Source organism: Amblyomma mixtum, chromosome 5 (assembly GCF_055824585.1).
Source record: "Amblyomma mixtum isolate Tamu chromosome 5, ASM5582458v1, whole genome shotgun sequence".
NCBI lineage: Eukaryota > Metazoa > Arthropoda > Arachnida > Ixodida > Ixodidae > Amblyomma > Amblyomma mixtum.
The window spans coordinates 86261251-86318762 of record NC_143016.1 but is presented as its reverse complement, the minus strand read 5'-3'; the positions used below and the strand labels follow the sequence as shown (position 1 = coordinate 86318762).

Below are 57512 nucleotides of genomic sequence, written 5' to 3'. Positions count from 1 at the left end.
TTTTTTTTAATAAAAGCAGGAATAATGACAAAACAGACTGAGCCTTATTGTGGCAAGGGAAAATTAGGACACCCCCTTTTTTAGCACCTAGATTGGGTGCCCTACAATTTCAATTTCTGTGAACAAAGTTTCCATTCTCACTTGGCATTAAAAATGAATATGTACATTTGGCTTTTATTGTGGCAGCATGCCTACGATATAGGGTTGCAACAACTTGTGCTTCACTATGATAACTGTCATAATATAAATAGTACACAGAAGGCTAGCTAGAGTGCCCAAAAATAAAAAGAAACCAAACATGCTGAAAAAATTTAGATTGTTTTTCAGCAGCAAATTGGTAGTTCACAGATACTCCTAAGAAAATGAGAACTTACAGTCCATGAATTGAGAGAAGGCATGCGTACGAATAGATTTAAATCACTGTGCACTGACTGAGTATGGACAATTATAATTTCAGAGGGTGTTCAGACCGTTGGACACCCCTACACCTATTTTAACTATTGGGCAGAGATACTTTGCTTTAAAAATGTGAAATTTTGCTTTTTTGTTATTGAGAAGGCTGTAAAAGCAACAGCCTGTGCCATGTACTAACCTGCATTCACTGAATTTGCAAGGTAATCATATTACTCCGCACTGGCCTGTACAGCATAGTTTTGGCGAGATTTAAAGGGACGTACCGCAGTATCTAACACCAATTACATCTGCTAGAGCTTTACAGGTGCACATGACATCACCTCATGAACCATATTAACACCTGCTACATCAAAAAGCACCTAAACTGTGCATGCATTTCTGGCAATGAAGACTGCATGTTTTACCATTAGGTGGACAAGCTTTATTGTAGTGAAATTAAATACATTTTCAGAGCATAACATTGCACCTGTACCCAATATACCATTTCAGAGTATTTTAATTACTTACCTCCGAGAGGAAATCATGTTTTTAATCTGCTAAATGGTAAAGTTTTTTGCTGCTTATGAAAAGGATGCAGTGGTCAACACTGCACTAATAGACACAAAATGATGTTTTGTTGGCAGCCAGGTGATGCCACTAAGACATTGCAAACAAACTGAGTAGATACAATGCATGCACACAAAAAAATGACATGAATGAATACCATTGTTTGTGATTTTTTTTTTGTATAGTTTTTGCCCTGTGATCTTTCATGAAAGAGCTAGCAAAGCTAAAAGTGAGCTCGAGCTTAACCTTTGTAATAATTTAAAATGGGCTAATATCTAGTATCGAATCATCATCTCAGAATAAAGCACTGTAAACTTTCCTGCCGTGAGAATTTAAATCAACTCTGAAGCCTCTTCAACTAGAGCAGAGAGATGGCTGTCTTGGCCCCAGTTCACTCCGGATGACAGTATTAGCTGCAGCAGGACATTATTCAGAACTTTCAGCCTATTCTGCTCCACTTCCAGCTTTGCCTTCCTGAAAAATATAAAAAGAAATAAAAATTAATTGTAAATGTGAGGCTAAGACACTTTCCTAGATAATTTCAGCTAAACAAACAATACTACGCTTTTTCATATCCTGAATTTATAATAAAGGAATAAGTTCCTCACAAATTCAGCCTCTAGCACAGTTGAGTTCACTGAACTAATCTTTAGTAAAGACAAATCTTCGCAAACATTTCAAGTGAAGTTTAAAACTTTCCAACTGTTATTTTTTTCTTTTTTAACTATGTTGACTGCACCTTTCTTGAACTTTTATCTAGAAATGCATGCGACACTTTAAGAGACTTGCACAAATCTTTAAAAAAAAATGCTTGTAAGTGACAAGTTAGTAGCCTTTTTGCAGAGGTGACCTGCTGAATGCCTAACAGTTTTGACCCTATAAACCTCACTGACTGCATCAGCATACGTGGCAGAGTACATTCCGGTATCAAGCACAAACGAACAAGAGTTGACCTCAGATGTTTCACAAATGGCTGCGGTTTGATGCATGCTACATGGCAGGGTTGCTTCTGAGATATAAATAGCATCGCACGCACCCTGTTGGTGTGGCCTCAAGGACATCGCAGTAAAGTACTGAGCACAGAGCAACATGCAGTCATGAGTTTTAAAAGTGAACACAGAGAGCCGTAAGTCTAGTGCTTTGCTTATATGTCCATATGGAACAAAAGAAAGCTACGAATTGTTGTGGCAGCATAGTAATGGTGACTTATAGGCTTTAAAGGGACACTGAGGAGAAATTGAAGTTGGCTTGCATCGACAGAATACCAGCTCCTGATTACAAAAACGCCACTCATACCGACAACAACGCTCTTGTAACGTAGAAAAGAGCAAGAACCAAAATACAGGTATCGCCGCCACAGGCCAAACTCGCAAGTACAAGCGTGATGACGTCATAGGACAAAACAATGGTTCTAGCAACGCTAGGACCCGTGAAGTCACGAATCACTGAGGCACAGCCAATGCATGCGCAAATCTTCTTGACGTCGCCAGATGGCGCCACGTGCCCGGCAGCTACGCACGCGCCTGCAGCATCGGGACGAATTAGCGCCCTTTCATCGGCGGTAGGCGGGCTCCCGGTATTCCGCTAACGGTAGCAAGGTACACGGTATGCTAAAGGTGTCTATTTGCGAGAACTTCGTTGACGACTTCGACAACGGGATCCATCGTAGCGCTGGCAAAACGCCGGTGCAAACGAAAGCGAAGCGACTGTAGCGACGGCCGCAATAGCCGATATATGCCTCCAACGTGCGGCCGGCGGTAGCTTTCTTTTCGGCTGCTGCTAGGCCGCTCTGCTGGCCGCCAGAAATCATGGAGTCTGCGTTACGTCATGTACACGTCATGTTTCACGTCACTTAGTCCTGTGTCGTCATAAGAAAATCCCAAGTTTGAATCAGGGCGGCGCGAAAAACTTTTTCAACTTCGAATCCAAATTTCTTAGAAATAAGTGCATCTTTCGCTGCCGGCCAAGTGGCAACAAAGCAATTAAATGCCGAACTATCTGATTTTACTACAAAAAAAATATTGATAGTGCTCTCCTCACTGTCCCTTTAATGGACAGCTTAGTGTTCATGCTAAGAAATATTAAAGAGAGATTAAAAACAACTCCACTGAATCATTGTTCTCTGTAAAATTTGGTTATCTGGCTCCTCCGGGGTTATGTCAACATTTGTCCAGCAGCAAAAGATGCATTTATGGCTGAGAAAACTGAATGAAAAAATTTTCCCATCAATCGATTCAAACTTGTGACGTCTACAACGAGAAGAACTGGTTGCCACCGTTCCGAAGTGAATGGAGGTGTAGTACAGTCTCTGGGACTGTTCACGTCCCTGATTCAGAATCAATGCATGCAGCTTGCTTACCAAATGGAAAACGTTCATTAGAATGCTGTTGTGTGTCGACAGAGGCCATGTTCAATTTGTCCTCAGTGACCCTTTGATAATGACTTCAGCAAATATAGCGGATTAAACTGTGAACATGGTTTTGCACTGTTCCTCAAGTGTGCCACACTATATTAATGTGTGGCCAATTGGTGAATATCTACACTTTATACAAAAATATGATTCATGTAAGTTGTTCATTACAGTAGAATGTTAAAATACAAAGCACTGAGTTCTGTTCATAAGTGGTGATGTCAGCATTTGACTCTGGCCCGATAGTACAGCAGCCAGAGTCAAGTGACATTTGAAATGAAAAAAACGGACATTTCTGAAGAAAAAAGCAAATACCAAATACCAAAAATGGCCGTCTGCACTATGGTTGCAAACAATATGAAGCAGAAGTCATTAGGCTATAACGAGACTTGCGGCAATTAGAAAAAGTTGCTTCTGTCTGAAGTGAAGCTATTTCATAACTTTCATAACCATAGCAACAGATTACTGTATACCAACACACTGACACATATTAGCCATCGTTAATTACACACAGTGACTGTTCTGACCAAACACTACGAATAATCTAAAGAAACCTAACTAAATTGCTTGCCCTGATAAAAAAAAAAAAAACACAAACCTTTATCATCAAAATTTTGAGTTATTTTCTTCAGGGAATAACAGCTTAGAGGGGATAATTCTTTGCTAAAAACAACATTCACGCTAAAATGATTTTTCTGTTTAATGGATAAATTTTAGGCTGCAGTACTATCTAATTACATAGCCCCAACTTACTCCTCTGGTGACAGCTTGCTTTCCTGATCCAGGCTCCCTTCCAAAGGAATCTTTTTTGCCATGAGACCTGTAAAATTTTTTAAGAGCATTTCATCTTTTTCGTTTTTGGATACCCAACACTCTATTGGCATATTAAAGCTAAGAGTAATCAGAGAAATCAGTTTTGCAATATCCATTTAACCTTCTCAAAACATTTAATATAAGCTTACATTAGCAAATTTTCAAATACCAGTGCACAGTACAGAGCATACATAAATGGAAGTTTATGATGTACTATCAGCATAAAATTAAATGCAACCATGACAGTTCAGGTGGCTCAGTGGTTATGGTCCTCGGCTGCTGATCCGAAAGACGCGGGTTCGATACCGGCCGAGGCGGTTGAATTTCTTTGGAGGAGAAATTCTAGAGGCCCATGTACTGTGCGATGTCAGTGCACGTTAAAGAACACCAGGTGGTCGAAATTTCCGGAGCCCTCCACTACGGTGTCTCTCATAGCCTCAGTCGCTTTGGGACGTTAAACCCCATAAAACCAAACCAAAACCAGTTCAGATTTGAACAGCAAAGTGAAAAGGAATCGGGTAAAGAGACTGAATACTAGAGCTAATGATGTTCACTTTTTCACTGTGATGACATGAAGAATTATGCATAGAAGTGTTAATGAACCTTGCTTCTTGACTCTGCAGCTGCTTATATTTCAGTGCGAAAGCACTGCATCATGAGGTCTAACCGGCTCACTGAGTTTGTGTCAAGCTTGACCTTGAAGGTGACCTTGGCAAAACCTAGCATAGCAACAGCCCATGCAGAAATAAAATATTGCCACGACTAGGTGAGCTTCACCGGCCATAACACGAGGGCACTATGCTATCGCCGCAGCCGATCATGCCTAGTGTTAAACCGCAACACACTTTCAAGCTGTGCATTGCACATCGTCATCTTCATCAGCTTCCATCTGTGGCACGAACAGATCAGATCAGCTTAACCCGAGTCTAATATCGTCGAAAAGATGTGCTGACAATCCAGAAAAGGAAAACCATAAGCCAACCAGGCTAAACATATGTTTTTGCATGTTTATTCAGTTCAGCTATGTTAAAACCTTACCACTTTTGTCTGTTTCTGTGTTTCAGTTGTCTTATTCTAACCTTACTGATTCTTACAGTATGTACATGCTGATGTATAGCCGCAAGTGGGTAAAAATCTGATGGGGGTGATGAGATTAGGATATCTGTTTGAATAGGGTGGATGTGTCTTGTGCAGGATAAGGATAACTGGAGATTATTAGGACGGATATTTGCTCTGCAGTGGACATAATCTGGCTTCTGTGTTTCAGTTGCCTCAATCTTACTTTATTGATGCTTACAGTGCATGCTGATGTATAAAGTCGCAAGTGTTACTTTATTGACGCTTACAGTATATGCTGATGTATAAAGTTGCAAGTGGGTAAAAATCTGATGGGGTGATGAAATTAGGATATTTGTTTGAATAGGGTGGATATGTCTTGTGCAGGATAAGGATAATTGGAGATTATTGGGAAGGATCTTTGTTGCACAGTGGACATAATCTAGCTGCTGCTGATGACGACAGCACACTGAACAGGATGAACACAGTAAAAGTGACAGTGGAGTCCTCGTGAACCAGTCACTTGTATGAATATTTAACATAAACTCTTCAGCGCTTTAGCATACACCCATTATGTACCTTAGCTGGAAATAAGCCAATGTTTTAGCTGGTCAATCAAGTGTGCTTTAAATGAGCATTGCGTAAACTGCAGCATTTGTGGCTGAAATTGTCTCTTCCATACATGGTCCAGCAGAACAAAATGGCTTATGCCATTTATGCCACTCGAGAACAACTCACATTATCAGAAGAAAACTTACGGCCGTAAGTGTTTTTCAATCTCCATATGGTCTCATTGGCCTCTTCGAGCTTCTGAAATATCGATGTAAGCAAAAAACTGTGACCAGATTCCCAAGTTATAGCCTCGTTTTCAAATTGCAAGCATTGCCTTTGTCAAAATTCAAGAGATCGAGGGCTCTTGTACCATCAGTGGAAGTCCAAACTTTTTTAGAAGCACAGATATGAGTTTCTCCAACCTCCAAGAGATTTGGAATGCTGGTGACGCATAACGACCAATGCAGCATGGCCCACGAGCAAACCACTTGGGTTCCATACTTATGACAATGGCTGTACCGATCCGTCCATGAGTATTAGTCATCTTAATAAGAGATCAAAGCATGCACTGGGACGGCTACAAAAAGAAGGAAGATGACGACACAAGCGCTTTTCACAGCTAAATTATTTTATTGAAAAACAAGCACTTTTAAACCATGTCAAGAAAAAACCAACACAGAACAAAACAAGAACTGCAAGAAAAAATGATAAATATAAAGATCTGATCGGGCTGAAAACCAGAAACAAAAATGAACAAAAGCTACAGATGTGAAGTGGCAAGGTAGTCAAGTTCTTTGTTATATAAATTAATCAAAGGCTCATTGACACAACAAGTTAGTTGAGAAAGGCCCCTGTGTCGTCGTTTACCTTCTTTATGTGGTCATCCTAGTTTGCGCTTCCCTTCTTAAGCTGAATAATCTACAAATCGCCAAAGTCACCATCTTGCATGAGTATTAGCACTAACAGATATTGTTATCAAGCATTAAGACAAGAAAGTGCAATATTGCTACACTGCACATCAGACATGAATGCATAGGCGTACAAAGTTCGGGCCAAGTTAGCCACAAAGAAAAGTATTTGCACATGTGTACAGATTCTACACGGCAAGTAAAAATAAACCAATCTCGTTAACAAAAACAAAGTACATGTATTGCAGGGGGCTATGAACAATTAAAGCATGCCTGCATAGCTTCGTTTAATTAAAACAAGGTATCGACGACATCTGTGCAGTTGAAGCATGCAACTAATCCTTGCTGTTCACTTTCCAGCAGTTCGCTATGCCCTGCAGCTCCTGCAGCGCTTGCGAGAGGCAGTCTAGCTTAGCTAATTCTTATGAACATTCCTTTTTGATAGTAAGTTACAGTTTAACAACAGGCTATGATTTTTAAAAGATGCAGCCTTGGTTTTTGTACATACCTCCTGCTTCATCATGATCTCGCTGCACATCCGACTGTTCTCAGCACAAAGGGCCTTTAACTCCCTGAAGGAAATTGCAGAATACATGCAAGATAAAGTGTCCATAGGGACATTTGAGCATGCTTAAACACAAGGAAGAAAATTTAGATAAAAAATGACCATTCTGAAATGAAATTAAATATAACTCACCTGTCCTCCGATAACAACAGTCTGTTGTGTTCATCGGCCAGCTGCAAACTGAAGGGCAAAGAAAGACTGAAGCAAACTTTTGATTACGTTTCTCTTCACAGTACTGGCAAACTTTGACAGAGAAGATGTTCAAGTCAAAAGAAAAAAAAAGAAAAAAAAAGGGGGCAAAGATTATGAAAGGTAGCTTTGACCAGTGGCTCCTTGCTTCTACATAGGCAGATTTGGATAGGAGTACGTACTCGCGCGAAAGACGAGACGAAAACAAGGAAACACAAACAACATGTACAAAGCGCTTTGTACATGTCGTCTGTGTTTCCTTGTTTGAGTCCAGTCTTTCGCGCAAGTACGTACCCCTTTCAAGCTATGAACCAACTCGCCCAGATTAGAGTTTTAATTGAGATTTGGATAGCCTACTTACGCCTGCAGCATACGTGCTTCTCCCACGGAATCATCGACAGTGGCAGCGTACTCCTTGAGCGAGACATCTTGGCTAGTGAATGAAATGCAAAAAACATATTGATCTCAAATTGTAAAAAGCAGTGCTAGCCAGCACACTTTCGAACAACGAAAAATACATGTATGCTCTACTCGCCTTTCAAGTAACTCTGAAGCGCATTTTCTCGCTGAAAAGCAAGAATGAAAACAGCAGTTTTACGCACAGTCCACAATGCAATATCTACTCAAGAGTGAGCTTTTAGACAAGTCGTCAAAAGAGTTCCAGACACACTAAGCATAACTCAAGAGATACATGTTCTTAATAAGATAATAACGAAACGCATCCTGGTACACTGGACGCAAGAAGATGTGCAGAACACTCACCAGAGGAGAGTAGATGCTCTAACAAACTGAGCCCCAACCACAAATGCCTTCTTAACTAGCCTCCCTTCGGATCTCTGCTCTGCTCTTCCCATCTTGACGTCCTCTTTAAGGAGAAGTACACGTGCCCCTACTCCACCATGCAATTACCCTCTCCCTCAGAATTTAATGAGATTGGAGGAGGTGTCCATTACCCAGGCCGGAAGGCGGCCCCTACCCAGTCGGTGATGTGCTGATGGGCCTCAAGAAGAAAGAGGCCCTAAATGCACATGTCCTAAACGTACCACACCCGCCGCTGATGTGGATGCTCACCACCTACTGTGGACGTGTCTCGGAACAAGGGCTTCAAGAACAAGGCGACTATGGGAAGCTGGTCTAATGGCTATTAGGGAGGAAGACTTCACCCTGTTGCTGATGGCCAATACTAAGAGCAGGAGCTTGCTCACGTTTCTGGATGAATGAATGAACTTTTATCAAGGCAGAGGAAGGTCTGTGGCCATGGTTGGGGGATGGGGAAGAAGAGGATCCATTATATGAAGTAATAGTTCAGTTCATAGCCATAAGCCTACAAGTCGGAAAGAGAGTAACAAGTGGGGTGAGAAGCCCCGCCCCACACTGCTCATATAAGGCCACTACCATAGGCAGCAAGGTCCTCGTTTGTGCTGAGGACGCCGAAAGAAAACAGTTGGCTCAAGTCCTTGGCGTATATGGGTGTGGCATGTTTGGTTGCCAAGGCATCCCTACCTCGATCAAAGAAGGAACAGTTTCATATTAGATGAAATAGATGTGGTCTTTTTCAGGACGTTTCAGCCATCTGCGCTGCATGCGGATCGGCAACGACGTTCGTGGGCGATTGGGCGCGATCTATTTGTGTGAAGATAGCGTCCACGACCCTCTATAGTAGACTGACTGTTCGATCTTATGCCATATATGGCAAGTCCTCGAAATAAAAAAAAAATGCAAAATGCCAAGTCAGGCTCTACAAGCGCGACTGGTAGGCTCCTGAATTGGGACCATTTTGACTTGCCCTCTTCGTAGAAGTTTTGCCTAGCTTCTAGCACTTCTAGTTTTTCCCTCATGGATCAAAATGCAAACAGCCGATTACACTCTTGTTCAGTAGCAGCTTGCATGCAGATAAACGCAGTGCGGTCGATCCGATAGTATAAAATAAAAAGGTCGTGCTTGCCTTCACGATCTGTCTCGAGGTGCAACACTGCCGATTCCAGCGTTCTTACGTAGTTGTCAATAGCCAAAAGGGCCGCGTCAGTGTCATCTTCGCGCGATGAACCGGGCTTGAGTGACCTGAACGAGGACCTGCCGGCGCAGTGTTGTTAAAAGAAAATGCATGGCAGTAAGAAGCAAGGTAACATACGTGCTCATGACTCTCAGCGTAGGCTGCCGGCGGTAGGACGAAAAATAAGCGGCTCAAATAGGAACAGCACAAGAGTAAACACTTCCACTTTTACAGCCCAGCAACAGGAGTGTTTCAAACTTTCGCAGACTAGCACTGGAACGCTGGGACATCCAGCTAGAGCGATAGAAAGAGCTACTAAAAAGAAGTTTCGGTTTCTTTTTTTTGTTGTTACTGTAAATTCAAAATTGGACATTTTAATTATATTTATTTTGTGTTAGACGAGGAGCAAGAAGTGTTTAACTAATTTTAGATCTGAGAAATTGCCTTATATTCACTGTTTCCTCTAAGACATCTGCAATGTGCTTTGGGTACCGAATGAATTTATTTAGAACTGATAACGTCGGTTAAAGGATCGTCGAAGAAGAAAGTGAAGTTTCTTGCCTTTTCCTCAATGCGCTTCAGGGTGGTTTGTCGCTAGTCGTCGCTAGCAGGCTGCTTAATTCTGGGCTGGACTTTTCAGGCCAAGCCATAGAGTAAGCTTCAGGCGCTTCAAACTTCCACCGATATCCGGAGTTCCAGTAGGTCTTTACTTCGTCGGTGAGCATGGCGCCGAAAGCTCGGTTTCAAGACGGTGAGATGAATTATTTTTATGATTTATCGCTGTGTTTCCTTGTGAATCGGCTTCGGTCTGGTCAGATAATTAGAAGCTATCGTGGTTATTTGAGGATGACTTTGGGTGTCAAATAATGCGTCCCTGATGTGGCGGCGGAAGCTGCAAGCGGTCCAGTGCGGCAGCGTTTTCACAGACGCTAGCAGTTTCTGCTGCATACTTCATGCGTCCGGGGCGTCCCATTCCCTCCAAAAGCCATATTCAGCATGATTTCGTCCTTGGAATTCTCAACTGAGTTTAATAATTGGTCTGTTGGTTCTGCAGGTGAAAAAGTTCTGTGTTTTCACGGGCCTCTGCTCTACGAAGCCAAGGTAAACAGTTTTGACATCTGACGCGTTGCGTTCGACCTGCGTATTTGTGTGCGGTGGTCATGTCTGTTCGCTTACCTGTTGTTCCAGTGCATCAAGGCCCAGGTCAAAGACAAGCAAACCAAATACTTTATACATTACAGTGGATGGAATAAGAAGTAAGGAATCTTCTCGAAACTCCTTGGCGTCTGCGCGACTCCATTTTAATGCGTGGAACGGCAGGTTGCGTTCTCGTCGGTATTAATCCTTTTTCTTTTTTTTTTGGTTCCCGGTGCAGTTGGGACGAGTGGGTTCCCGAGAGCAGGGTACTTAAGTTCAACGATGTTAACCTCCAAAAGCAAAAGGAGCTTGAAAAAGCGCATCTGTGAGTTTTTTCTTTGTTTTGTTTTGTGTGTCTGTGTGGGAATATATAGTGCTGTGTGTGCATCTTGTTTTGTGGAGCTTCGGCTTCCTTCCAATTGCATCACACCAGAAATGCCAAGAAAAGAAGGGAAGCACTGAGAAAAAAAAAAATAATCGCTAGGAAGCTCGGAAAGTAGAGGGCAAGAAACGCGGGCGTCTCTGACGAACGCTGTGCGTGTGTTGCGCGGAAAGCTGCTCACGCGCGCACCTGTACCATTTACCGTAATTTCCGGTACACAGTCCTTGCACTATGCATGTTTGAATGTTAAAATTTTACACTGTACGGACTATCTACAAGTTTACACTATACAGCGCATTAGTTTTCTAAGTTACTTATTGTAACATCCCTTGTCTTTTACAGTTACCGCTAATACAGCGTTATTTATTGACCATAAACAACCAATGGCAAGAATCGTAAACACAGCGGAAGTATATGACCTGTTTGCATTGTGTTTACGATTCTTGCCATTGTGGAGTTGCTGACTTCCAGATTACGTTATTCAACAAGAGGACGCAAAATTATGGAATTATGGCCAGAGGCATCACCTCGCTGACAAAAATTAAATCCCGCGATGCATGGTAGTAGAAGGAAACCAGAGGTCTATAAACGATGAGCAAAACATCCCGCATGTCAAGTAAATATATAAGGCACTTCACTTGAACTGATTCCATGTGTGGTTACTGTTACTAGCAGTGATCTCCATTTGAACAATATCTCACGTCTTCTGTCTTCTCCCTACGAGCCATATTAAAAATAGTGTTTGCTTGATCGTCGCTGCTTGGCTTTGGAAGTCATGCATGCAACCTTGCTGGTATCACTAACAGCCAACGCAGTGTGCTGCTGTTCGTTACAACGTGTATGTAGGAAAGTTATGAGGTCAGTGCTATGGATGACTGCTCTTGAAAAAAAAAAAAATCAGTGAAGAACATATATAGAAATGACCGACCTTTTTTTTCTCCACATAGTTTGGATAATGCTGAGTATGACAGATCTGAGACTTCTGGTGTTTTGTAGCACTACAAAAAAGAAGACTTACACCTGCCAAATAAGACAAAGAGAAACATTGACATTTTGGCGCCCTTACTTGGTCCTTGCTGACTATTTACTGTGTACGAACAGTGTAATAAAAAAATTATTTTTCAGTGAGAATTGAGCCCTGCCGACTACACATCAGGTGCAAGCTCTAATCTGGAAATCATGTACTTGCTTTTGCTTGCTAGTGGAGCTTTTGTGATATGCACCTGTTGCTGCACGCCCTTTGAGATTGTTGTGTTCATGTTGTCCAGTGCCCTGAGTAGTCATCTGTTGCATTGTAGGGATTTGAGGGTCTAGAAATGAAGCACATAATGTGAAGCTTACTGGTTTTGTGTTAAACAAGCTCAAAAAACACTGCTCAAAGACTAAACCGTTCAGAAACAACGTGGCTGCACGCATCAAAAAGCTAGATGAGCAGTGGTTGTGAAGTGCGCTTTTAGCGGGGAAATGGTGGCGAACTGAGGTGAATGGTAGAGCTGCTTTTGTGATCGAGCTTCAAACTGCTTGATGTAGATCTAGTAAAACCACCTCATCGGTCTTTCTGTTAGTGATGGTGCTGGTGTAGAAAGGGCCACAGACATACAGGCGCTATCATTATTTTGTTGAGACTGTGGTGGCGGCCTGCTAAGCAGAACCTAGTTGAGCTGAACGTAACCTGGGGCTGGACAAACTGCATGCCAAACTGCATGCCGCACCATCGCCCTATCCTGGCCTCATCCACCGGCTCATGGGTTTCAGTAGTGGTACTGTTAGGAGCACAGATTGTTTATACCATGCGAGCTTTTTAACAAAAACTGCATTGTACCACCACGTCATGGCTCCGCCTGGTATCAAGACAGTTAAAGGGGAATTCGTTTTCATCAGCATGTATGCCAGTTCCCTATTTCCGATTCACTGTGCTCCTGCAATGTCAAAATTGCAAAAACTTGGTGTTGCAGCGCAGTCTAATCGAAGCTCACATGGTATATGCCACTCTTGCTTCCGACAGTACATGCCATTGTGCTGTTGCTTTCTAGATAACCAAATTGCTCATTTACAACATGCTTGCCCCTTCATGCTGTTATGTTTTCCAATAGAGGACATTAGAATGCTTTAATCCTTAGATGGCAGCTGTTTGGCCATAGCATCGGCCAAAATCTACCAACTGCTTGAAGGGGCACTTTGCTATGTTCACATTCATTTTTTTTTTCCCCAGTCACGCTTTGTGGCAAGTCGTCAAAGGTGTTCAACACTGCAGCTTAATGACGACAGTGGCTGATGCAAACTTTCAAATTCAAAGCTTCAAATTTTGTTCTTGCGTGGGTACGTCCAATGCAGCAGCTTGCCAACATGGATTGTGATTGTGTAAAGTGCACGTACACGAAACATGCCTGTACAGTAGTTGTGGGAGCTCGTTGAGGGCTGGGTTGGCGCTAGTTTTTTTTTTTGCCATTGCTTGTATATTAATCTCAACTGAGTTGTGCAGCAAAATGTTCCTGCACTTGTGAAACATATTGTTAGGCTAGCAATACTTTGATTTGAGCTAGTTGGTTGTAGCTTGACATGTTTACGCAAAAAGCGTACTGGCGCTAAAAAATGAAGACAACACACAAGACGCGTGTGTTGTTGTGTGTGTTGTCTCCGTTTTTTTTAGCGCCAGTACGCTTTTTGCGTAAACATGTCATGTTAGGCTAGGCTTGTGACTGCCTGACCGGTAGGCAAATCTGTCAGGTGTTGTAGTTTTTGCAGGCTTCTGCTGCAGTTTGAGTTTCACAGGGGGTGAGAGCTGGCGTTGGAAATGAAGTGCCGTCGGTCTAGACTCCCGGTAACCTCGGAAATTGGTTCCAGGCATTTCTCGCATGACCAGCCAGCTGAGCTTCAATGCACTGTTCTCATTCAGCTGCACTGTTCTTTGTGGATTGTTTTGTGGCCTGCTTTTTGGATGCGCTCTCACCCTCGGTGCCTGTGTGTGTGTGTTTTTGTTTCTCGGGTGGTTCAGGTCTTCAGCCTCTCAAACGCAGTCTGCTTTGTAAGTACTGCCCTCCTCCCCATCACTCTATGTCGTGCCTGCATGCCCGCTTCATGTTGCATTAGTTCACTGCTGGGGCGCCATTGCTAGTTTTGGGTTCTTCCTACTGCACCATTACAGTAAGCACTTGTAACAATAGCTTTAACAAGAACTGAGGGAGGGGTGTAGCCACCTGGCACTGCTTTTGCATTACTATTACTGCTTGTTGCATTGCTGCCATCACTGCTTGTTGCTTGGTACACTTCTAAATTTTGAAAGGGCTCTCAACCCCTCTCCTCGGCTTGTTGCCAACCTGCGTAGCTCTGATTGCATTGGGATGGTGGCTCAGTGGCTAGGGCGCTCGGCTATACTGAACTGGAGGAACCAAGTTGATCCCGACTGTGGTGTTCTTATTTCGAAAGAGGTAAAATGCAAAAGAGCCCCTGTAGTATTCGACGTCGATGCGCTTTAAAGATCCCCAGGCGGTCGAAATTAATCTAGAGCCCTCCACTACTGCGTCTCTCAAGTCCATGTGTCGCTTTGGGGCGTTCAACTCCCGAGTTTTTAATTTTTGTTTCTTTTTGTTAATGAAAAAAAAAGCTTCGTCAATGACTGGTTTCCCTAATGAAAAAAAAATGCTGCATAGTAAAATATACTGAAGGTTGTGCCATTGAGCTAGTTTGTATGCAGTGCATAGGAAAATGGGTAGTGCAACAAGAATGTGACAAGAAGGGCACATACGCAGTGCTCTCTTTGTGCTGGAGGCTTGTCCGATCCTTATTGCACCTTTTATTTTAGTGACATACGAGTGGCTGAATGTCAGTGGCATCGCTTTTGCCACGTGCACTGCTTGCACTGGTCTTGCAATCAACTTGCTTGATTTTTGCTGCTCTCGACTGACCTTCATGCATTTATGCCATTTTCTTGTTGGCACTTCTGGAGACGCTACTGCTACGTAGCTCATAGGATACATGGAGCTTGCATTGGTGTCTTACTGGCAGGCAGTCAGATCGAATAAAATGTGCATTTTTTCTTTTTTCTCATTGCTTCCCATCATTGGGGGAAGTTCAGTGGCTGGCACATGCCTCTGCTCGCACGGCTGGTTAAATCCATGCTTTTAAAACGCCTTAAAATCTCATTAAAAATTGCCATTAGTTTTTTTGCCTAGTTCATGGAGCAATGTGTGCAAGGTACTTGCACTTTCCCTGGAAGTATCTGTACCTGCCTTCCCCAAAAAAGAAATGCCAAGTCTGGCAGCTCGAACAACTATTGGAAAACGTAGTATCTTTATAATCACAGCTGCGGTTAATCGGGGTCATTTTCCCATTGTCATTTGGCAGGGTTGTTTTGTGGCTGGTGTTCTTGTTTCCTTATGTCGTTCCATTTTTTAACTCTTGAGCTGTGTGTACTGCAGGCTGGGTGGCTGCTTTGCCTTTACTCTTCCCCTTCAGCCTGCCTCACTTTCATATTTAAGTACGCAATCTACTGAAGCCTGTCTAGCAGTCCAGTGGCAGATAAGGCTTCCTCTTTCTGTTGATAAAGATAATAGTATTGACTGATGCTCAGCTGTGAGAGCCATGGAAGCTAATACCAGCATGAAAAGCAGCAAACTTATAGCTTTTTTTTTTTTTAAAAGCGACCCACGGTTTAGTCCGAAGCTGTGTGTAAAAGAGCTGGCAGATGTAACTTACCCTAGTGGGTTCCCATTATCAATTTACTATGAAAGCTGTTGCTTGGACTCTCAGCTCACTAGCTAGAGCATTTCCTGATGTACCAGTGTTGCTACATTGCAGCCGGTAAACTTTTACTTTATGAAGACTGACACGCAAAATCAGTGTCTACTTTCGTAATGTAATCTGTGGGGGCCATTAGCAATGCCACACAGGTTGTGCTTGCCACAGAAGTGGGTCACTGTGGCTGGGCGTATATGCACCAGCAGCTGTGTCCTGATTTTTGGCATGCTGTGTAATCTGTATGCTGAAATTGGCCAGAAGTAGTCTCCTGAGTAATATGGCTTGTCTGTTCTGTTTAGTGGTACTTTTCTGATCAGAAGTAAATGGGCCATGAGTTTGTGATCTGATTTATTAATTGTCCGGGATATTGGAAATCTGGGTGCGTACTGCCTTGGTACACAAATGGGCATGTAAATGCTTTGATGATATATTCCACACCGTCTTGTGTCATTGCACTTTGGTGTAAGAACCATGTTCCATTTACTTTTGACCCCACTTTTTCGTAGCTAAAATTCACATTGCTCTACTATTGTTTTTGTTTTCTCTTTTTTTTTGTATGTGAAATTTTGTAAATCAAATACGCAAAAGTTTTGTCTTTTCATAGTGATGTTTTTAATATTATATCGGTAGCCAGTCATATTATATCGGTAGCCAGTATATCGGTAGACAGATAGGCCTATCGGCCTTATATTCTATTAAAGTGCCTGATTAGTGTGTGAGCACCTTGTTATACACGGTCAAAAAGCAGCAGGAAATTCGTGGGCACTGAATTGGTGTGCTGGTACTTTCAGGAAAGGAAAAAAGAACAGAACCACTAAGCCAAAGAAAGAGGCAGACAAAGAGCGTTCATCAACTCCATCCCAAGAAAAGCCCCAGAAACAAAAAGGTGTGTGTGCATGTGTGCATATGCGTGCTTTTATTTTAAATTTGGTCATTTTTTGTTTTTGTATCACTTGTTGTTCTGCCTTCAGTGACGGGAATGGGCCTTTGGTGAGGACTGATGTAATGAGTATTTGCCGGCCTACATCATGGATTTTGTATTTTGGTTAAGGATTGCAAAAAGCTGAACACTGTGTGTGGTAGTAGACTGCAAGATTAACCAGTGCAGACAATGAATCTCATATGTTATCTAGGCATTATACATTTGTTCCACTAGTGCAGAAAGTAAATATACCCTTTAAGGATTGCGTGAACTTAACACAGCGTAAATTAAGAGAAAAATGGCAGTCATCTTGGAATAATGAGGTAAATAACAAACTACGCTTAGTAAAGCCAATTTTAGGTGAGTGGAAGTCCTGCACCCACCAGGAACGTTTTAAAGAAGTGGTTGTCTGTCGTCTTCGTATAGGGCACACGCACCTCACACATAATTTCTTACTAACAAAACAAAACAAACCTGTTTGCAAAGAATGTGGAGATGAATTAACGATTAATCACATCTTATTCTTTTGTGTGAAACTTGAAAAACTAAGAAGAAAGTATTTCATTCAATTTTATAATGAACATATTCCATTTCATCCAACACTGCTTTTAGGGGATAATGCAATCGTTGACATGTCTTGCGTTTTTAGCTTTTTAAGAGAAGCAGGATTTCTTGAGAATCTCTAAATTCTGACCAGCGCTTTGCTCATATTCTGGTTGACCTCAGCCGCTTTCTCATGCTTGAGAAGAAGGCTGAGCTCTTTATTTAAGTAGTTGGGTGCCTCGACATCCTTGCGCAGCCAAGGATATCTGCTGAGGTTACCCAACCCTCTTTTAAGCTTTTATTAGTAAACGTCTTAGGTCCTCTACACCACCGATGATTTCTCGCATCTCTATACAAATCAGTGCAGGAATTTTTTCATACATACCTTGTGCTTGGCGCATGATGTCCTTAGTCGCCTATGTGCCATAAAACACAACACACAACAACAAGCAGAAATTTACACAACATGAGATTCTACCTGGATACCAGTGTTTTAAAGTTCACGTTCAAAAACTGCTTGTTCATTGGTGTTTTTTCACATTGCCAGGCATGCTGTAGTTGTTGAGAAACAAAAAATTTAGCTAAATAATATACAAATGCAGCAACTGTATATGATTCAGTACAGTGCAACTGGTTGTACTAACAGCATCAAATGAAATGTGGCGCAAGACAACACAAATGTTAGCAGCTGGAGAGGAAATATTGACTGGACCGGGTCCATTCACACTTCAATGTAGCGATCACCATGCCATCAAAGAGAAACTCAAGAATACACTAGTATTCTGTCTTTCTCTGCTCAGATCTTCTCCTTTAGCTGTTCCTAATCCACTTGTCTTTTTTGCGTTTTATCTGACGCTGACAGTACATCTAAAGGCTATTAGTTCACTGGTATTGCTTTCACATTCCTCTTCTAGTTCACACTTTTGTTATTTGTAGTTTACTGAATACAAACGTGAAATAGTTGTTGCTCAGTATTCAGTACCGTGCTACAGTTAACGCTGCTAGTTTGATGCGAGTTTCCTATTTCAGACTAGGCCCTTGAGCACATTTTTGCATGCAGACAGCACCTGTGCTGTCAAGTTCTCTCTGTGCACGCGCTTGCTTTCACTGGCATTGTCAGAGGAATCAAACCAGTCAGATACATACTGATCAGTGAGCTCTTTTTTTGTTTTGTTCTTGGCCATTTGTATGTTTTGCACTTGCAGTTGTTGAGTGATTGAAACAATGTGCAGCGTGAAGCCTTGAATAGACTTTGACCAAGTGCGGAGGCCAGTTAGCACCAGCTCTTCTGTTTCTTTGAAGCCACTCAGTGCTTAGGGCGGTCGGCTAGTGAGCCAGTTGGTGTGCCTGTGTGCTATGCAGTGTCGACACACGTTAAAAGACGTTGGGCGATCTAGATTAACGTGAAGCCCTCCACTACTGTGTCCCTCATAGCTCACTTGTCACTCTACCATTCACAGATTCATTGTTGTTATCCACCATTGTTCTCGTAGCATGTTGCAGTGAAATATCTCTGCATTGCAATTATTGTGAAGCGTTATTAACGAATATTGTCATATTGTCTGTGCAACTGCAGGCAGTGGAGCTGGATCTGCAGCTGCCTCCCAACAGCCATCGACTAGTCAGGCCACGGAATCAGGTGGAGAAAGTCATCGCAAAAAACGAAGCCGTCTAGATCCTCATGTTGAGTCGGTGGGTTTGTTTGAGTTGCTCGTTTCTAGGACTTAGGTTTGCGCAGGAGACATGTTGATATCAAATGGAGATCAGGCATAGCGCTGCAAGTTCTGACTGTTGCAGCGCTGTTCTCACTAAATCTCGATGCCAAAGTTGTTCTTGGTTATTCTCAAAAGGCTGTCTTTTTCTTTTTTTTTAAAGGAGGAGGCATTTCTGTCTCGTGTCGAGATCAAAGTGCGAATACCAGACGAGCTCAAGCCTTGGCTCGTTGATGACTGGGACCTAATAACGCGACAGAAAAAGGTAGGCTTGGCCCTCTCACTGTGCTGTTTGAAAAACTAGTCTTTCTACAAAAGTCATTGTTTCTGATAACTACCTGATGCATCTTAAAAAGGTCTTTGTTTTCAGCATAGTTCTATGTTTGACTTTAAAACATGAGCGCAGTTTCTTGTTGATGTGGTCTGCTAGAGCTGGGCATCAGCTTTGTGCACGTACCATATTTACTCGCATAATGATCGCCCAGGTGGTCGAAATTTCCGGAGCCCTCCACTACGGCGTCTCTCATAGCCTTAGTCGCTTTGGGACGTTAAACCCCATAAACCAACCAACCAACCATCTTTTTTTTTTTTTTAAATTGACGCATATTTCAGGGTGCAATCTTTACGCGGGGTAAATTTTTTACGAAAAATTTTTGAGCACCGAAAACGCAAACAAGTTGCAGGCAGACAACCCTTGTCATACGGGCGTGCTACCCGCGGTTACGCCGCTAAACGCAGTTATCGCAAACCGAGCTCGGCGGCCTCGGCTTACGTCGTTAACCTAGAAGGTAGAGTGCGAAAAGCGCACGAGCTGGCCGGCTTCAAGAACATACTTTCTTCGCACTAAATCATGTTCCAAGAGCAACGCTTTAAAATAGACGATGTGTAGAGTGCCGTCCGACGGCGCTTTTATGCAGCCTTCGATCTCGTCCGACAGCACAGCAACAGCATACAGCAGCAACGTCCCGCGGCGCTCAAGCTACTCATTTTACCTTCGTTACGCCGAAAAATGTCCGGTCCCTGCCGCATCATTGACATACTTAGGCGACGTGTTCGCAACGCTCTGAGCACTGGATTCCGTGCGCTTACCGCAATGATGCCGACCGCGAGCGTGGCGGACAACAGTCGTCGCTAGGCCTAACTTGTTTCGTATCGAAGCCACAGTGGACAGTGCTTTTGAATTGACCAACGTCATAATAAATGTTCTACTTATGGCGCTGCTTTACTGACAACCTAATTGGTTCATATTAAAGAAATATATATGATCGATTTCAGCAACGTCTTAGCAGCGGAGCTGGCGTGCAAGCAGATCGGGTCAGTCGTGCTGCAACGCGGCTGCGAACGTAAAACTAGCTTGTATAGCCGTTACTACTCCTGCCAGAAACTCGGTACAGGCCAGCGATCCTCAAGGAGGATTCATTTTTGACATTCCCGTATCCCAGGGCTTATTATTTACGAGAACAAAAGTTTAGCCGGATCACCGCGTCACTTCGTTCGTTGCACCGCAACCCAGAACGGTGGCGAGCCTTGCGACAGCGCCGAACCGTGATTCGAGATAACCGCAGTTATGTTTTGTATCCGCGATTAAGCATTACAGCATTTAGACTGTATGTGTGACTGCAGGTCAACCAACAGGTGGCTGCCACTGTAATGCTGAGAGAGCAAGATGGTCATCTGCACGTGCCATCTGTCAGACAGATGACGAGTACGATCATCGTCGGCTAGACTCGACATCATCGAAAAATTGCAGCGGCAAGTTCGGGGTGCGATCATTATGCGGGGAATAAAAAAAATTGAATTTTGCCAACAAAATTTGGGGGTGCGATCATTACGTGAGTGCGATCATTATGCGAGTAAATACGGTATGTGTGATGTTAAGCATTGTCTGAGGCCACTATGTCTGAGTTGACTACAAAATACAGCAAGCTGGGACTAGTGTTTTCTCAGAGCTGCGGCGAAATACGTAAGCAGCCACGTGCTCTGCAATTGCAGTGTGCCTTAAAAGGCTTCAGGCGGTCTAAATTAATTCTGATCCCTCCACTATGGTATTTTTCATAGCCCATGTGCAGCTTCGGTACATCAAACCCCACATACTATACAATACTAATCCGGGTACTGGTCACCTTAACCATGCTGTTACCCACCTTTCTAGAATTACAACATGAAAAGAACAGTGTAATATTCCAGACCTTTGTCATTACCGCAGTATAGAATGATGATTCTTGTGGATTAGAAGGTAGAGGTGATTTACTTAGATGCTGCAACTTTGCATTGTATTGAATGGGGATGGGTTGGTGTGTTTGTGTGGATGATATATGGGCCTTCATTTTTTAGAAAACTCTCTTGGAAAGTCATTCTTTATATTTTAGGAGGTGAAATAGACAAACCCTGATCAAAGTGTCTTGTGTGCAGCTTGTTCAGCTTCCTTGCAATGTCACTGTGGACCACATCTTGGCTGATTATGTGAAGCAGAAGACTTCAGTGAAAGGCATTTCACCAAACAAGTGAGCAGTGCATTGTAACTTGCTTAGAGCTATGCGCACAAAGCACAGCTGATGGCAAAGGAGCAGCTGTAAATGTTTCATGTTACGTTTTTGCACAGGGAGAGTGCTGTGAATGAAGTGGCCAATGGGCTCAAGGAATACTTCAATGTGATGCTGGGAAGCCAACTGCTGTACAAATTTGAACGGCCACAGTATGCTGATGTAAGTCTCTTAGCCAGAGTCTGGTATTCATTTGGGAATGATAGTACAATCATGCCTTGTTGATATGATTCTCAAGAAAAAGTGTCCATAAAAAAGTGAGTAGTCGACAGTAACAAATTGCGAACAAAAACAAAAAAAAAAAACTTGTAAGTAACACTTGAAGATTAACTCTTTCGTTACCCCTGGAAAAGGACCATTTTTTATGTCCCAGACAAAAAATTTTTTTAGAAAAAGTGTGATAGATAAAAGTATATAAAATGCATAACAATGATTGAGATAGAATGTGCTTTATAATGAAATTTATTTGAGCACATGTTCTGCTTGAAATGCTGTGAAAAAAATCAGTAAACACAACAAAAATAAAAAAAACAAAATTTTTGTGTTTATATGACAATAACTTTCAAAACACTTGTACTAAAAAAATTCTAGAAATTACAAAACAATTCAAATCCTTTCTAAAACATGGCATTAAAGTTTTAAAATTATAACTTGAATAGTTTTCGAGCTAGAATTTTTTTTCTTTATGCCTCTTGAAAAGGCTCATTTGAGAGTGCCCTTGATATGAGTTTTACAGTCCAACAAAAAAAAAAATTGGAAGTGTAATGTTATGTGCCAAACAAAAGCTTGGTAAGCGTGGTTTAAAAAATACAGATCGAAACTTATTTAATTTACGAAAAAAATATAAAAAAAATATAAAACAACAAAGTATAGGTGCGATATAGCGATATATAGTATGCGATAAGTATAGCTGCGATGTAGCTGCAGAATCGAAATCCGACGTTACAAAAACTTCGTCTGAGTCACTGCTGCTTGGAACATCTTGAAAATCAGCTGCAGAGGCTGAAGAATCACGTGCAGCGGGACTCTTCCGAGCGCGCGAAGCGCCAGACCTCGACGCGACGCCATCCTCACTGCGTGTTATGTCGCAATAAGCCTATGCTCCAAGGGCACTTCAAAAATGCACGACTGGCCGGGAAATAACAAAGAGTTTTCTGGCGGGCAAGTTAGTACTTTTCGTTCATGATTAAACTGCGCAAAGAAAACACGGACAGAGACAGATGCGCTCAGTGTGTGTACGTGTTTTCTGTCTCTGTCCGTGTTTTCTTCGCGCAGTTTAATCATGAACGAAATAACGAACTAGGCCGAAGATGGAACTAACCGTCTGAACAACAAACCAGATGCGCCCGCACAAGCGGACGGGAAAAAGAAAGCGAAACTATCAGGCCAATGTTCCGGGATCGGTTTGCGCAGTTACAGCATCTGAACCAAAATCCGACAATGCAACATCGTCACCAGGCACTCTGCTACTCTTAGCATAGATAATAATTGCAGTCGACGCAGTAGAATTGCGCGCAGCAAGGTTTTTCTGAGCGCGCGCCGTCCGCGTGCCCAACGCCATGCACGGAGCGTCCTCGCTGTACCCTCCGCTTCAAGGGCATTTAAAAGATTCGCGCGTCATAGGAAAATAGCAATCTACGCAGAAACCGAAACTGTAGTCTCCGAAGAACAAGTTAGATGGCGCCACATCACCGTAATGGCTATAATGAGGAGCTTCGGTTCGCACAGACAGACCGGAACCAGGAATCTAAACACACAGGCGAGCGTTCTGGGCTCTCGGTGCGCAGTTTGAGCATCGAAACAATACCTGACGATACAGCATCGTCGTCAGGGTCCGTGCTAATCGATACGTCAACAATATGTGCAAACACAGCAGAATTAAGTGGAGGGGGGTTTTTTCGAGCGTGCGCCATTCCCGATGATGACGGCTTGTTCGGAGCGCCCGATACCGCACCCCCAACTTCAAGCGCATCTCAAAAATTGCCGGTTTTTGGCAAAGATATAAACTAAACAGGAAATTTAAGTTCAATGTGTGAACAACAAATCGAATGACTCAGCAAGTCCGTAGCGGTCGCGCTGCCGTAGCGCTTCGAATTTTTCGATCATCGATGATTGAAGCACAGTGGTGTGGTAACGAAAGAGTTAAGGTCTGCTTATGTGCAGAACTATGTGCAGCGGAGAGGGATTTCGACAGCATTGAGAGCTCCAGGTGCATTAACCTGGCTGCCATACTCTTAAATCATGAAGAGCAGCTTGAAGCCCCTAGCGGTGCAGGAGACATATTGTGATGACATCCCCTTCCACTATGACTGTTCACATCCCACGACCTGTATCCACCTCGGTATCCGGCTGATGTCACCTGAACGTGACTTTCAACAAAGATTAAGGTACAGAGGGAGCTTCCTTCGGAGCCATTCATGCAGTACAATGAATGGAAAGGTGCATCAACCAGGCACCTTTGCACTGTGAAGCACGAAACCAAGAAAAAAGAAAGAATATTGTGCTTTCTCGCACTGTCTTTGGCTAGAACGGACGACACACCAGTGTTATGGCTAAAGGCCCTTCTCTTTGGCCTTGCCTTTCGCCTTTCTATCTGTATTCGGCTGGTGCCATGCACCCAAAATGTAGTAAAGGAAACATCTGGTTGGGTAGGTGAGATGCTGTTCTCATTGCTGTCCATATTAATGTGACAAAAATACATGGGCCCTAATGTGTTCAGCAGATTTTTGCCCTGTTCATTGTCCAGACAAGGAGCTTCCATATTAATGGGGGGGGGGGTAAATAAATTGAAAAAGTTTGGTCCCCAGCAAAACTGTGCATAGTTTGAGTCCATATTGATGAGGGTTGTAATAACAAGGCATGACTGTACACTAGACACTGAGCACGAATGAGAGCATGTTTTTGCATTGTGAGACAAGAAGTTTCGCTAGTTAGATGCAGTGTTGGAGCGTTGCAATGTTGAACGAGTGTAATGTGTTTTATAAGCTCATACATACAGCAACACTGGATGCCATAGTATTTTTGCTATGGTCTAAAAACTGACCCACATGGAGCGAACTTGCACAATGAACTTCGTGCGGCCAGCACCAGTGTGGCAGAACGCCGGCATGCCGCCACTGTGCTGCGTCACATGCGGCGAAAAACAGGTGGCCACCACCACCACGATTCCAGTGTTGAAAACAATGGGACAGAGGACTCTGTCCTCGGTAAAATGCAGAAAAAAAAGTCTTGCATTTGCAGTTAAGTGTCATTATTTATTCTATGGCAGCAAAGGGGACAAATTATTATTTAGGTTTAATGTTGATTTGACAATTTTTGTCCTTTTTCATCGGAACATAGGCTGGAGGACGCGAAGAAATCGCCCGGGCTACCCACTTTGTGCTGTGGCAATTGTGATCAGATCTACCCGCGGCGTGTGTCTGTGTGAGCTGCTGCAGCGTTCTTGTGTTTAGAAAAATATTGGTCACATCTCGACGGTTGTGATAGTTTATCGTTGTACGTGAGGCGTGCAGCTCGCAGAGTCAAATGTGGCGAGTGGAAGTCGGATTCGGTCGCGCTCTGATTGGTCCGTGCTGACAACACGCACTAGCTGCCTCTGGCTAGCAGCCGAGACCGCCCGGCGAACGTATCTAGCCCAGCTTGAGTGGTGGCGAACAGCTGCCGGCCACCAGGTGGACGTCGCCAGGTTTTTCGCCAGAAAATTTCTGTGTGGGGGTAGGCCTTAATTTAGTATCTTTCCTATGCACAGGTTTTGACCGAGAGACCAGACACTCCAATGTCACAGATATACGGTGCCATTCACCTGCTGAGGCTGTTTGGTAAGTCACCGGCTAGAATTGTAGCGTTTTTGTCCCTCCTTCCTATAACGTTTTACTCAAGTGTTTTTAAAGCCGTCACAGTAACAGCTGGCAAAATTAGGAGTGAATTGAAAGACTTGTTGTACTTGTTGTTCTAGTAGAGCATCTGTTGGGAATTCAGAGGGTACTGAAAAATTGCATAAAATGAAAGGTCAAGCAGGATGTCTACACATCCACACCTGTAGCATTGTACTCACTTTCCTTGGCTGCTGCACATGTGTTACATTACGGGTATTTCAGTGAATGCTGCCACTAATTCTGAAAGGCAGGCTTTTTAGAATGCAGTAGAGTCCCTTTTAAGATGAACTTGAAGGGAACAAGAAATTCTTCTTAGGAAAGTTTGTCTTTACAGAAGTGCCCCAAAAATTTATGTGAGCATGCTGTGTGTGTCCAAATACGTGTTACATGAGACCAGTGAATAAAATGACCTTGCAGTATGGGGACAATTACAAATGGAACATATATGGCGCTATGCATGAAGTGAGCTGAACAGTCAGGGCATGAAACAAAGTTGCGTTATCCTACCTGTAAACAGTATGGGTTTAGTTTTCTTTTCACAGTCTTTTTTTTTTTCTCATTTCTGCAGCAACTACTTTTTTGTTTGTTTGTTCCTGACTTGACATTTGAGTGTTCTGAAGGTGCCCAGCTCGGTAGCTGTAATCAGTTCCACAAGCAGGTGCACTACGTGCCTTTCCATCTTCCACAGACAGTGCCCATATGGCACTGATACCCGGCCATCTCTGTGCCACGGTAACACGTACTCGATGCAGTGTCAATTAAAAATTCGGCTTTCAGCTGTTTAAGCCCTAGGACAACGTGGGTGCGCTGCATGCCTTTTAGTCCGCTGGTGGCAATGCATGGCTCTTGATGCGCTCATGATGCCGGGATCTGGCATCTCTGCGCTGCACGCCAGCAGGAGCGAAGATGCCCTGCCTTTTTCACATCCCAAGAAAGCTTTCCCTTCAAGGTAGCGCACCCCTCACAAGACCGCTTCTTTGCACAGCGGTGCAGAGTTGTGCGGAAGCTATCTTGTCGGGGTGCGCTTTCTTGCGTGGCAGTGTTTTATATATATTTTTCCTTTGTTCGACAGTGCCGCGCCAATGCCCCATGAGTGCCCTTACGTGGAGTCGCCAGTTCGCGGTTGCTACGAAAGTTCTTAACCGAATCACACGCGAAGCACTTCGTCTTAAGCATTTTTTTTTTACATTGAATTTAATGAGGGGACCAACCAGATGGCCTCACATTGTTCATCTAATCCGAAAATTCAGCTTAACCGTGTTTATCTTAATAGAAGTCTGCTGTATAAAGCTGGCTTTTGTGCATATTAATATTTATGATGGCAGATGTCAGAAAACGGGTTAGTCATGTTAACTTTCAGACTAATATAGTTAGGCACCTGGTTGAAGTTAATTGTAGCTGGCCATTAGTAACAGCCATATCAGTTTTTAGACTGCATAAAATACAATTGCAATTAAAACTGTTTTTGTGGCAGGCTGCTCACCTGCCCACCATGTCAGGCGGCAGCTCAATTAATCGTGAGAGACTGCTCGCAAAGAGCAACCTGGATTGCAACCCACGTCCCATCCATTACAGTGCCTACCATAGACGGGCAGTGGTGTATCGCTTGGCTGCTGCAACACTGCACCAGGAATGGTAGGAAGATTCCTGAGTACCTATGAATGTACAGAATGACCAATTCCACATATATGGCCCTTAACCCATCGTCACACTGCCATCTGTGAACACTGAATCTGAACACTGGAACAGAAGTTAAAACCAAAATGCTAGTGCACCTAATTTGCATTTAGCCTGACTACGCAAATCGACCATCATTTTTTCTTCCTTGCATGCTGGTGAAGTTGAATCCAGTACTATTTCCTCCAGAGTTTTTGCCTTGCCAGTACTGAATGCACTGCGGCTTAATTGTTTATCTGCTTGTCTCAAAAGCACGTGACAAGGTGGCGCAGGTTTGAATTTGGCACTGTGGAGCAGCTTTTTTATTTCAAGGCACCTGGACGGCTTCAGCAGGCATTGACTGGGGTCAATGCTAATGCAAGCTACCACTGCTAAAAATTTGAAGAGTGAAAATATGGTCATTAATTCAGAGGCGATCGCTCAGCCAATTACACCATTGGCACGACATGTGCCCTTGTCTTTCATTAAATTAATAAACATACTTTTCGAAAGAAAGAGCGCAAGTGAGGGTGTCCATTTTCGCATGCAGGGAAGGTAAGCGCAACTCTCATATTTGCTTGCCATGGATATGCCTTTATTGGCTGGGTAGTAAGCAACATGAAAGTTGACATTAGCACTGCATGCACTGGTAGAGGGGCACACTGAGGGGGAGAGAGAACGGTGAAGTGGGAAGTGCGAATGCTGGCAGCCATGCTAGCACCTGGAAAAAGGATTTGCCGGTGATGGCGAATCCTGCTCCATTGCCTTGCGATGGTATTCAAGATGACAGTGAATTTTTTTTTTGTTATCTTGCAGTCAGGCTTGGCAGCATGCTGGCATACACACCACTGGATGAAAAGAGCACGCAGCTTCTGCTGACTCACATTCATGACTTCTTGAAGTGAGTGGTATGCTTTTTTCTCTTTGCAAAAGTAGAGAAGCTATGTAATATTTCCAAAGAAGCAAGAGGTGACTGATGTCGTAAAGCCTCTGGTACGCACCACGGTGCAAAGAGCCTGAATTTAGAAGGTTTGCTGTGGTACTGGTGCCATGGTTGCATTAGCCACATTGCAGTAACAGGGAGGCTATTTTCGCTAAAAATAGAGCTTGTGTAAGCTAAAAAAGGCCAAAAAATGAAATATAGACATTGTCACCAGCAGCCGTTTTCACTTAACTCCGCAACAGCTACTTCTGGCAATGAAGCTACGAAGCCAAAATACTCCCTCTTCCTATGCAGTTATTAGTTTTCTCCTAAAACATAGTATATTGTCAGTATTCATTGTTTAATCCATATTCCTAACATATCTGCCAGTGTTAAACTCACGGAACTAGCAGTTTTCTTGATTGTAAAGAATTTGATAGGCGTATCTTGCTACAAGAAGCTTCCATAGATGGCGCCAGCTGCACTGGTGATAGAGTAGAGAGGTGGACCGGTGTGCCATCATATGCCTGAACTGTTTGGCAGAATGACACAGTTATGGGCGCTCGACCTCTGTATCCTTTCATTTCCAAGAAAAGCTGTCACCAAGCATAGCAAATTGCAGTGACGCTTTTTTTTTTTTATCTTTGGGGCTAAGCTCTCCGCCACTCAGTTTCAGCTGGTAACCGCAGAATCCTCTTGATCATTAACAATACGAGTTTGCATCGGGTGATGGGAAAAGATTTGTTCCATTCTAAATCAAATTTCCTCAGTAGTAAATAAGTCTTTTTGCTGCCGAACACACATCACAGGAGCCACGAAAAGACAAAGAATTTTTCCTAAGAACCAAAAATATATGAAGTTATCCTCAGTGCCTTTAAATACAGCTCCTCTCTGGAAGTTGCAGCTTTTTGAAAGTTGTATTTTTCTCATATAGTCTTGCTGACTGCTTTTCTTTTGTTGTTACTGCTGGCTACAGATTGCAAAACTGTGATCAGTTGCGCTGAATGTGCTGCTGTTTTTTCAGTGACAATGTACCGATCTGAGGCCCTCCTTATAATGCAGCTCTTCTGAAACCCTGCCATTTTCATTGCAGAGTTACTGTGGCAGCTTTTGTTTTGCACATTTTTTATATATATATATATTAGACAAACTGCAGTGAGAGTTCTGTATTACAAGAGTATGAATGGCCGCTCTGTAGCTGTGCTTCTGACTTGAGTACTCTGGATATTACCGAGAGTGCCTGAAAGGCAGTTCTTGCTTCCCATTATGAAAGCGACGGATGTTCGATTCAGATGTGTGTGTGAAAACTGAAAAGGTCAAAAGAATGATACAACCTGGGTTGCTTTTGTCTAGGTACATGGCTAGGAACTCCCAGCTGTTCAGTCTCAACGACTACACAATAGCGCCTCCAGACTATCAGCGAAAAGCCATCTGAAGTTGAAAGCTGCACTGCCGCACATCATCCATCACTGTCTCTACTGCATTCCATTGTTGCTGCTAAAGTTTGTGGTTGGGCCATTGACCAGGAATTGTATGAAAAGTGTGTAAGAATAGTAATGTTACTATGGGATGCCCCTCCGAGGGTTTTTGTGCAACCATGTTCACACTGGCTGTAATGCCTGTTATTGGCTGTCCACATTTGTGAGAAGCCTAGTTCTGCTATGAGCGTAGTGGAGTGTTCATTGTAAATGAATGTGTTCACAAATAAAGACTGTTTAACGCTATTGCTTTCTGTGGTTCTGTCATTAGAGCGCAGCTCTTAACACCCTGTTCATGTGTTGAACAGCTCGCTGTCAGCCTCGACGTAATCGGCAGAGCGAATGAGCAACACAGTGGGGGATAAAAGGCATGAACGCGAAGGGTAAAAGTACAGCGATAGCGAAGAGGGTGCGGAGAGGAACGTGGAGGAAGAGAGCACAGCAGCAGCCAAAAGATTGGCACCAGAGTTGGTGCACCGTCGTCCGTTTGCCGGAGGTACAGCAGTGGCAGACCGTTGTGTACTGCCCAAGCCGAAACTCAGAGCCACCTCCATTCGGCACTGCGTGTTTCGTATGGGGTTGCGTACTGTTCAAATACTGTGGCAGCTGCTCTCAAAAATCGCTTTACTGAGAAGTGTAATCGTTGCCCAATTTTAACACGATAGCTCCCATTAAGGAGTGTCACAAAAAATCTGCCACTGGCGTTGTCATGAGCAAAAAATCCACGACAAATCTCCAGAGAAGCAACCTAGGAAGCAAGTAGGCCACCTCGGTCACGCAACTTTGTGTCAGCCCAAACTGCACAGCTTGGCAGGTGGCGGTTAAATTAATGATTGGTTGCATGAGGTCTCTCGGGAAGAGCAATCTGGATCGCACAAGCCCCACCGGTGGCACTACGTTCCATCGCAGGGCAATGGCGCATCGCTTAACCACTGCTCCAGGAGTGGTAGGAGGACTCCAAGGGATCAGTAAGTGTTAAGGAGAATACGGCCAATTCTGCATATACGTGCATCAACCCATTAAAACTATTGAATCATACCCTTAAGGTAGAGCTTCAGTGTCCCCTCCAATTTCCTTCAATGTTTACAATTGTTTCAATTTCTGAGTATATTAATTTAGAGCATAGTGTTGATACAGAATGGCTGTCTTGTGGCTAAATTATGCACAGCATTGTTATGAAATGAACACTGATCAAAAAAAGATGCGTTCTAGCTGGATGGTTGCATGACATGCACCTTGAACTCTCACAAAGTCGTGATTCAGTCCGGACCAGTGATGCTTTTCACTGCAAAGAGGCTTCGCACCTCCATTTTGTCTTGTGCTTTATACCATTCAATGCGCATTATAACATGCCTTGTGAACAGCAAAAGTTCTAGCCTGCCTGCTTGAATCATCTGCTTTGAGGAAAGTGTATATTCTTCTCAAAGAACACTGATACTGCTACAGTGTGTAAATCTGCCCAGAAGGGCCACCTGAAAAGCTCCGAGCACTTCAAGCACATTGCCCGATCATATGCATGTAGTAGCAGCAGCACGACGGGAAGTTTCATGCGCACTGGAAAATAACCGTTGGGAATGCCTGCCTGAGTACGGTCCAAGATGTTCTCAGTGTAATAAACAATAACTTCAGAGTGAGCAACCAAATTCGTTTGGAGCATGTTGCAGGACTGTTATATGCTTCTCAGCAAACCGACTGCAATGCATTCAAAAGTGATAGTGGCCTCCGCAATATGCCAATATCTGTGAAGTTGGAGGCTTCAGTGTGTCTTGCAAATCAAGGAGTAAGGTCTGTTCTTGAGAAACCAAGAAGAAAAAAGTGGAAAGCCAACAGGAAAATTAAAGATACTGTCGAAAACTTGCGTGAAAAGACAAAACTTCAGAAAATGTGTCTTTGCAGGAGTGTGCACAGATAGTGCCCATAATGATAGCAAGGTTAAAAATGAAATACGTCCTTGTTTGCATTGAACAGCAGGTGTGAGAAAGGTAGAGATGGTGCCCATAAAAATCTGAGGCAAGCCCTCAAAGATTTTGAGTCCATATGGTCGGATACAAATTTTGTTTTACCCTCCTTGGATATTACTTTCTTGTGTCCTTGAAATCCTGGAATTCTCGTTGAAGTTTAGGTCGCATATTCTGCACAAACCCTGGTAACGTTAGTGCTTGACACTGAGGTTGGTTGGTTCCTGTACTTTTACAAAATTCTTGGAGCTCCAGCAAGTTGAAACTCATCATTCACAACAGTGCAGGACCAGAAACTGCACACAAATTTGCCAAATGCATAGGAAGCACCACGTCTGCAGACAAAAGAAGAGTCAAGGCTCCAGTGGCAGCCGAATTAAAATCTCATTTATTACAGCTTTCAAACTGCACACTCTCACTGATGTCATAGTACAGAACAACTTGGGGCACTGTAGGTGTTCAGAACACACGTAAGGTGTTACACTACACAGCACCAGTGCCCTTGGTGCTGAAAGAGCAACTTTTACAATCAACGTATCGTCAACAAGATCAAGTGCAGGTAAATTTAAAGGTGCACTGAAGAGGATTCTGAACTTGTCTTTTTGCCGCGGGAACTCGATCTACACGTTCCTAGCATTCTTAGAAACTGCAACTTATTGCCCTGTATGGCCGATTTCCCCAATTAAATCGAATTAACGTCCGGCTCCCGCCCTTTTTTTTTAATTCTGCCTCGTACGATGGGCAGAGTCGACCAACGCGTGAAGTGCCTTTCAGCCAGCTCCGTGGAGGCTTTGCTTTCGCTTTATTTTGTTTTTTAGGTTTCCATGAATAAATAGTTTCATTCGCAGATAATATAGCCGCAAAATAAGCCCGCAGAAATAAAAATATGCGCGGACTATTTGCTACTACGGACTACTACGTATTACTCCGCCGATGGCAGAGCGGCAAGCCGCCACGGGACTGGGTGAAAGGCACTCCACGCGTTGGTCGACTCCGCCAACCGTACGAGGCAGAATTAAAAAAAAAAGGGCGGGAGCCGTACGTTAATTCGATTTAATTAGGGAAATTGGCCACACAGGGCAATAAGTTGCAGTTTCTAAGAATGCTAGGAACGTGTAGATCGAGTCCCCGCGGCAAAAAGACAAGTTCAGATTTCTCTTCAGTGCACCTTTAAGCGGACAGTTCTATGACAATACAGAATAACCACCACAAGGTTCAAGACTGTTTCTGAAAGCAGCAGCTTTGTTCTCTGTGCAGCATGTCACCGCAGGAGCAGCATGCAAGTTTCAGGTCATTCAGCCCAAGCCTGCACGGGTCAATTACCCCTGCACCTGGCCATCCAGCTGTGTGCTTGTAATAAACAGCTGCACACAGATAATGCACTTTGCACTTAACAGCTGTCAGGCGCAGTTATACTACTCAACTTTCATGCCAAACTCCCCACACGAACATACCGCAAAGTCAAAAGTGTAACAGTAGCCTACATTGGAATTTGTGCAGTCAGGGAAAATTCAAACAATGTTGCAGCACGACACATTACAACTAATTTTACTAGCAGTTTGGGAAAACAGACCACTCACACAACATACACCATGCACAAGTTACATTAATCACAGCACTGAAATAGGTGTGGATTACTGTCGGCAGCCATTCACTGGAATGATGGCAAAACCCTTATGGGTAGAAAGACAATTGTTTATAATACACTGGGGTCCTTGGAATGTACACACAAGCAAGAGAATCTATCATCACGGTTACGCTTTTAGAAACGTATGTAACTCCGTTCGCTCAATGGCAGAGAACCAAAACTTCCAGCTGTACCTCCCGGTTTTTTTATATGATGATTTTGGCTCGAAAGCATCTGAATATCTTAGCATGCAGCTAATTTTGAGCAAAAAAAAAAATCTACCTGAGCAAACTGCTGTCTTACGCGTCCAAAAATGCAGCGTCAACCCATTACACAGAATTTACACAAACCAGCTCGAAAAATATTCTTTTTCCGATGGGTGGCACTGCTCAACGGGACGTTGAGGTGCTGTGCCTTTGAGAGAACAGATTCATGCATACAGCATGCAGAGAACACAGTAGGTGGACTGGATTCACAACAGCTTCAAAATCGGTTTGGTCAAATGACACAAATGGCAGCACTGCACTTTGTTGCGCTTTGGAAACTTCATTATGAGTGCTGGCCATCCAAGCAAACGAGAGCTTTGCAATGAGATATCGCCAAAAGGTTAGCACAACAAGAAAGCGTCCTGCAAAGGTCATATAATGTGAAAAGCTGAATTCAACAGCAGCATTTACCCACTGTAAGCCTTAACTCTGCACAGACTAGAGCATAATCACATGAAGCTGACTGCAACCAAGACTATTTAATAATATTACTATACTGTAAAAGAAAAGACAAGCCAGTAAGGCAGGAATATGAGTACATCAGCCGCCGTCAGCTGCTGAGCACACCAAGTGAGCACTGAGTAGTCCGTGCGCCAAAATGAAGGCAATGATTATCAGAGATACAGATCTGCTCACTCTGGACTCTCAGTGAGGATATACAGTACACTCATTTCAAAGCAAACACGTACAGCTTATTCCTGCAGAAGGCCCACTGAACATTTATATCTACAGCAGCTAGGCTGCGACCACTGCACACTGAACACCAATACGAATTTTAAAAACAAACACGACTTTTCCAGCTCAAAAATGGTGCCCAAAATAAGATTCTTGAGAGCACATTGCACTATCTATAAACCAGGAAGGAAAAAGGTTGAACGTAAATGAGGAAAAGTTTGAGGAACTTTAATAAGTACTCTTTATTTCCAGGGCTTGGCCCCTCCCCTGAACCATTTGATTGTGTTTCAGTATACGTACTGAAAGCTGTTCTTTCATCAGTTAGCATGGCAAAAGTCTCGGAAAGCTCACAGCTCTTCTGCACCTAAAAAACTGTCACTGTGCTATTGCATGCAATGCAGTTTGCAATTCGCCACTGCTCTGGTCAGGCTAATATATATATATATATATATATGCACGCACAAACCAGCTCTGTCATGCTCTTGGATTTTTTTTTTTCTTCTCTTGCTGCGCTGACCTTTTACAGACTGGAACACAGTGACATGAATTGATACGCCAATTTCACTGACAGTTTCAATACGCCACCACTGCCAAGGTGATTTAATTAAATTAGTAACCAACTAAATTTCTAAGTTTTGAAAATTCACAGCAGCAGGCTGTGACCCCTACACACTGAAAGCCAATGCCACTTGTTTGAACAATATTTATAAAAGGCAAAATAATGGGACTGCCCAGCAGAGTTTGGTAAGGCTGGCTGATCTAGTCTGAAATGCGCTCAAACTATTTAAGACTAATGTCACTGATCGTAACTTATTTTCCATTGGTGTTATGAATGAACAGGCTTCAAGACTGAATTGAAGCTCAATTTTGGGTTTTCTCAGTAGATGGCAGCACTGGCTACTGATCTAGAAAGAACATTTGCCTGACCTGCACACTATTCGAGATTCTGATGACACACAATGAAATTAGAATGAGTGCCTCCCACTTGTCAACTTTTTGTTCACTGAAATTTCGATGCCGTAGGTGAGTGATGCTTCTCAGTCTGATAACAAGAGTGCAAGATTTTCAGTTTTTTGCATTTGAATTCAGTAATTTAAAGTTGTCAGTCCATTTATTATACCTCGAACATAGCACGTATTCATTAAGAAACCAAAAAGACCGCCTGCGGTGGCTCAGTGGTTAATAAGGCACTCGTCTCCTGAGCCGAGTACCTGGGTTCGAGCCCGACCGCAGGGGCCGCATTTTGATGGAGGTGAAATGCAAACAGTGCCAAAGAAATAGTATTCGAGAACAAATTTGTCAAAACCAATGAATAACTGAAATGGTCAAGACTCCACCATAGTTGGGGTTAGTTACAAGATCCTGTCAAGGTCGAAAAATTAAAGAAAAATTGAATTCTGCATGCAAACACCACTGCGAATGAAACAAATCTTTTGTGAAACCACAATAATCCATCTATTAACAGAACAGGGAAATATTCACATATTGCACAGAACTAAATGATGTATATTACACGGCTCGAGAAATTTGTTCTGTATAAAGGCAGAAAGGAAAATTAGACCTTTTGCCTTAGGCACAACAAAAAGTACCTCAACGAAACAACAAATTATTCACATTTCAAAAATGAAGCAATTCCTGCAACACAAAACAAATCCCTTCCTTTGCTTCTTTTTACCGAGCACATCAAAACAGTGCCACCATCTTGAACAAAAGCATTACTAGGATCAAAGATTTATGCGTCTTGAACAGCGAAATATGTGCACTCATAAGTAATCTTGTATTTACTGAATTTATTACTGGGCAGATATTTTTTTCCTACTGATGCCCAAGAGAGCTGTATTTTGGTGATATTAACATGACAGCTAAAACTTAATACTCAGCAGCAATTAATGTGCTTTTACACTACTGTTATCGCTCATTTTGTTCCTTCACTGTACTCCTCTCTGTAATGCATTCTCACCCGGAGGATATCGAAAATAAATAAATAAGATAATAAAGTATGGTTTTAGCGGCTTATTTTACAACGTATACTGGGCTGACAGAGATCCATCAGCAAGAGAATCCTAGCATGGACACCCTGAACTCCCAAGCTTCCATAGCTTTAAAATCAAGCTTCAGATGGAGCCCAGAACCTAAGACAATCCAAAATTATAAGTTTTGCCACCTACCACGTGCACTTATTTTAACACAAAACGGTCAACTTGAGAAGGGTTGCTAGAGAAGTCAGTGCGACTAAATCAGGTCCCTAAACAACCAAGACTTTACAGGTATACAGATTACTATAGCACAGAGCTTTAATAATAACTATGCTCAAGTCTGCAACTAAATGTCCCAGTAATAAAGGCAGGATCAAGAACTGAAACCATACGTACACCCATAATGTTTTTTTTTTGTTTTTTTAAGTTTAATTACCCGTTAAAGCTCTTTGGCATCAGAGCAGTAATGAACTCCAACAGACTGCAACCTATTTAAGTTTAATTACCCGTTAAAGCTCTTTGGCATCAGAGCAGTAATGAACTCCAACAGACTGCAACCTATGTTTTATCTGATTCTGGTTAGTGCCAACACCTACAAATACTGCCTCCTACCTGAATTTTTTGTTCTCATGCTTCTTGTCACTGTGGCGGCAGGCTTTTCAAAGGCTACATCATGTGGTTGAAGTCAAGAAAACTATATATTAACCGTCTACCGTCTTCCCAAGCAGTTTGCAAGGAGCTACTTAGCTCTTTGCTCAAGCAAGCCCAGTTGCATCAGTGGTGCTGATCAAAAGTACTGACAAAGAGACCCCGGCCTCATTCCATGCGAGCACAAATTTGAACGCAGCAAAAGATCAGAACCGGGCAACAAGTTGGTGCTTGTCAAGAACATTCAGTGGTTCCAGCCTTGTCACAGACACCAATTGGACAGCACAGACGTTGTTACAGTACACACAAATGCTGTGCACTCTGTCATCTCGAGCATCAAAGCCTTGTCAAGCACGTAGCTGCCAGTGCCAGTAATGGCACGACCTGTCAAATTTGTTCTCACAGTTGAGACCCTTTAAACCAGCCATTCTTAACTACCAGCTTAAGTAGTGCTGGAGTAAGGGAAAGGGGGGGGAGTGTCGGTCAGGGAGGTCAAGAAAAGGTCAGCCACATAGCACAAATGGTAGCTATCGGGCCAGGCAAAAAGTAGTTTAGTCCAGAGTGCTCGCATCCTTGTCCATCTCGGGAGTGAGTGCATTAGTCAGGAGTCGATCCCTTCCCCAGTAATAAATAGGAGGCCCATATGAAAAGCACTCGTGCTGTCCCAGGATGCGGTCCCCTTCCACATAGTACATCATGTAGAAGTTGCACATTTCATCATTTCCTGTGGCACTGCATGAAATGAAAAGTCACTCAGGTGTCAACTTGCACTTTTTACTTTCACTTATTTTGCGAACATTGGGGAGGAACAAGCATGAAAGGAGCGACGCACAGAGAAGAAACTCAAAACAAGATATTCATGGGAAGTTTTGTCTCATACAATAAAGATATATATATTCTGCAATTTATTGAAATTAAAGAATGAAAGAGCTGAAAGCAGAGTTGGCTGTAGTACTTATTTTTCACTTTTCAATGACATGGTACAAAATTCCAGCGAATGACATAGAGCCATCATTCAATGTACAGTCTTTGTCAAAAGTAACCGGGCAGCATGGTTTGCTTCTCATTCGTATTGTAGACCCCTCAAGTCTTCTCTAAAGATCAAAAACTTCTTTGAAGGTGAGGGCAGGGGTTCTCCTTACCATACAGAGATTTAGAGCTTGAGGGCTGGCATAATAGCTTTACTATACGACTGAGAAGTAAACCGTGCAGCCTGGTTACTTTTGACAAAGACTGTACACTACTGCTGAATAGCAATGCTATGCACGTGAAGGCAACACCCATGTACAATTTGTAAGTTTAGGTAATGTACAGGGAAATTTTATAGCATCATTCAGAGCCAAAGCAGCATATACATAATGCCTGACCTTTGCTCTCTCACACCATGCAATGTGCTTCTTGTGAAAGAAGAGGCAGAAGCCCGGCACAAGCGATCACATATGGCTATCATCATGAGAAATCTGAATCTAGCTTCAGTCTGCTTGACGGCAAACTTCATCATGAGAAATCTGAATCTAGCTTCAGTCTGCTTGACGGCAAACTTCATCATGAGAAATCAAACTTCATCATGAGAAATCTGAATCTAGCTTCAGTCTGGTTGACGGCAAACTTAATCATGAGAAATCTGAGAAGCTTCAGTCTGCTTGACGGCAAACTTCCGGAATGCCACGCGCTGACTGCAAGCTTTCCAAAATGCTCAGGCCTGAATAAGGCCAAGCCTCTTTTTTTTTTTAGTTAATAAAAACAAATGCAACTCTAATCCTGTGATGAACAGAACTAAATTTGTGTCAGCCATACAACTTTTATGCTTGAAACAAACAGTGGCTTCTCATCACAGAAACCACACTGAGCCACTTACCCGACATAGGTGTCCCTGTCTCTAAAGTTGTACATCGTACAGCGGGCAGCCTGTGCAATAAATGAAAAGCACATGAAAATAAGAACTCCAACATAGTGGCACTTCAGTGCTTTGAAATGATAATGTGAAGTGTCAATAAATGCAGTGACAGTACTTCGCTCAGGCCACCCTCAAGAGTACACTGTCGTAGGCACTGCAAGTTGAAAACCACGCCTATGGTGAAAGCTTTGTTAGCGACTACATGAATGTAAAATATATAAGAACTATACATAAAATGTATAAAAACTCTGTTCACATTTAATACTCAAATTCTTTGCCACTAACAAAACCTACCTTATCCTCCTAATAACTAAGCAGTAAGCTGACCTCATAACAAGATTAGCTTACACTACACAAAACAACTTGTATCACTCTGAGTACTTTCAAAACTATTTGCCATGACTTCTTGGAAGTAAAGATGAATAAAAAAACTTACCAAAATGTCACCCTTATGTACAGTGATGTTTTTGTGGGCTTTGTAGAACATCTGAGGTTGCAATGGGTCATGCTTGCCAATGTTGATCCATTTGCCATTTCTCACAATGTAGCCAGTCACAGCTTTGCCTGTGAGTGACAATCATTAAGCATTTAACAGGTGCCAGAAAGCTGCCACAGTTATGGCAGACATGTGGTGCACTACATCCAGAAAGTCCCCTCTCAAGTGAATATTCACAAAGAAGTGCAGGTACCAACATTCACCAAATATCAGTCTGCAGCAAGAAGGGCAACTCCGGGCCTTTTTGAGCATTTTGAACAGATGATCACACTGCGTTCCTTCAAGTCCCTTCTCTTTGTTATGAAAAATAGTCTTTTGAAAATAACAAGTAAAAATTTAAAGCAGGAAAAGCAGCAAATTGAAACTGGAACTTTGCTGTATCGCGAGAAGAAAGCATTACTGCAAAAACTTTTGTATGAGCACCGAGTGGCTAAAATTGTGACTGCAAACCACTACTCCTTTCATTAAATACCTCATATGACCAAATCCAGAGCTGAAAATTTCGGTTCTACAGACTGGGAGCAGGTAACACTGAGCGGGCAATGTTTGTGATGTCACAAACACAATATCGGTCGTAGAAATTGCACGAAATGACAGCAAATTTAAAACTCATCAGCGCAGGGGTAAAGCTCAATGAGTGGGAAATGTTTGTGATGTCATAAACAATATTGGTCATAGAAATTACATGAAATGAAAGTAAATTTAAAACTCATTAGTGCATAAGGCAGCCAAGCTTGAAGGATATGATCAGGACAGAGAGGAAATGCAGAAACATAAAAAACTGGCAGAGTTGCCTTTTAAGAGCACTGCACTGTTGCCGTACTCATTGCAGTGACAGAGTACAGCACAACAGGATATGGGGACACAGAAGGCATAGAGGAACATGGCAACAGCTCTAACATTCAACAGCAACAAGGAGCTAACTACCCTAACTAAAGTGTTACTTGTGAATGCAGAGATCCTGTGGAAGATGCAGATGTACTGTCATAAACAAAAATTTGTGGGATTTTTACACGGTTAGGCAAAGCAGATAATGTACTAATCTACAGAATCATCGGGACATATGTGTGCTCTATCCACTAGAACGAATTGGAGCTGACTGGCTAGTGAGGCAACCTGAAAATGAAGCCTTTTTTCATCAATCCGCATCCTGCAAGCATTTTTCCACCACTGTAGTTCAGAAGTGACACCAGTCTGCGAATTTCTCAGCATAACGCTGCCCATGAGGCGCCCCCAACTTGCCGTTATCTCCAAGTGTTTACTGCCGAGACAAAATGCTTCCAAATTTTTTCAGTAAGCTTAACTGAAATCAATAAGCAATTAAGCTTTCTAGACTGTAATTTATTTAGCTATATTACACTTCTGTCTGTACAGCCTCAATACATAAATATCACAACGTGCCACACACATTACCTGCTGAAAAACAAGCGCATGAGCACAGAATGTATAGGTGTTAATTCTCGAGATAACCTCAAGAGAAAGTGTTTACATACCAAGCTGATGCGTGTGGGTCCTGAAGGCAAATGGATAGAGGGTTATGTCTTCGTTAATCCGACAAGCAGTTTCGAAGTGCTCTGCACGGGGGGGACAACAAAGCAAAATGGAACATCTGTGCGCAATAAAAATTTAGTCGACAATAAAAACAGCTGCACCCTTACCCACTTGATGTGACCGGATCATGCCACCTGTTCCAAGAAGGTAAATTGCAGCTCGTCGTGTTACGCTGTAAGCAGTAAACACGACAACAACAAAAGTCAGGACAGGTCAATACATCAAAGTTTAGAAATGAACTTATTAATCCACACCAGATACAGCAGAAAACTCCACAGGCATCCTCTGCATTATGGATGCTAAAAATTTATGCCACACTGTTATAAGTTTAACCACATTCAATGAATTTGTCTTGATAGCCATTTGACTTCTGAATGCAAAATGTTTCTTATTTTCAACTTTGGTAGACCTGTATTTCTTTGCTGGCACAGGACTACAAAGCAGGCACCACAAACACTAATCCTCGCAAGTTTTGTAAAAGTTCAATATAACCAAGCTCACCATAACAGCATAATAAAAAACAATTTTTTTTAACAAAACAAAGATTAACTGTTCCTGAAGGATCCGTAACCAGATGCAGCTCAACTCTTTCCCTACTGTACCCATCGACCATCGTTAGCTTGCTAACGTCAATTTCAAAGCCTTCAGCACCATCCTTGTACATGCAGAGTGATTTGAGTTGAAGCTAGAAAAGTACAGCTTAATTTTCTCTTTAGTTAGTATTTTTTCCATGTGGCAGTGAGTTTTGAACCACTAGTGAAAACAGCGGAGCATAGAATTTGAGAGCGGCTGCCTCCGCCTATCTAGCACAGGCCCTGAAACGTGGTAAACCTGGTGATTCAGCTGTGTCCACGGTTCATTTCGTTGATGATCTAGGTAGCAGTGACCCTTAGGATGCTACCACATCATCATCATCAGCCTGACTACACCCACTGCAGGGCAAAGGCCTCTCCCATGTCTCTCCAAGTAACCCTGTCCTTTGTCAGTTGCCGCCACTGTATCCCCGCAAACTTCTTAATCTCATCCGCCCACCTAACTTTCTGCCGTCCCCTGCTACGTTTGCTTTCTCTTGGAATCCACTCCGTTACCCTTAGGGACCAGCAGTTATCTTGCCTTCGCATTACATGCCCTGCCCAAGCCCATTTCTTCCTCTTGATTTCGACTAGGATGTCATTAACCCGTGTTTGTTCCCTTACCCACTCCACCCTCTTCCGATCTCTTAACGTTACACCTATCATTTTCCTTTCCATAGTTCGCTGCGTTGTTCTTAACTTAAGCTGAACCCTCTTTGTTAGCTACCACATCATCCGACTTTAGTTCAGAAGGCAAAGAAGACCCAAGGAACACACCAAAAAGACTGGTGGCATCGCCTGTTAATTCTTTATTCGGGCCCGTTTTGTTCAGCTCAATGGCCGGCCGTTTTGAAAAGAATAGTGACATTACCGAGGGTTTGCCCGACTGTTTCGTACGATGGCATGCCAAACTATAAGGCCCAAGTGATTGTTTAGTAGCTGGAAAACTGTATGAGCTAACTCTGATTTTCGAGAAGTATTTACTATTCGTTGGACAATTTGTATACTCCAAAGATTCTATAAAACTTTTTCTTTTGGATACAATCAAATTTTTGCAAGTTTTGTTCGAATTTTACTTGAAAACCTTAATTTCGAAAATAAAATTTGATACTAAGACACTGAACACCTTACAAAGCTCATATTATTATAAGTGTGTGTATTGGTTTCATTTTTCTTAATATTTTAAAAATTATTTCAAATTTAAAATATTTCACAAACAATACAATTTGTTGCCCCAGTACATAGGGATGCCAACCAACAAGTTTCAGTAGCAGGCACTGAGTGGAATTGCATTTAATATGATTGTTGAATATGATACTCAACACTAGCTAATGAGCAGCCATTTCCATCCACATGGAAAGTTGACAGCGAGCAGTATGTATATTTGGGAAAAAACAAAAACCCCGACAGCCGTGTGTATGTTTGTCAAAAAATGGTGATTCAGAAACAGATAGGCTGCTTGCTGGTGCGCGGTAGATGCGAGAGCAAACAAAACTCTCCTTGCATTAGAGATTTCCAAGCCCACGTGATTACTAATGCCGCGGGGGGGGGTTGAATGTAACATCATACGGGGGCCACATGTTAGCGCAGGCCAAAACTGAAACTGATGGTGAAATACGGCTGTTAATTATTTAACTACACTGCACTCTGGCTTTTCTTTGGGTGTCTTCACGATTACTGTTCTTGTAGAGATCTTGCAACAGTGTAGCACTGACACACAAAAACTCGAGTCTATACCTCTAATGTTTTCAGTAGTTCAGCCCATTAAAAAGCCTAAAGTATGCAGCTACTCACAATGGCGTGTTTCCGGGCAACACCGAGAGAATAATGCCGGAACTGTCATTCTTATTTTCAGCTGAAAGAAAACCATTAGCAATTGCAGGTTACATACATAACTCAAGAGTAAACACAAGCATACGCAATTTGTGTGAAAGTGGCCTATAACCATGCTGTGGTGTGATGTCTTACAATACAGTACAAGAAACTAATGCTGCACAAATTAGTACAAAAGCTTTTCGAGAAAAACAGCAAGAAAAGAGACAAAAAAAGAGAAGTTGAGGGATGAGTGCAGAACTTACAAGTACAGTCTTAATAGCAGTGCTTAGATACTGTCAACAACTTCATTTTTGCAAGCACATAATATTCAAATTGTTTATGAATTGCATACAGGTCGCGAAAAATTGGATTAGCGAATGATTGACGCAAAATGTAGACTGATAATTGCAAAAAAAAAAAAAAAATAGTCACTTTATTTCGAGCTCTTGGCTTCTCGTCGCTGGATTCTAGAGGTTTCACTGAGAACATAACCTGTGATAGCTTTTGATGTTTTTTTTTGTGGCTCAAATTCTTCACATGCAGCATGAACAAGGTGAGTTCATGAAGAAAATGTTTAGTTTCTATAGCAGAGGCAGAGAAATTCAGGGGGCTTCGATGCTCAAAGTGATTCTCAAACATCCTTTTTCAGAAGCAGTGGTTATTAATTTTATGCCACTACCAATGCTGCGAGAATCGGACATGATATAGCGCTGAGCAAATTCCCGTTTTTGCAGCATCTGAAAGCTTACACATCTACAAGGGAGAGAAAGCACTAAGTGAACTGCCACCTCTGACAGTGAAATTTAGTAGCCGCAAAATATTAATGACATTAGTAGCCACAAAAACTGCGACTTTAGCTGAATTCTTGACATACTGAGCTCGCAAAAAATAACTCATTTACAGTATACACACATGCTTCAAACAAAAACAAAACTATGCGTCACACATCCTATGTGGGCCTAGCTCTTTGGAGCATCCATGCCTTCGACACTGCCACGCAATGAAGCAAAGTAGCGCATGCGCAGAAGGATCAGGAGGTGGTTGTCCCCACTGTCTGCCATTTCATTCTGATGCACTGCCTGGACGGATGCAATGGAGCTACAAAGAGTGCAGCCACACATTCATGCGTTCACTCTAAGAGCTGATCAACCTGTACATGACAGCTCTCAATCAAGCGTATGCTGCATCCACATAAAACAAAGAACTGCCAAGCCACATTATCTCCTATTTTTGTGCAGCTTCACATGTGGAGGAGAGACGCCTGAACATCTGTGAACCACAGCCTTAACCTTTTGAAGGTTTTTGCCGTATATGTACGGCGGCGGTTTTCTGTCCCGCAAGGTCTTTGCCGTACGGGTACGGTTTCGATCTTCCGTTTGAAATTTTGCGCCAAAAGAATGATGCGTGCTCACTGGGGGGTGCTGCCACCTCTTAGGACTTACAAGAAGTGTTTGAATTTTGTGCTGCCTTCTTACGGAGATAAGCAGAACTTATGTCTAGCTTTAGCGCGGCGGCACAGACTGCGGCAACACCCCTTTTGTAGTTTTGGTTTCGCCGCGTGATCGCAACGGAGTCGCGCGAAATTTGAGTTTTCTTTTTGTCAGCACTATCTTGCAGGGGCTGCCGAAGTTGATTTCTATCTTTATTGGCGCTGCTCTTAGCTTGCTTATCACCGTTGCTCGCGAGGTATTCTCGCCCTCTGTGGCAACGCGCCTACGCGGTTTCGATTCCACCGCGGGATCGCAACGGAGTCGCACGAAACGTGTTTTCTCTTTGTGGGCATTGTTTTGCAGAGGCGGCGAAAGTTGATTTCTATCTTTATTGGTGCTGCTCTTAGCTTGCTTATCACCGTTGCTATTCTATTCTATTGAACATTTTCCAGTTGTGAGTGATGCTGTCACCAAAGTACTGTTCCTAACTTTTTTTTACTATTTATTCTCGATTATATACATTTTGTAGATTCAAGATCCGCAATAAAGTAATTTGACCACCTGGGAAAGTTTTCTTCAAAATAATTCGACCCTCAAAGGGTTAATAGCTTGATGCTAAGGAACAACATCATAGATGAGCGTTCTTTGAGAAAAATGGCTTGGCTTGTTGGGGTTTAACGTCCCAAAGCAACTCAGGCTATGAGTGACGCCGTAGTGAAGGGCTCTGGAAATTTCTACCACCTGGGGTTCTTGTAATGTGCACTGACATCGCACAGCACACGGGCCTCTAGAATTTCGCCTTCATAGAAATTTAGCCGCCGCGGCCGGGATCAAACCCGTGTCTTTCGGGACAGCAGCCAAGCGCCGTAACCACTGAGCCACCACAGCAGAGCCCTTTGTGAAAAATATACAGGCTACTAGGCTTGCTAGTGGGCCTCCTAGTCAGGCCCTTGAAACTCCTTGAGGCCCTTGGAACTCCTATACTCCTGAGGAGTGAGGTCAACAATTCTCCACACCTACGAAGGATTTGGAGTGCAGGGGATGCAGAATGAACCACACAGCACTGTCTACAAGTAAACCTTGTGGCGTGCGTAATTTTGACAAAGGTAACAAAACTGATAAACTAAGTGTTCAGGCCACACTATCACTTGCTATTACTGTGAGGCCAAGCCTTGTGAACATCAGATTAATGGGGCATGCACTGTCACCAAATATGTCCAAGTACACTTTAGGTACAGCATGTGCTTTCCTACTTGACAGCACACAGGTGACTATGCTGAGTACTTGTGTGCATGATGACAGAATAGCTTACAATCTCAACTAGCTGATGTACAAGATTATGGAGGGCAGACATACTGTATGCAAAGGTGGCTTAGTATCACTGTGTTATCAGCAAGTCTATCTCATCATTCTCATCAGTCTCATCATTATAATAAATGCACCAGTAAGTGGTATGGAAATGGTAAGAAAGTAGAACAAGAACAAAAAACGTTTATGAACATATTACTACACTTACGAGAATAAACAACCACAGTAAACACCGTGTACGATTTTTCGAAGCAATTTGTTAAAAGGGCTCTTTACCAGTCTAATAATGCCGCCAGAATGTTAACAAACACTGCTGCGATGAAGAACTGTGTTAAAACTAAAAACAAAGTCTAATAAACAAAAATCACCATGAGTCAGGCTAGTTAGTGTAATCATACTGCTCTCAGATGTGCTGTAGGTAAACGAATCTCACTTCTGCCAGGGCCCACCGATGGTGTCGAAGGGACCAGGCATAAATTATGCAGATGTCCACAAAGTTTTGGCCAGCCAGTTGTAATTTCACATGAGAATGCAAAATGGATTCACACACGCTGGTTTGTGATGATCAGCAGATACAAACTAAGCTATGACAAATTGCTACCCCCAGTTTCAACCTGTAGTGCTAGACAAGAACAGTTGCTGGTGCATCCATACACTGCGTAAAAAATGGTCACGAGTAAATATGTCTCGAATAATGTTTCATATAAGACCTCAGCAGCACTTCCTTCGAAACAGGAACACCCCTGCATTTCCTCAGTTTGGTAAATCTCTTCGACTATTTCCATAGTGTTTGCTCACTCAGAAAAGCAGTAGTGTCAGCATAGTGGACCTGAAGCACCAAATATCGGATGCCGCTATTGCCGCCAATCTTGAAGCCAACACCTGCAACCAAGAAAAAAGATGGAATTCAAGTGCAACGTTATGGTAAGCTCTAATCGAACGCCTTTATTTGGACATGTCCAAAAGTACACAACATGCATTGGGATCAGGGAAAAAGGAAGAAGCAAGAGCATAAAGGGCCCTCATGCCAGTTCGCACGTCACTGATATGGCAGAATATGGAAAAAGTATACAGGCAACAAATTGAGATATATAATATGATCAAGTAACAATGCACTATCATTTACACATCATGTTTATAATAAACAAGCTAATTATCAAAAACAGTGGAGTAACTATGACTAAGTTCCAAAGACATGTTTTGCTCAACTCGGCAGCTAAATGTCTCAATTTGTTTGCGGAGAGGACCCAACACCAGGTCTTGACACTTAAGGAAAAACCAAGCACAGCACAAACAGTAAGATCATCCCTGCAAAATATTACAGCCATGTGCACCTCAGTACCAAATAAAAATTTAACCGTGAGCTGAAACGAAACCCGACTCAAACCTCCTCTGAATAAAGCCAATATCCTTTCTTTCACTGGTACAAGCGGGTCCCATCCGCTAGGCAAAAGGCCCTGAAAACTTCACTTCACTGTCATCCTGACTGAGGGATTCGTGCTAAATCGCACTCTTAGTCTATAACAACATGTATATGCATCACATTTCATTTCACTCATTCCCTCGTTTCTTTCTGTGAACATGTGCTCAATGGCACCTTATTTCTACAGTGAGTGCAAATATAACACTGTTTTAAATCCGTAGGACATGCAGTGCTATATTCTCTAGTTCTGCTGTTATGATGATCAGATTCCAGCACAGGGCAATGCAGGTGAATATGCAAGACATGGCATGAAGAATAGACTTAAGGTAACCAGGTGAAAATCTTTCCCAGCTCAACTGGTTTATGGAACAATTTCCAGTTGGTGCCAGTTGGAACCAAGAGGAACCCAGCTGGTTCCAACTGGAACCAACAGGAAATTGTTCCATAAACCATTTGGGCTGGGAAAGATTTTAACTTTGTGGACCCTCACCAAAAGAGGACAGAAGGATAATTATGATTGCGCAGGCTAGTCGCCCAACGTAAGCTGTTCTGGAGTGAGCATGGCCGAGAGAAACATGAAACAGTGATTGCAATGAGCGTGATTCCATATCCAGCGGGTATTTTCAAAGTCTCAATGGAAGCATATTCTTTGAATGATGCTTCAGATTTGCCGGAGTATAACAAACCTTTCAACCAATCTTTCAACCAGTGGCCCATTCACTAAATAGAGAGGTTGTTGTAAATCGAAAGATAATCCACTGAAAACAAAACTTTTATAATCTACAAAAGACCAAACAATAAAATACAGGCACCACTGCCACATACTGTTTTCACAACCAAACTGCAATAATGACAAATGCAGTTTTTGTTGTCGACTTTGAAGTAAACACCACTGCTCAGCTGTTATGTTCAGCAGTCAAGCAGTTCCTAATGCACACAACACCAGGGCCAGCATCACGAGCTTGAATTGTGAATCAAAAGAGCAAGACAAGAATATTTTCAACTTCAGACTTCTTAGAAAAAAGTATGTCTCTGCCCAACAAATGCCAACAAAGATGCGAAAAGTCCAACCATCAAATTTTACCAAGAACAACAATTCTATTGAGTTTTGTTCATTGTTCATTAAACAATGCTTGCAATGACAGCCTGTAACATCTTTGTATTTGTTTTTTGTTCTTGACGAAAAACAGAGCTTGACCGTAGCTCTCGCTAGAAACAAAATAAAAATGTTTTTTGTCCTTGACTCATGTTAACAGGCATGCATCAGGTTACCTCTTGGTAGCGTAAGGGGTGGGGCGTCACGAGCCCATGCATATATGATCTGAGGTCCTTCGGCGCAAGTACTTCCTTTCTGGTACTCCGAGTGGGAATGGCTCATCTCTCCACAGTCCCACACTGCCCGTGGAGAATCCATTTCACGGTAGCCCGGTACCAGGCAGCCATAGATCAGTATGTGGTGGGCCACGTGCATTGACGCATTAGGCTTGAATGCCACTGTGAAACGGGGGGGAAGGGAAGAGAACAAAATCTCTGTCATGATTAGTCACTATGACTTCAAACTGAATCACTCTTCCACTCAGTTTATACACATGCTTAGGGTATGTGGTCGGTTTGGTTCCCACTCGACAGCAAAAATAAGGGTCTGAGTTGGTCGATATTGGCTCACTAAAACTGAGGTTACCAGTAAACACATCTGAAAACGTAAGGCCCAGCAACTAGAATAGAAGTGGTTGGTTGGTTGGTTTATGGGGTTTAACGTCCCAAAGCGACTCAGGCTATGAGAGACGCCGTAGTGGAGGGCTCCGGAAATTTCAACCACCTGGGGTTCTTTAACGTGCACGGACATCGCACAGTACATGGGCCTCGAATTTCTCCTCCAAAGAAATTCAACCGCCGCGGCCGGGATCGAACCCACGTCTTTCGGGCCAGCAGCCGAGCACCATAGCCACTGAGCCACCGCGGCGACACTAGAATAGAAGTAGTAGCAATGATTGATTATGATGGCATTTATTAAACATTTCGTCTCAGAATTGGCACCTCAAATCCAGTGCTCATGTGCGTAGTTATATACGTATGAAAAAATGCCATCCAAAACTGTACATTTCAAGATGTTAAATTAGCCCACGTAGATTGCTTAATGCAATAGCTGGAATACTGTTATCTATTAATGTTGCAGAAATGTAAAACAGAAAAAGTAATGCAGATGTTTGAATTTTGCAACATTTTATCAATTTCATGAAGAAACTTTGATACCTAGACTATCAATTTCATGAAGAAACTTTGATACCTAGACTTCTTTTTATGGCAGACACAATATTTCTATTTGATTTCATTGAATGCAACACATCTCACTCTAACTCATTAGTCACTTCAGTTTTTATCAAAATGAAACTTCTTCTAAACTGCCTTGAAAGGATAGAATATATATAGCTGAAACTCAGCTATATCTATAACTCAATATTAGAAAAAAAAAATGAGATACTTGCTCAACTTTTAATAGTACAATGCAAAACTCTACATGTCTATAAGTCCTGCATTTTAAGGGTAGTAGTAAAATATTAAAAATAAGCTTTTAAATTGTCAGTTTGCTTTGAGTGAATTCAATCTCTAAAATCTTTTAAAAGCAACATAACCATCACAGAAGAATGTATGCCATTCCCAGGGGACTGCAAAAATGTAGATAATTGAGCCATCAAGGGCAGCCCACAAGACACTACCTTCTTCCCGACATTTCAGCACAAATAGATTTCCTTCTCTGTAATTGCAGCACTAATCAAGCAGCAAGAAAAATCTATTATCAGAACCAACACACGTCCTGCACATCGCCAATGTTCATCTCAGCAGATGCCAGCACTAATCAAGTGCTGAACAATGTCATAAGGACCGAAGCAAAAAAAGGTCAATGCACAGCTGGCATGTAATTTATTTGAGGCAACGGCAGCTGTCAGGCTGCTGTCATGGTCCTCCAGCCGCCACAGCAGCAGTAAGTCATGCGTCTAAAAAAAAAAACCTTCCAGCTAAAACGAGCTTTCATGGCATACATTTCGTTGAGGTCCGTTATGAGATACTTTTGGGCACATATCCACAGACCTTGTACACTGACTATACATGGTCTCGGAGGTTTTTACTCCAAGGTCAAACCCAAAATGAGTCCATGTAATGTAAACTTTTTCATTTCTTAGCAAGACTTTTCTAGCTGCTATGAGCTGCAAGATGGCACAGCGAAAAAATCGCAACTAATCTGTGCACAAATCATTAAATGTACACGGGGTGCCAAGCACGAAAGATCCTACTATAGCCATTATATATTTCTTATCATCGTAAGGCAGCAGCAGTAAGGTAGCAGTAGATTAAGAAAAAAAGTTACTCAACTCCAAATACCTAGTCATACTAGAAATTATTCAAAAGAAATATGGGTATAGAATTTTTGGCTAACACCACAGCAGTACAAAATCGGCAAGTGAAAATACTAGCCAGTTCACTTGACGCACTTACCTATATACTCGTGTTGATTCGGCTTGATGTGAAATGCTGTGCATAAATACGTTTCATTCTGCAACAAACGAATGCGAACAGAAAACAGCGTGAAGCATACCTTATTTATAAACAGGGATGCAGAATAATATACTGTTACAAATTATACCCTTTGTGTAGTGCCAGTGGAAAAAAAAACCTGTGTGGAAAAAAAAGACGACGCCACAGTGGCTGCCATTTTGTGCCTGTCGAGCACTGCAAAAGGCCGTCGGTGTGTTGAAAGAGATTACCGCCTCCTGCTCTGAACTGTACTACTCAAGCTACTGGACAATAAAATGGCTCACATGAGGTCATGTGAATACACCCTATTGTATGCAACTTCACAGTAGAGCAAAGTGACACACGGAATTACATAACAAACACCACCACGCAAATCAAAGCTTAAAATAGTTACTGCTTTTGGTCCGGGCTGACTAGTGACGAAAATTAATTGAGTATTTATCTACGAGACGCAGAGCAGCCTTCTTCTTGTGTACGAGGGGGTACCCAAAAGAAACCGGACTAAATTTTTTGGTCGACAAAGCTTCTGCGGTACCGCGTTTTGCCACTAGGAGCGCATAGAACGAACATTCCAGAGTCAGTAAGCCGAGTGCCGTCGTTGAAGGAGGTCAGACCAGTTTAGGCGGAGTTTTAGAGTGACGACTGTTTTGTGTGAATGTCGTTTTTGCAATGGCTGATTTTCGTGAACAGCATGCGCCGGTGAAATTCTGATTTTTGCTCGGAAAAAGTTGAATGGAAACTCTTGAAATTTTAAGAAAGACGTACAAGGACGATGCTATGGGGACCACTCAAGTGTTCCTTAATCGAATCCTGAATCAAAGCAACAATCATGCCAATGGAAAACTTCAAATTCACCTCGCCTCAAGAAAGCTCGTCAGGTGAAACCAAACCTCAAAACAATGCTGATTTGTTTTCTTGACGTGAGAGGAGTCGTTCATTGAGAATTTGTTCCGCAGGGTCAGATAGTTAGCCAGGCTTTCTTCTTGGATGTTTTGAAAAGATTGGGCAACAGTGTGCGGTGGAAGCGGCCAGATTTGTGGCGGTCGGATGACTGCTTTTTCCATCATGGCAATGCCCCTGCTCACACAGCCCTGTCTCTACGACAATTTTGGACCAAAAATGGCATGACCCCTATTCCTCAACCTCATACTCTCCCGACCTTGCCCCGTGCTACTGTCTTTGTTTCCTGGAATGAAGAAATAGTTGAATGCAAAGCGTTTCGCCAATGTTGCTGAGGTGAAGAAAAAAACGACGGAGGCACTGTCAAGCATCACAAAAGATGAATTTAAACAATGTTTTGAAAAATGGAATGAAAGATTCGACAAGCGTATCATTTCAAGTGGGAAATACTTTGAAGGAGATTGAAGGTCTGTGCTTAAAATGTGAACAAATAAGTTCAAACAAAAATAAGTCCGGTTTCTTTTGGGTACCACCTCGTACACTTTTGTAGCACAAAAGCCTTTACATAAGCTTTGGAGAAGCTTACGTAAAGGAAAGCTTATGTAGGAAAAGGAACGGAAACACTGCAACAGCAATGCATATGGCATCTAGTTTAAAGCTTCGAATTTTCAATGCGCATAAAATTTGCTTGTCAAGTAACCTTAGATACCAATCACAGTCTCAACTCGATAGGTTGTTTCTGCTCTGACAAGATGGATGACGAATATGCGAGATTAGGCCGGTATGTGCCACGGCAACAGTGACAAGGGGCAGAATTAATTGCGAAACTGGTGCCAAAGTGTAATCATAGCTGGCGCAAAGTGGCGCGAAGCGAACTAGCGGCCCACATAACAAACAAACAAAAGGTAAGAAAGAAACAAGAACTGTAATTTATGGGCAACAATAATAAATCAGTGCCGCATTACGCGGCCATATGGGTTTTCCCAGAAGATAAAGCTACGAACTATCTACGAACAGCAGGTCTGCCTTCCTGGCAAATACTGACGGGCCCTTTTCGTCTGCATCGACACAAAACATCACCACAGACAAACCGCGCTTCACCGTGTCGTGCGCGAGCAAGCGTGACAACTGGGGCAACTAGCAGTACGGAACCAAAGCAGGGAGACCTGTTACCTGCGTGGGACGAACGTGAGGCATCCGTAATTCAAAGTCCTCCAAAAACGGAAACGTCGCCGCTGTTGACACACTTGTTAACAAGCATAGAACCGTGACAGATATCACAACTAGGTAAACAAAAGCTTCTTTCATTTTTGCAGCCTTGTCTGACAGCTGTTGACAACACAAGACACAGCGACACAGCTTCCTAAGGCGCTCAACAATGGAGAACGAAAGCCGAAAGTACGAGAGAGAGAGAGAGAGATGGGTAAGTACGATGATGATAGCGATTGACGTAACAACTCGGATGCAAGTCGATGGCCTCTGCGCCTGCACAACCCGACACTACGCTGAGCTGCCTAAGCTGCGGAGCAACAATACAAGTTTCAAAGAATTAACAACGCTACTAAAGCTCATTTTAGTAGTGTATGACGCTTATCGCAAGATAAAAATAACACTTATAACCGTGTGCAGTTTCGGTTTTGGAATCTGCGTATTGCGCGCAACGCGTGCAAAATGAAGTTAAGGCTCTCGGAGGCTGTGTAGCAGTCTTGCAAGCTGATAGGCAGATGGCGCGCTCTATCTGTGCCTGCATCGACATCCATCCGGATGTCGATGCAGGCACAGTCGCTCTTTCTGAGGCTACAGTGAACTAGAATGTAGTGTACAGTAAGGTAGTGTGCTCACAGGCCCGCTCGGGGTGACCCCGCCGGTGTCGACAGGGCGCGGTGGCGCGTGGTGGCGCTGCACGCGTCTTCACGGGTGAAAGCGAGTGGCGCATTCGGCTGGCGTCGCAGTAGCCGTGGTAGCCGCGCCGACAAATTGAATTATTATCGCAACATTCGCGTGTGTGTCATCGAAATGGCTCGGCAGATCTTGAATGGAACTTAATTTCTGGCATGTGCACATGTTTATTTATTTCTCAAAGTTCCACAAGGGACATTGCATGAGGGGTTACATGAGCAACTTTTATCAGGGATGATCACGTATTGTCACTCGTGCCTGCAATGTTTCCTTGCAGTTACAACGCACTGCGTACCGAGGGGTCATACAGCTTTTTGTCTTAATACTTAAAGTTAATAGTAGTAGCATGTGGTGTGGCGGAATTTGATTATATGCCAGGGACAAACGCGGAATGGAGAGTGTGACGGCGGCAGCAGTTATTTCTATTCGCAAGGAGCCAAGCTGCAGCACACATAACACAGAGGGGCAGGGAGGTAGAAGGGAGACACATAAGTGAGCGAAAGTATAAGGAAGGGGGGGGGGGGGGGGGCATATACATTATTTAACATTAGCGCTTTGCGCTAAATAAGATCGAGGCACACGTACCGAAACAATTTCGACACAACAGTAACTGACTTCACATTTTTTTGAACAGCCATGCAGCATCCACTGCTATTTAAAAAAATAAAGAATGAGGCAGATTTGTCATCACTGCATGCATTTATGCTCGCTCATTTCGCCTCTGGCAGCGGTGGCTCAGATGGCGCTCGGTTGCTGATCCGAAAGACATGGGTTCGAACCCGGCCACGGCTGTCGAATTTCGATGGAGGCGAAATTATAGAGGCCCACGTACTGTATGATGTCAGTGCACGTTGAAGAACCCCAGGTTACAGTGAGTTGTACCCATGTGGTGGAAATTTCCGGAGCCCTAGCCTGAGTCGCTCAGAGACGATAAAACCCCGTAAACTAAACCACTTCGCCTCTTTTTCGTTCAACTTTTTCTAGCACTTCAGAGCAGCGTCAGCAACGGCTCAGTTTAAGGTGCTTCGCCCGTTCGAGTTTTTCTTCGCTGCATTCCGAAAGCATTCTTCATATGTTGGAAGTGGTTAGAAGCAGACTTCAAAAAGAAGTTGGTTCTGTGAGGTTTTCTGTGGAGAGGTTTTCAAGCTTCAACACAAATCCATAAAGCTGCGCCGGTGGGTAGAGCAGTCCTCCATGGTCGCGGTATTTTGTCAGCCTCGCAGGAAAACAGTTTTCATTGGGAGACTGCATTGTAAGCAAGGTAATGCACATTTGGCAATTTGTCTCCAGTACACACTTCCGTGCAACATACCCTATTACGTAGAAAACAAGTCTACAGTCACTTCTACCTACGTGCTCATCGTGGTCATGCGCAGGCACCCAAGTTTGAATCTGGAGGGCCCTGCATTTGAAGGCCGCTTATCTGGGCAAGCTTGAACAAGCACTGGCACCATACGTGAGCAAAAACGTGAAATGACCCCCCGAGAAGCGCTCAAACCAGTGCAAAACCGCACAACAGAACAACGAGCCCACAAATACACACGGCGCACTGACGGCGACGGCAAATCCTACCGTGAAGTCTACTGTGGCGCCACCTCGTGTCGGCGCCGCGAAACAGAAACCTGTCGACATTCGCTGGGCCACCGCTCCCCCATTGAGCCGGCGCGGAGTGAGCACACTACCCAATATTCTAGTTCACTGTACTGAGGCCGTAGGCACCCTAGGGTTTAAAGATAACAATGGTCATGTAAATAAATCTGCAGTGGAAGTCAGCAAAAAGCGATTGGAGGATTGGTGGCTGAAAAGCAGAGATGTGGCATAAGGTTAGAATAGTAGGAAACCATAGGCAAAGGTGATGGAGAATCTTAATGAGAATTGCCAACACAGTAAACAAAACAAAAAAAAATAAAGAAAAGCTGAGCATGGTGGCAATTGCCACCACCCCGTTTCAAAGGGGGCGCTCCTATCCATCCATCCATCCAAGCTCCATGGAGAGGAAAAGTTTTTCCTTCCCCCCCTCTCGAAGTAAATCCTGTCAAAGCTTGGGGGAAGGAAAATTTAGCTTCCTGCATGGCCATGCACGATATCGTCAGCCAGCATTACATGCCCTTTGTAGGCAGGCATCGCGGGTGCGGTAAAAACCACACGACGCAAGCGTTGCTGGCCTGGTATGCAAAACATTCGGCTGTTGGCTGCGCGGAGCGACACGTACCGAAGCGAATATAATCGCGCCGCAAGGGGCGGCAGGAGAACGCTCAACACATACGCGGAGAAAACACGGATACCGAGAAAATTTTCAACTCTTATCCGATTCACTGGTACACGTGGACTCCAATTTAAAAATGCCGCAGTGTGCATTCATGTATGTTGAACAAACATGCCAAGCTCGCGTAGTCTTAACCTAATTGTGAAGTTCGCCGAACTTTCCGATGCGCCATCCAGCCTCCAGCACAGTGCACTGAGCGAGACTTTGACATGTGCACCTGTCCCCGGTCGAAGGGTTAGCGAATTCGTGGAACCGCGGACGCACGACGGAGACTCGGTGGCTGCTCTATTGTTGCCGGCGGCACCGTCGCCAGAGCGCTCGTTCTGTCTCCGTCTTGCCTCCCTACCACAGATACTTTCTAGCGCGCAGCTTTCTACAGTGCAGTGTTTGAATGCCTGGTGGTAGTGGTAGTGGTTTATTTAAAAAAATAAAAAGTGAAGCAAAAGAGTGTTTCCGGCCGCGGCAATTGCTATCTAATATCTTAAGCACCCGAGCTGCAGCCGGCGGAAACGAAAGGGAAAGGAAGAGGATAGTAAGGAGAAGTATAGAGGGGAGCGACAGCGAGAAAGGACAGGGGAGAGCTTTGTACACTATTTACAAAATACAAAAGTAATCAAGTTCGCGCCGCTCGCGCGCTAATGTCCAAGCATTGTCCGAAAATAAGTGCGCGCGAGCGGCCACTGCGCACAATCACTTACACAAGAAGTAAGTCGTCGTGTTTGTGGCCAGTGGATGTTTTTTTTTTATGCGTAGCATATTGCAATCACTCAGTTCAGCCCTTGGGCGCGGCCGGGCAGCCACCAAACCACGTGGTTTGACCACGTGACGTCACGTGGTTTGGTGGCGTCACGTCACGGGATAACGTGACGTCACCAAATTACGTAAAAAAAGAAAAAGAGAAAACAAAAAAAGGACGGCTGAGCATGGTGGCGGTTGCCACCGCCCCGTTTCAAAGGGGGCGCTCCTATCCATCCATACGTCACGGAGGAAAAGCTGCTGAGAAAATCGAGTGCCGCCAAGCAATACCTCGCGCAAAAAGACCGCGCAATATGCAACGCATTCTTGGCTTAACCAATCTAAGCCTGGGCATCTTTTTTCAACCTTCTCGCTTCCCTGAGGGAAGCGCACCTGAAGTTTGCTCCCACTGCACCAGCGCCACTTCTCCCCTGCCGGTCATTTTGGCGTTTCTGTCCGGGCACGTCGCCGGCGGAGGTGCGCATTGAGCAGCAGCCTCGACTGGTATGCGCGTGCTGCTCGCGCCGCTGGCACTCTCTATTTCATTGTGGGCACGCGCCGTCCTGCTTGCGGGCGCACTAAAGTGGTGTTGCCGCTCGCTGTGAGTCATGGCTGGAATTCCGCGACGTTCTAAGAGTGGAGAAACTTGTTGCGTCAGGGGCTGTCACAATAGTTCTCTGAACATCAACGGCCAAGGACTGCCCATGGAATTCTACAGATTTCCTGGACATGTCCTACATTCTTGGGGAAAAAAAATTAATATTGGAAAATTGTAACGTACAGTAATGGAAATATTGAAGGTAATGGTCCACCCTTTCTATATGTAGCAAAATCTTGATTTTTCATCGCTTGTATCGAGCAGTTGACGATAGGAAAAACGTTAATACGGAAAAAAAAATGCAAGCCTATCGATGGGAGATTGCTATAGTGAAATCTTTCAGTATATGAAAAAAAATTCGTTCATACACTCTTTCCTAATCAAAAATGTTTTTTTCCGGAATTGTTGGGTATGAAATGGATGAGAACGAGAAACGGCAGGCCTCGATAACTGCTGTGGGCAGGGTGAAGTAAGCTTTTTTCTGTTGCTAAACACGTTTTGTATGTTGCACGCGTAATATTATTTCTAAGCAGTTTTTGCTGTAATTCACTAAGCATGCAGTGTTTAGTAAAGCTCGCGCTAACG

The 57512-nt window shown here is 43.2% G+C and overlaps 3 protein-coding genes across 6 annotated transcripts; 1 reads left to right on the top strand and 2 right to left on the bottom strand.

Moving 5' to 3' along the window:
- Nucleotides 1-1151: 1151 nt before the first annotated feature.
- On the bottom strand, nt 1152-9726 carry LOC149342887 (uncharacterized). Its single transcript, XM_089545396.1, has 9 exons — nt 9585-9726; nt 9399-9526; nt 7989-8019; nt 7815-7886; nt 7397-7444; nt 7208-7271; nt 5998-6049; nt 4124-4190; nt 1152-1434 (listed from the first exon to the last, which is right to left on the bottom strand). Exons 1-9 carry the CDS (start codon nt 9590-9592, stop codon nt 1293-1295), a joined length of 612 nt encoding a protein of 203 aa, XP_089401522.1. The 5' UTR covers nt 9593-9726; the 3' UTR covers nt 1152-1292.
- Nucleotides 9727-10090: 364 nt separating this feature from the next.
- MRG15 (mortality factor 4-like) lies at nt 10091-29599 on the top strand. 4 transcript variants are annotated; one of them, XM_089545391.1, is made up of 14 exons: nt 10092-10197; nt 10501-10547; nt 10635-10702; nt 10822-10908; nt 13961-13990; nt 16494-16588; nt 18744-18859; nt 19043-19144; nt 21292-21383; nt 21482-21584; nt 25171-25240; nt 26873-26932; nt 27770-27854; nt 29229-29599. In XM_089545391.1, the coding sequence occupies exons 1-14, from the start codon at nt 10170-10172 to the stop codon at nt 29308-29310; spliced, it is 1065 nt and encodes a 354-aa protein (XP_089401517.1). In that variant the 5' UTR covers nt 10092-10169; the 3' UTR covers nt 29311-29599. The 4 variants fall into 4 exon arrangements, with proteins under 4 accessions (XP_089401518.1, XP_089401517.1, XP_089401519.1 ...); XM_089545392.1 differs by lacking the exon at nt 13961-13990 and having other exon boundaries at nt 10091-10197; XM_089545393.1 differs by lacking the exon at nt 26873-26932.
- Nucleotides 29600-36346: 6747 nt separating this feature from the next.
- Nucleotides 36347-52818, bottom strand: Phm (Peptidylglycine-alpha-hydroxylating monooxygenase). Its single transcript, XM_089545395.1, has 10 exons — nt 52603-52818; nt 50491-50548; nt 48268-48489; nt 46371-46454; nt 42814-42874; nt 40555-40619; nt 40390-40470; nt 38837-38964; nt 38362-38411; nt 36347-37235 (listed from the first exon to the last, which is right to left on the bottom strand). The coding sequence occupies exons 1-10, from the start codon at nt 52735-52737 to the stop codon at nt 37055-37057; spliced, it is 1065 nt and encodes a 354-aa protein (XP_089401521.1). The 5' UTR covers nt 52738-52818; the 3' UTR covers nt 36347-37054.
- Nucleotides 52819-57512: the final 4694 nt, after the last annotated feature.

Bases quoted from the DNA above. Each gene is read 5' to 3' on its own strand.
- LOC149342887 (XM_089545396.1), bottom strand. The intron at 8,020-9,398 runs GCAAGCACGACC...CTTGCTTTTCAG, and splicing joins CCTCGAGACAGATCGTGAAG to CGAGAAAATGCGCTTCAGAG. The intron at 6,050-7,207 runs GTATGTACAAAA...TCGATATTTCAG, and splicing joins AGATCATGATGAAGCAGGAG to AAGCTCGAAGAGGCCAATGA.
- MRG15 (XM_089545391.1), top strand. From the start codon at position 10,170: ATGGCGCCGAAAGCTCGGTTTCAAGACG. The intron at 19,145-21,291 runs GTAGGCTTGGCC...TCTTGTGTGCAG, and splicing joins TAATAACGCGACAGAAAAAG to CTTGTTCAGCTTCCTTGCAA. The intron at 26,933-27,769 runs GTAGGAAGATTC...GTTATCTTGCAG, and splicing joins GCAACACTGCACCAGGAATG to TCAGGCTTGGCAGCATGCTG.
- Phm (XM_089545395.1), bottom strand. From the start codon at position 52,737: ATGAAAGAAGCTTTTGTTTACCTAGTTGTGATATCTGTCACGGTTCTA. The intron at 48,490-50,490 runs GTAAGTGCGTCA...CCCGTTTCACAG, and splicing joins GAATCAACACGAGTATATAG to TGGCATTCAAGCCTAATGCG. The intron at 38,965-40,389 runs GTATGTAAACAC...TGTCACTCACAG, and splicing joins GACCCACACGCATCAGCTTG to GCAAAGCTGTGACTGGCTAC.